This window comes from Anabrus simplex, chromosome X, assembly GCF_040414725.1.
Source record: "Anabrus simplex isolate iqAnaSimp1 chromosome X, ASM4041472v1, whole genome shotgun sequence".
NCBI lineage: Eukaryota > Metazoa > Arthropoda > Insecta > Orthoptera > Tettigoniidae > Anabrus > Anabrus simplex.
Window position 1 is genome coordinate 194,263,831 of NC_090279.1, and position 72,089 is coordinate 194,335,919.

At 40.0% G+C, this 72,089-nt stretch overlaps 1 protein-coding gene and 1 long non-coding RNA gene across 2 annotated transcripts; both read left to right on the forward strand.

The window, feature by feature from the left end:
• Positions 1-1,352: 1,352 nt before the first annotated feature.
• On the forward strand, positions 1,353-18,591 carry LOC136886424 (uncharacterized). Its single transcript, XR_010861797.2, has 2 exons — positions 1,353-1,555; positions 18,154-18,591. It is a non-coding gene; the product is annotated as an uncharacterized lncRNA (long non-coding RNA).
• A 5,050-nt stretch (positions 18,592-23,641) lies between these two features.
• LOC136886489 (uncharacterized) lies at positions 23,642-46,453 on the forward strand. The gene is made up of 4 exons (XM_068230956.1): positions 23,642-23,788; positions 41,412-41,468; positions 43,892-44,025; positions 44,798-46,453. The coding sequence occupies exons 1-4, from the start codon at positions 23,642-23,644 to the stop codon at positions 45,108-45,110; spliced, it is 651 nt and encodes a 216-aa protein (XP_068087057.1). The 3' UTR covers positions 45,111-46,453.
• The last annotated feature ends 25,636 nt before the right edge of the window (positions 46,454-72,089 follow it).

Genomic DNA, 72,089 nt, shown 5'->3' on the forward strand with positions numbered 1-72,089 from the left:
AGAATTACGTATGTAGAAGAATGGATAATTCGGCATCATGCACTGACAATAAAGACATTCACTACAGAAAGACATGTTATGCGTGCAGCAGTTCATTGAGGAATTCACATGCGTAGAGAAAGATACCCTGCCTTTTCATGACATACCTTCAGTGTCATTCTGGTATAATTTTTGAATTTTGCTTCTTTGTCTGGTTTGTTACGTTTTATGCTTTTTGATACTTATGACTACTTTCTAAGAACTGCTGTGCGACATGCAGCACAGACGTCCGTTGGTTGCGGTGTACAATATCTCGACGGCATCCTCTGCCTGTCGTAAGGGGCCACTAAATGGGGTAACCCCAGATTCTAAAGTTGAGAACATCTGACCCCTGGTTGAGTGTAGCATTCCTTCCACATACGGTATCCTACCAGGTTTACCACTTTAATATTTCTACCGGACCTCTCTTGGTCAAACCTCGCCTGACTTCATTCGACTGAATTCATAGCCTACATTTATTTATGTATTTATTTATTTATTTTAACCGTGCACACCTTCTCAAAGACCGTACTCCAACACACAACAACTTCTGCAGAGCCTTTTCTATGGCAGATTCAGAGGAAATAAGCATATGTTTTGCCTACAAGTGTCATGGCTGCCAGTGGTTCAAGTAGATTCAAAGATGGTCATCAGATTAGCAGTCTATATTTTTAATGTCGTTGGGTGCTTTATACGAAAATGCATATGGCACCAGAGAACTTCAAATCGATTCTCCTATTGATTATTTGAAGTGAAACAGATGTAGTTTAAGCAATTTGGTGAAACATAATCAGAATAGTTGTTACGAGAGAATTGAAATTCGTGACATGGTTGTGTTTCTAATACATTTCTTGAACGAGGTAGGCTATTATATTTGAACGCGTATGGTAATAGAAAGGTCATTCAAATAAATGCATTTCTAAAACAAGTATTGATTTATAGGAAGAAGAATTTCGGTCTGGAATAATTTACCAAATAACTACACCATTTCGATAAATTTCCAATACGTAATGTGTCACTTGGACGACGGCCCTACATTCAGATCATTGGTGATTAATGATTGATTGACTGAATTGAAACCGTCACACTTTGAAACGTATCAGATATTGGTCGGTCTTGGTATATGTCTATAACTTAAGAACGGCCATGTTTTATTCCACATGGCGGGACGTGGCCGTTGGCTTCAAGCGACAGCCACAGAGTGTAGAGCAGCGGGCAGCTCCCTGTATTCTTTACTCCTTGCTTGTATTACCCAGTTTAATTCTTGGTTATGTTTGCCACCTGACACGGATATTGTACAAGGAAAAGTGCTGGCTATAATTCATCGTGTCTTAAGCACATGTGAGAAGTATATGGTGATGTTTGTTAGTATCGTGCATTGTGTTCGAGGGAATAATCCGTGCTGTTAGTGGAGCCATTTGATAAGGCTTACACACAGTACATATACGTGTGTGTGTTCTGAGGGGAAGCCGCCGGTGTAGAAATGGCTCGCAAACAACTCCTATTTCTGACTGGTGTGCTCTTGGCCGCGCTCACTGTAAGTATTACAGCAGTTTGCTACGAAGAAAGAGAATTAGAGTAGGTGAGGCTTTATCTGTCCCTGTAAAAATTAAGAGGGGAATTCCTCAAGGCGGTATTATTGGACCTTTATGTTTTCTTATATATATCAATGATATGTGCAAAGAAGTGGAATCAGAGATAAGGCTTTTCGCAGATGATGTTATTCTGTACAGAGTAATAAATAAGTTACAAGATTGTGAGCAACTTAAAAATGACCTCGATAACGTTGTGAGATGGACCGTAGGCAATGGTATAATGATAAACGGGGATAAAAGCCAGGTTGTGAGTTTCACAAATAGGAAAAGTCCTCTCAGTTTTAATTACTGCGTTGATGGTGTGAAAGTTCCCTTTGGGGATCATTGTAAACACCTAGGTATTAATATAAGGAAAGATCTTCATTGGGGTAATCACATAACTGGGATTGTAAATTCACATGGTTATGAGAGTATTTAGGGGTTGCAGTAAGGATGTAAAGGAGAGAGCATATTTGTCTCTGGTGAGACCCCAACTAGAGTATGGTTCCAGTGTATGGGACCCTTACCAGGATTACTTGATTAAGGAAGTGGAAAAAATCCAAAGAAAACCAGGTCGATTTGTTCTGGGCGATTTCCGATAAAAGAGTAGCGTTACAACATTGTGGCAAAGTTTGCTGGGAAGACTTGGGAGAAAGGAGACGAACTACTCGACTAACTGGTATGTTCCGAGCTGTCAGTGGAGAGATGGCGTGGGAGGACATCTGTAGACGAATAAGTTTGGATGGTGTCTTTAAAAGTAGGAAAGATCACAATATGAAGATAAAGTTGGAATTCAAGAGGACAAATTGGGGCAAATATTCGTTTATAGGAAGGGGAGTTAGGGACTGGAGTAACTTACCAAGGAAGATGTTCAATAAATTTCCAATTTCTTTGCAATCATTTAAGAAAAGGCTAGGAAAACAACAGATAGGTAATCTGCCACCTGGGCGACTGCCCAGAATGCAGATCAGTAGTGATTGATTGATTGAGTGATTGAAGAACATGTGTTCTAATAATTCCAGGGAACTCGCCACAATTTATTTGTCATAGTTACAATTTGGCACTGAATTATAGTTCGTAACAGTTACACGATTCTCAACACAAATACAATTCGTCACAGCTCAAAGAAGAAAGTGCCGGCGTCCATTGGACAGCGCGTACCGCAAAGGTTCAGAGATAGCATAGTGCTCTGCTGTGTACACACTACATGCTTCCGGCAGAGGAAAAAGAAACCTGTACTTGTCGACGACCTTCACTTCTGCCCTCGAACCATCCGTGAAAACAACTACTGAATCTGGATACCAGGTAACAACGGACAGGAAAAGCCTCCGATAAATGGAGGCCGCTGGGCAGATCCGGGATTATTTCAGGTAGTCGTATTATCCACGGAGGTACCTTACTTGGTTGTCTGATAAGACAAGGAACCGAAGGTACATCAAACACACTGTGACTACTATCCAAGTTTATACCAACCGACTTCGTTGTTTGTGGATAAGCAGCGTACAGCCGAAATTAAATGCCTTGGATGCTTTTCCCGTGATGTGTGGTGGAGCAAGTTTTAATAAAGACTGGTAGTCGGGTTGATCCGACAGTGACGAACATCATTCAGCTTCACACTAATTTTGGCAGCGCGAACACTATTTTCCCAAACAAGAACACAATACTGTATTCAACTGTAGAGTAGACGAGCGCGAGACCGGCAGAATGTAGCGCATTTGCATCGGAACCCCAGTTGCCTCCTGGTATTTGCAAAGAAGATACATTCTGCGACTTTCTTAAATATTTCTGTACTCCTGGTTGAAATTCAGTGACCGGTCGAGAGCGACTCCCGGGTATTTTTGGAAATAGTTACGATATACTTCAACGCCACTAACAGTTTTCTATTAGATTCTCTGTTGGGCAAATGAAATGTAGATAGGTTTATTTGGATTAGTTTGCTGAGGATGGAGAGATCATTTGACAGTACCCTAAGTTCTTGCTCTGGAAGTCCAATGATAGTTATTCAGCGTATTAGATTTTCATTGAGGTGATGTCCAGAATGCAATGGATGTAGAGATTAGATCAGGTTAGGATCAATACTGAATCTGAGGTAATCTGTTATTCTGAGATATCTCTACCTAATCAATTTTTCGTATGCGAAAACTGATAAATGCCTATTAGAAAGCATGTTATTAGGTAAATTTAAGTGTTTCCGACATAGGATAACCTCAGTAAATTTTTCTCCACATCGTATTATAAGCTGCTCTAAAATCAACAAAAGGTGCAGCTCCCTTCCGACTTCTCTGAAATCTCGATTCAATCAGGTTTGTCGAAGTCAGAACCTGATCGCAGTAGCTAGGGTTATTCCTGAAGCTCTCTTGTTCAAATTGGATGATTCTGTAAATAGCCTCGTGAATACGGTTAAAAATTAGTCTTCTTAGTGTGCAGGTTACGCTAAGTAGTGAAATTTGTCGATAATCTGCTGATTCATTACCTTCATTTCAAGGATTAAAAATTCCAATCACTTTGGCCCTATTAAATAACTTAGGGAGATAAGTAGTTCGCAAGATCTCATTGAAAAATTAAACTAGCCACTGGTCCTACCATCAATCTATCGGTAAACACCATCAGTACCTACCGACAGGCCGAATTTAAACTACTGTAATGCCTCTGGAGCAAACTACTTTTGCGCTCCCCACCTTCCCTGAACTTGATAAGACAAAACTGCAATTACTATTATTTATATAATGAATAAAATAATACAGTGGAAGGCATCTAAAGTAAAATATCAAACATTAATACCATTAAATAATAATTCTAACTGAGAGAGCAGACGACTGTCAACTCTGCACAATTCACTACCCCGGCTTTTAAATATTACCACTAATCACTATGAGAGTGGAAATCATCATGTTCCCCTAACCGCTGATTTCCGTGCTCCCAATCATTGAAGCCAGTTGTCGCAAATTGGGATGTCCCTCCAAAAAGCTTACCAGAAGCACAAAAACAGATCGTTGGCTGCAGGAATAAACCAGATATTCACGTTTCATAATGTCTCCATTTAAAAGCTGTCTTTCAAACAGCACTTTTGTCGGAAATTGCTAATTATCTGGGCACATCTGCATAGAATTACAGAAGATGTCCTAATTCTGTTTCACTCCACTTTTAGCATCTTTAATTTTTTTTTACAGTTGGTTTCATATTTTAATGGGAGTAAGGTGTTAAAACTTCACTTGAGCTAGTGATGACACAATCATGATGCGGTATTCGTTCAATAATTAGTGTCTTATCTGGTAGATCTTCAGCTTTCAGAGATATTGTAGCATTATTCGCATTCTCACTATTTACGAAACCCGGTAACTGTTCGGATTAAAGTTTCACGTAGAGCAGCAAACACATTATTGTTTTCCTGACAAATTGCCTGAGGATATTCAATCAAGGTCCTAGGGTTTTCAGATAATGGGCTAACTTTATCAGTATTAATTAATGGTACTTGATTTTCGTGCTTTTTCTCTTCAACTGTAACAAGAGTAACTTGATTTTCAACAATAGGTATTTTATTTTCATCAGGCTGTAAATAAGAACTATCTCCTGTAAGCACATCCTTTTGAACTGGACTACACAATTCAGTAGACAACTCAGGTTCTTCTGAAGGAATGGAATGCACCGCATTCATGTTCCAAATTCAATTTATCTGTTGGATAACACAAGATTTTAGGTGTTTTATCCTCCACTTCTCTGCCATGATGATAATATCGTATCAGAGAACGGGCAGCAAATACTGATGGATGTAAAACAGAAGACGGGTTAAGATAAACACGGTTGAGATTAACTCCTCGAGTGTCGGTGTGTTCTTGCAACACCATCTGGCTTGAACACTGGGATACAACTTACGGAGAAGAATGGCAATGGTATCATCTCGGCTGAGAAGATGGTTTCAACAGTCCATTGAACACAGAGCTAGATGGTGTTTCACCAGGGTGTACTCGTGCACTAATAAAGATCACCTTTTTGTCAACAAAAGAGAAATGGGTGAGGGGTAGAAGGATCTGGAAACAAATTCTTAAGCCGTGGTTCTCGTTCTGCTTTACGTCGCACCGACACATATACGTCTTAATGGCGACGATGAGATAGGAAAGGGCGAGGAATGGGAAGAAAGCGGACGTGGCCCTTAATTAAGATTTGTGCTGTGATAATGGAAAACCACGGAAAAACATGTTCACGGCTGTTCCCGGGGTGGTTCGAGCCAACTATCTCCCCAATGTAAGCTCACAGCTGTGCGACCCTAACCACACGGACAACTTCCTCGGTACTTTTAGCATAGGAGATTCAAAAGCCAAAAATAAGCTTAATCGTTTGTTTTAAAAATACATTCTCTTGCTACTAGTTCATCTTCACGATTTTCACTTGCAATTCCAACAGAAAACCAATGGAAACTCAACTAAAAGTAGGCGTATACTCAAAGTTTTATGCGCAGTTAACATCATTTGTATTTTCGTCATTGCATGAGAAGTTGTTTGAGTTATAGTTCGAATCCTGTGGACAACAAGTCTAATTTTGGTGTTTGAGAGAACAATTCACCTTCCCTCCTCTTTTTCCTTTCTACTAATCTGTGATCATTTGCGCCACTTACCGTAATCGCTTTCGAGCATTCCTGTTGTGTATGTAACACGAAAAACGCTTAATAAAACTCTCAAAACATGTCTTTCACAGACTTCTCCGTTATTCTTGGTATTACGGGTTGTCTCTACGTGGCGTTGTTTCACCGCCCACTTGACTAAGTTGCAGCCCGATAACCGTACGCAAAACCCATGGGGCTGTGTTTCAACATTGTGGTGGTATTTGTAAACGACAGCTTCCACATAAGCTGAACGAAAATTCCTATATTCATGTCGAGAGATTTCGCTTTTAAATATTACGAAAGTGCGCGCATTCTAAAAACTCGTCTTCAAACTATTGGATCTCTTCATTTTTGTCACCCTAGTCCCGGGACCCATAAGGCCCTTACATAAATACGGCTCTGCCTGCAGATTTATTCATCCACTGCCTTCGTACTATAGAGGCCGTACTGTAGAAAGCGCGCCAAGACCATCAGCTGATCAATTGAGGCGAGCTAAGCGAATGTTACAAATTGTACTATCTCCCGAATGCAAGCTCACAGCTGCGCGACCCTAACCAAACGGACACCTTCCTCGGTACTTTTAGCACAGTAGTCTCTAGTAACATGATTCAAAATCCAAAAATGAGCGTAATCGTTTGGTTTAAAAATACCTTCTCTTGCTACTAGTTCCGTAAGGATTTGGGTCATTATTTGGATAATTGTGACTGTTGAGAAACAAACTTATATTAAAGTATATTGAATGGTTTTTCTTTAAATTTATCACATCAGGATTTACGTAAACAGCTGTTATTAAGATAATGGTACCTCATAGTTTATGTTAGGTATGGTATCTTCACGTGGTGAGTAATGTGAATTCAAGGGACGTAAGACTTTTCGTGGAATTTATTCATTTAATTGTTATTGTATAACACGTTTTTGTGGAATTATAATGTGCTGCAAATTTAAATACAGTGTTTGAAAGTTCGCATTTGTCACAATGCTAAGAACTGTGCTGTTAACATCATTTGTATTTTCGTCATTGCATGAGAAGTTGTTTGAGTTATAGTTCGAATCCTGTGGACAACAAGTCTAATTTTGGTGTTTGAGAGAACAATTCACCTTCTCTCCTCTTCTTCCTTTCTACTAATCTGTGATCATTTGCGCCACTTGCTGTAATCGTTTCCGACCATCCATGTTGTGTACGTAACACGGCAAAAATACAACTATACAAGTAAATATACATTACTATTTTCATTTTCTTCGTATGAGGGCAAGTTACCTTTATGAAAAACGAAAATCCCAACCGAAAAAATACCTGTTGCGAAGAATGGAGGAGTATATTTCGGTCATTTTCCAGAGCTGATGATGAGTTTTGCTTTTGACTTTCTTGTTAACAGATTTACCGCAGGGTACAGAACAAACATAAAAGTGGACATATGGTTATTTCTTGGGTTAGTAATGTTGAGTACGCACTGCCTTTTCTCTCCAAAATGAATACAAGTAAAAACAATTCCTCGGCAATTGAATTTGGGAAGTAACTAACAGATCTTGCTGGTCAGTGCATTAATATTTTGGGAAAGCATGGACAATTCCTAAACAAAAATGTATACAAATGTTCGTATGGAAGAAAAGGTATCAGGAAAGTCTTCGAAGGACAGTGCCAGAAGTGTGAAAAAGTACAATTTTAATAATTATTATTACTGTACGTTTGTTGTCTCCATATTTGTATTAATGCATAATAATAATTTCTTACGTTCATTGACGAGTAAGAAACCTCAAGCTTTGAGCGCGTAGATCGCACTTCAAACCTACTTCAAACCTATTGCATGGACCTGACTTACGAGTTATGATGCGATTACAGTTGTCAGTGATCTCACGTGTAATATTAATACAATTTCATAATTACAAGGTAGGCCTACATGTCTTTGCATTACACGGGTCAGGCGGAGGAAACAGTTCGCCTCTTTGCGTGACGTCATCGGAGCTACAGTACGGCCTGTACATCACGAAGTTAGTGATTCATCTTAAGCCTATTGTACAATGTATCCAGTTCCTAACCACAGGACACAGACGTCTGGCGAATTAATAGGATATGGTATTATGTTAGATCTCCTTGCATGCAACTCTCTGCTCATGAATCTCAGCTACTTCCATCTTTTCAACCTGTACCATTCAGAAGGGCACCGCATTTCGATTCGACTCTTCAAGTTTGGACCTGTGCCCAGTTTCTTTATAGGATTCCAAGCTTCACGGTTCGAACGTGTAAATCTGTATAAAAATCAGTCTGCAATGATAAAAGGAAGCATCAATCCAGAAATGAATGTCCCAAGGCTGCAGTTTGTCCCCACTCTCCCCTTCTGCTTTTCAATGTTTATATGGAACAGGCAGTAAAGGAGATCAAAGAGGAATTTGAAAAAGGAATCACAATCCAAGGAGAGGAAATCACGACACTGAGATTTACCGATGATATTGTTATTTTATCTGACACTGCAGAGGAATTGGAGATTTTGCTGAATGATATGGACAGAGTTTGAGGAAGGAGTACACGACGAAAACAAATAAGACCAAAACAAAAGTAATGGAGTGCAGTCGTACGAAGTCAGGTGATGCAGGAAATATTAGATTACGAAATGAAGTCTTAAAGGAAGTAGATGAATATTGTTACTTGGGAAGCAGCACAAGCACAAGCAAGGAAGAACTTTCTTAAGAAAAGAAATTAGGTCACTTCAAACATTGATGTAGGAATTAGAAAGATGTTTTTGAAGACTTTCTTCTGGAGTGCGGCGTTGTGTGGAAGTGACACATGGACGATAACTAGCTCAGAAAGAAAGAGGGTAGGAGTTTTTGAAATGTAGCGTTACAGAAGAATGCTGAAGGTGAGGTGGGTGGATTGGAATCACGAACGAAGAGATACTGAATCGAATTGGTGAGAGGAGATCGATTTGGCTAAATCTGTCAACAAGAAGGGATATAATGATAGCACACGTCGTAAGACACCGAGGACTTGTTCAATTGGTTTTTAAGACAAGTGTAGGGGGTAAGAACGGAAGGGTGGACTAAGATATGAATGTGACAAGTAGATCAGACCAGTTGTAGGATGTAGTAGTTACGTAGGAATGAAATATAAGCACAGAATAGGACTATGGACTGATGACACAAACAATAACAGCGTGTACATTCTAGTTTTGTTGTAGCGTTACGCTAGGATTGATAAAAGGTATCTGGCTCTCATGTAACAAAAATTAACTTTGTATTATTGATGTTAATATTCAGTTCTAGATTGTAACTGCTTTCAAAGAGATGCTGAAGAACATTCCGATTACGAGAATCAGCCACCAGAACTGTGCCATCAGTAGAGCGAATGTTGTTGATCCAGACCCCATTAATCTTAATGCGTTTCTCTATACCTTCAAGTGCTTTCGGAAAGATCCACTCAGAGGGTGCACCATGTACAAATTAATCACTTACCCGTTGACAGTACAAGTAACAGGGAGATGAAAGCAGCAAGGCTGGCTGGCTTACCTGAAACAAGACACACAGAAAAATGAATAGAATTACGTAATAAAAACATAGTCTACATAAGAACAAATAAACATTCCTTTGTCAGAAGCAGTTTTCAGAAATTAAATTCCAGCATTCGTAACAAATTATTTCTTTGAATTGTGTTACAACCTACAGGGCGACCCAAAAGTCTGTTTACATTTGACGAGACAATACTTCATGAAATATTGGAGATAGATGATGCTTGCTTGCTTGTTGTTTTAAGGGGCCTAACATCGAAGGTCATCCTATTGGAGATAGAGAGGTAATAATTGATACACATGATTGGCATGACATTGGGTTTTATTGACACACACACACAAAAATAAAGCACACAAGCTTCAATAACAATGCCTTTTCTGGTTACGCTAAAATGCCGCGATTACAGGCGCATCTGACGTCCTCTCCCACAACAGTTCGTTTTACACAGTACGCGGGTTTCATGCGGCATCAATGACGTGTTGCTATCCAGCGCCGTCTGTTTGTCTTTTTTTGTACTTTACTTTGTGTTTAACTGGGGATGTGTGGGATCTGGTAAATGAAGCACGGGTGAGGTTTAAGGAAGCGGAGATTGTTATCAGTGGAATACGGTGTAGGAGGGATACTGACTGGAAGGTGATTGGGGATTTAAATGAAACTATAGAGTGGGTATGTGGGAAACTGGGAGTGAGATTTCTAGATCCAAATGGGTGGGCCGGCTGCTACCTGGGAATGTCTATAATCCTTACTTTCACTTTCCCCCAACTCCAGTCACCTCGTTCAGCCACTGTGCGTAGACAGCGAATATTAACCCACATTCACGATATCTGCTTCAATCGCTGATTCACGGTGGTCCTCAATCCACAGACGTACACACACACAGTACTCCTGAGGCAATACACCGTCTTTCGTTCTGTCGCCTCCAGTTACACACTCACTGGTCTCTCCGACACTACAACATCAGCTCCTGGTTCAGACCTCGGTGGGACACTAGGGACAGCCAAGACCTCTGTCACCCTCAGCCCAGCCATCGAACCCCAACTCACTCAGTGTCATAATGGCTCCACCTCGGAGCCCAACTGTCGCTCACTCGAACACTGACTCCCACACGGAGTCCAACTCTGACTCCGCGGCTAGTCTCCCTTTTTATAGCTCGCGTAATTTGATCGAGAAATTTCACGATGTTACTGGAGGCAGAACATTCCCGTTGAATCTCAAAGAAACTCACGGGTAAGCCGGCCGCCGAGAACAATACACGGGAAGGCCGGCTGGGAGATTCCAGGTCGTCTGAGTCACCAGCCCCTTCCTGGAAATACCTAAAGGAGCTACCACGGGGCTGACACGTAACAGGATTATGTTTGCATGTTTTTTTTAGTCACCCGTCCATAGAGTGGGTTGATGCAGTTCACCATGCCACCCTATCCTGTCCGAATGTTTTCATTTCTCCGTAACTACTGCATCCTACATCTGCTCTACTCTGCTTGTCATATTCATACCTTGGTCTACCCCTACCGCTCATACCACCTACATTTCTCTCAGAAACCAACTGAACAAGTCTTGGGTGTCTTAAAATGTGGCCAATCACTTTCTCTCCATCTCAACTTCAGCATTCTTGTGTGACTCCACATTTCAAAAGTTTATATCCTCTTTCTTCCTGTGTTAATTATCCTCCATGTTTCATTTCCATACAGTGCTACGCTGCACACGAAAGTCTTCAAAAACATACTTCTAATTCCTACATCAATGTTGAAAGTGAGCGAAAATTTATTTTGGTTAAGAAATCCCTTCCTTGCTTGTGCTAGCCTTCATTTTATGTCGTTCTTACTTCTGCTATCGTTAATTACTTCACTACCAAAGTAACAATATTCATCTACTTCATTTCCTAATCTAATATTTCGTGCATCACCTGACTTCGTTCGACTGCACTCCATTACTTTTGTTTTGGACTTATTTGTTTTGATCTTATACTTCTTGCATTCCATTCAGCAATTCCTGTAGATCTTCTGCAGCAAGTTGTACGGGACTCAAATGCCCTGTTAACATTTTAAATAGATTTTTTCAATGATGAATTCATTAAACGCTTTTTTGAGGAGTTTACGTGGACAAGAAAAGTTCCCATATTTTCTCACATATGTAATTTTAATCCATAATTACTTCTAAAATATGTCCATGCTTTCTTCGATTCCATTATTATAATTTTTTAATTATTATTACTATTATTATTAATAGGGCGCCAGAGAATCGTCACCACAAGCGAGAAACATGGATTATTTCTCGAAGAGGTGTCATGTGTCCAGTCGTGGAATACAGAGCAATTACTTCGTCGGGAAGGGAATCCATAAACACCGGACCATTCATTATTATCCCATTCGTGCGCGATTTGCGCCGGTCTTGTCGGGACGGAAACTTACCTCTCCAACGGCAATGCATGCAAGAAGATCGAGACGAGTCACTTATATTTCTGCAGCGACACTTTGGATATCGCCTAATTTCTCGTGGAACTCCATTCCCCGTACCTTTCTGCTGTAATCTTTCACCTTTGTTGTTCAGGGTTCACATGGATCATCAGCTGAAACGTATCAAGTGACAGGGAAGGATTCAGTTAGGGGAAAATGTCGTAAACAGTCTGGCCTATGATGACGACCAGGTCTTAATGGGAGATTGTACCGAAAGCCTGTAGTCTTAATATGTTGGAAAATAAAACTAGGAGCAATGAGTATGTTATGATGATGATGATGATGATTGTTATTTAAAGGGCCTAACAGCTAGGTCATCGACCCCTAATGGTCCCAGGTGCAACGAAATGACAACTAAAACTTCAAAATGTATCCACTGGCTAGAATCTAAAATGAATGATGAAAAAAACGATAGTGAGACAACAACGATCAGTGGATCCAATTCACTATGTCTAAATTACTGGGATGATCTTATTATCTAAAGGGGTCCAAAATTCAGGTCACCGGCCCCTCATAACGGTATTAATCACTGGTAAATCACGGTGATGATGATGCTTGTTCAAAGGGGCCTAACATCTAGGTCATCGGTCCCTAATGGTACGAAATGTTATGACAATTTAAAAATCCATAATCCTCCACTGACCAGAATTCGAAAACGCGAGGACGAAGAATGAATGGATGGATATAAAGTTAAAACAATCAGTGGATCCGACCCGCAATGCTCCACATTCCCAGAAACTGGCGTTAAATAATAGTATTACTGACCATGAGACTGCTTCTAAAGCAGAATACTGAATCGATGATGCTTGTAATCGAAACGGTTCCAAAATCCAGGTCATCGCCCCCTCGTATTGGTACTTATCGCTAGGAAAATAGAACCATGCTATTTGTCATGTTGCGGTACAAATCAAAAGTAGCGTAGACTCGCGGTATTCCACACATTATGGTACTACTCACATGTAGTAAAATTCGCTCATGTAACACAGACCTATGGTGTTTCGCACACTGCGGCGCTATTTACAGGCAACGCAAACCTATGGTGTTCCTCACATAAGGGGACTAAGTACAGGGACCCCCACTATCCCGTGGTGTTGCTCATACAGTGGTACTACGCGCAAGTAAAAGCGACCCATTTTGTTCCCTGCTTGATGGTTCTAATTACAAGTAGTCACATGGTTCTAATTTGATCATCCCTTGGCCACCCCCGTTTAGTCACCTCTTACGACAGACAGGGGATATCGTGGGTGTATTCTTCGTCTCGTCCCCCATCCTAAGGGGGTTGTGTGTTCGGTCCGCGAGAGGTATTTTATTTCGCTCAAGTCCGCCGGCAAGCCGGTTTGGACCTCGCTATCCGCCACCTGGGACGCGCCACGTAGGAGTATCACCTCTTCCCCTGCTACGCCAGCGTAGTACGTTCGTGGACTGGTAAATCAGAACTATGGTGTTCCTCTTATAGTGGTACTAATCACAGGTGAACGTAGACTGATGGTGTGTCTCGCATGGTGGTATTAATCACAGATAATGTAGACTCATGGTATGTCAAACACAATGGCACCACTCACAGTTAACACAAACCCATGGTGTTTCGCACATAAGGGTACTACTCACAAGCTACGCAGACCCGTGGTGTTCCTCACATCATGGGACTAAGTATGGGCGCCGGTATTCCCGTGGTGTTCCTCACTTAGTGGAATTAATCACAGGCCACGTATACTCGTGGTGATCCTCACATAGTGGTACTAATCACAGGCACTGTAGACCCACGGTGTATCACACATTATGGTAACGCCCACAGTCAACAAATCGCATGGTGTTCTCCACATAACGGAACTACTCTCAGGTAAGGCATACCCATGGTTTTCTTCACATAGTGGTACTAATCACGGGCGCCAGCCGAACCCGCGGCGTTTATCATAAAGTGGTACTACTCATAGGTAGCGCAGACCCATTCTGAACACAGGGGAACCGAACCATTCCAGCGCTGCCTTACGGCACATGGACATTAGTGCGCGCAGCCGAACGCCCGCCCCCTACCACCTCGGTAGAATACACACGATAGTACTAACCATAGGCAACGCCCAGACCCGTGGTATTCCACACATAACAGTACTACTCCTAGGTGACGTAGATCCATGGTCTTCCTCACATGGTGCTACTAATCGCAAGAAAAGTTGACCCATGGTGTTCCTCACATGGTGCTACTAATCGCAAGAAAAGTTGACCCATGGTCTTTCTCACATGGTGCTACTAATCGCAAGAAAAGTTGACCCATGGTGTTCCTCACATGGTGCTACTAATCGCAAGAAAAGTTTACCCATGGCCTTCCTCACATGGTGCTACTAATCGCAAGAAAAGTTTACCCATGGTCTTCCTCACATGGTGCTACTAATCGCAAGAAAAGTTGACCCATGGTCTTCCTCACATGGTGCTACTAATCGCAAGAAAAGTTTACCCATGGCCTTCCTCACATGGTGCTACTAATCGCAAGAAAAGTTGACCCATGGTCTTCCTCACATGGTGCTACTAATCGCAAGAAAAGTTGACCCATGGTGTTCCTCACATGGTGCTACTAATCGCAAGAAAAGTTTACCCATGGTCTTCCTCACATGGTGCTACTAATCGCAAGAAAAGTTTACCCATGGCCTTCCTCACATGGTGCTACTAATCGCAAGAAAAGTTGACCCATGGTCTTCCTCACATGGTGCTACTAATCGCAAGAAAAGTTTACCCATGGTCTTCCTCACATGGTGCTACTAATCGCAAGAAAAGTTGTCCCATGGTGTTCCTCACCTAATGGCAGTAATCACAGGTCTCATGGTTCTAAAATCATCATCCCTTGGTCGCCCCTTTTTAGTCCCCTCGTACGAAAGGCAGGGGATACCGTGGGAGTATGTTTTGGCTGCGTTCCCCACCCACAGGGTGGAGCATGGTATGAAAATTAGCCTTTCTTAGACTAAAGTGATGTCAGGTAAGAAATCCAAGAGAAATTGTCAGATTGGGGATACAAATTTGAAGCAGGTAGATAATTTCAATATTTAGGATGTGTGTTCTCCCAGGATGGTAATATCGTGAGTGAGATTGAATCAAGGTGCACAAAGCTAATGCAGTGAGCTCGCAGTTGCGAGAAGGAAATCAGCTCCCGGACGAAACTATCCTTACATCAGTCTGTTTTCAGACCACCTTTGCTTTACGGGAGCGAAAGCTTAATGGACTCAGGATATCTTATTCTTAAGCTAAAAGTAACAGGCATGAAGGTAACGAGATTGATTGCTCGTACAAACAGGTGGGAACAATGACAGGAGGATACTAAGGAATGAGGAGTTTAGGCTAAGTTAGGAATGAATTCGATGGATGAAGCTGTACGCATAAACCGTCACCTAGGAGAATAATCTTTGAAATGGAGGGCAAGAGGAATAGAAGAACACCAAGACGACAATGGTTGGAATCGATTTCCAACGATTTACAGATAAGAGGTATAGAACTAAATAAGGCCACAGCACTAGTTACAAATAGAAGATTGTGACGGAGTTTAGCAAAATCACGGTGGCTTGCAGATCGAATTCTGAAACGCATAACAGTCTATAATCAAAATATATCTATGTATGTATCTATGTGTGTAATAAATCAAACGAATTGTCAGTTTACAGTATAAAACTATACGTTGTCTACCAACTGTAATAGGTTGAGATAGGGACTTGATTTTCCGCAAACAACAGAGGCTCTGATGTAGTTTTTACGAAAGGATTTTGACCGGGCTGAAAGTTAATTAGTGTCAGTTGATTGACAATTTAGAGCACTGGAGTCTGGCACGCGAGAAATCCGAGGAAAGATAAACAAAGCCTCTGGCGTGTTTGTACCGTAATCCCGTAACTGTTAAAGTGAACTTGCCAGCTGGGATATTTCTCAAACTATTACAGAGTCACAGAGAGAAAAATTATAGTGCAGTACCATGCATTTAAAAAAATAAAAAATAAAAAAATAAATAAAGACACAAAGAAAGAAAGAAAGAAAGAAAGAAAGAAAGAAAGAAAGAAAGAAAGAAAGAAACAAAGAAAGGAAAGAAAACTGAGAAAATGTGGGGTGGAATATTTGTCGTGTCGGATAACTGACGTTCGGATAATCGACGTCCTAATCTATTTTTTCAACCGTTTATTCACAGCCTGCACAATTACATGACAGTAATACTACACGCTTGAGTAATCATAGTACAAATGTAACTTAATTTTCTAATTACATGTCAGATACATTCGTAATTCGATGGCTTTTATGATTTACATAAGTAAACAAACTAATAACGTAAAAAAAAACTATATTCTTTTTTCACAGTTGTTCAAATACAACTGAGTTCGTGAAACGCAAGGATTGTTTAAACTAATTCCTCAATCAATACACTTTTAATCAAATCAAATCAAATCAAATCAAATCAAATCAAATCAAATCAAATCAAATCAAATCAAATCAAATCAAATCAAATCAAATCAAATCAAATCAAATCAAATCAAATCAAATCAAATCAAATCAAATCAAATCAAATCAAATCAAATCAAATCAAATCAAATCAAATCAAATCAAATCAAATCAAATCAAATCAAAATCAAATCAAATCAAATCAAATCAAATCAAATCAAATCAAATCAAATCAAATCAAATCAAATCAAATCAAATCAAATCAAATCAAATCAAATCAAATCAAATCAAATCAATCCTGATCTGCATTTAGGGCAGTCACCCAGGTGACAGATTCTCCATCTGTTGTTTTCCTAGCCTTTTCTTAGATGATTTCAAAGAAATTGGAAGTTGGTAAGTTATTCCAGTCCCTAACTCCCCTTCCTATAAACGAATATTTTCCCCAATTTGTCCTCTTGAATTCCAAATTTATCTTTATATTGTGATCTTTCCTACTTTTGAAGGCACCACTCAAAACGTATTCGTCTACTAATGTCATTCCACGCCATCTCTCCGCTGACAGCTCGGAGCATACCGCTTAGTCGAGCAGCTCGTCTTCTTTCTCCCAAGTCTTCTCAGCTCAAACTTTGCAACATTTTTGTAACGGTACTCTTTTGTCGGAAATCACCTGGAACAAATCGAGCTGTTTTTCTTTGGATTTCTTCCAGTTTTTGAATAAAGTAATCCTGGTGAGGATCCCATACTCTGGAATACCGTACTCTAGTTGGGGTTTTACCAGAGACTTATACGCCCTCTCCTTTACATCCTTTCAACAACCCCTAAATACGCTCATAACCAAGTGCAGATATCTGTACCCTTTATTTACAACAATATTTTTTGTGATTACCCCAATGAAGATCTTTCCTTATGTTAACAATATATTATATTACAATGATCCCCAAAAGGAACTTTCACCCCATCAACGCAGTCGTTAAAACTGAGAGGACTTTTCCTATATGTGAAACTTACAACCTGACTTTTAACCTCGTTTATCATCATACCATTGCCTACTGTCCATCTCACAACATTATAGAGGTCATTTTGCAATTGGTTACAATATTGTAACTTGTTTATTACTCTATACAGAAGAATATCACCTGCAAAAAGCCTTCTTTACTCAAATCATTTATATATATTAGAAAACAAAGTTCGAATAATACTGCCTTGAAGAATTTCCCTCTTGATTATTACAGGGTCAGATAAAGATTCACCTACTCTAATTCTCTGAGTTCTATTTTCTAGAAATATAGCCAGCCATTCAGTCACTGTTTTATCTAGTCTAAGGACATTGCAAAAATCTTTGCTTTCACCTTGATTTGGTGAATAAGGTGGTTGTAGTTATTATATTTTAATGAGTCTGTTGTTAATTTACTGTCACAGCCTAATGTATGTATGTACTGTACCCTTGGAGCATACGGACGTAGGTACAGTGTGTATGTATGTATGCATGTATGTATGTATGTATGTATGTATGTATGTATGTATGTATGTATGTATGTATGTATGTATGTATGTATGTAAGTATCCGTGACATTAATGCTCTTTACCTTTTGTTTCCTAGGCTTCAGCAGCGGCGTACACCGAGATAGACGTATGTAACGGATGCACCATCATATGCCTGAACGACACTACGGTTCAAAGATGCAATGAAACCGACGGTAAATTCATACAAGTCGGCAACCCGTACGTGTGTGATGAAGGGGAGATTTGCAACAAGACGATGGCAGACGGCTGCTACAAGCCACCACCCTTCACCTGTACAGTGACCGGAACATTTCCCGACCCAGCTCTGTGCACCCAGTTCCACAAGTGTGCTGTGACGCCCTCTTACACCCAACATACCATCTACAAATGTGCCAAGGGCAAGGTGTACAGTTGTCCACACAAGAACTGCGTGTCTTCTACTCTAGCGACTCAGAGCTGCTCTGTTTGTAGATGATGAAATGATCCCATTTTTTTTGTCAGACTAACACAGATAAAGAGATGTTCTTAAATATTATACTAAGCTGTTTTATCTATACAATTTTATTAATTGAAGAAAACTCGAAATTATAAGGAAAATTTCAGTTCTGTAGATGTGGTGTCCCAAGATCTTGATGTAGCCTAGGAGGACGCGAGTCACGATTTCGGGGATGAGCTTCATTGGAACTTGGAAGCGCTTGCACATGGCGACAAAGCGACGAGGTACGATACCACGAGTTCAGACCATTATCCCTAATATTTCAATTTCTTGAAGGCGGTATTTAGTTTTGTAGTAAGGGATAGTGGGTTTGTATTCTTTAGATTGACCTCCTGTGGCTGACCGCTATGGTGTTCGAACCTGACAATTGGATCTAAGATGAATCCCTGAGAACTGTTTTCTTTAAAGGCTATGATGTCATTTCTCTGCGAACTGCCGTTTATGGCCAGTCCGTGTACCTCCTCAGGTACATTGAATCCCTTCTTTTTCAATTCTGTGGCAATGAATGATCTGATCTGGTGGTGCCGCGTGTTTCTTACCAGCTCCCGGGTCTGCAGAATCTCAGGACATGACCAAGAGTCTCTTTCTCTCCGTGGCAATGCCGACTGAGGTTGTTGTCCAGGGATCTGCCTGGCATCGAGCGCACCGCAGAAACATTAGCAGTCATCTTTATAGCCTCTCTCCACAAGACAGTCCGGTATGATCTCGTACCCAAGAGTTTGCTGGCGTGTACTGTACTCTTTGTAAAGTTCTGTTATTAACTTATTACCATTTCTTTGACAACGAACTGTTCCTAATATACAGTTATAATTGAAATGTAACTAAATTTAATGAAAAGTTTTTACTAGAATTTAAATTCTCGTAAAGGACTATAACAGTTCCAGATGATGTGTTTAATATGATTGCGTAATATTTAATAGGATTCATCCCAATGAAAAGCTAACACTAAATGGAAGGGATAGAAATATTCGCTCTTAAGTTATGTTGTAGCAAACAGAGACTTAAGGTCTGCATTCCCTGTTTACGGTCAGATACTCGCCACCTTGTACGTGTAGCAGTGGCGTAGATACGACTTTTACGGGTGGAGATGGGATGATGATGATGATGATGATGATAATAATAAAAATGATAATAATAATTGAATTCTTGCACAACGTAGGTTTACTGTAGTATACTTTGTTCGAATCTATGCTCTGTTGTATCGACGATGAATAATTGCTGAGAATATAATATAATTAGAAAATCCAGGCAAGAAATATACTCTAAGATAGAGAAGATCACGGACACAATGCGTAAAGGCAGAGTTCGCTTCTACGGTCATATACGACGGATGATCGACTCTCGATGGACGAAACGTATCTTCAGTATATTTGACGCAAAACCAAAAACGGCAATGCCATGGTACTTTAATGTCAAGAAAGATCTTAAAGAACTGGGCCTACAAGCAGAAGATGCACAAGACCGAAATCTTTTCAGAGCAGCCATCAAGACTTTTGGGACTTTCCGGGACGAAAAACGGGCAACTGGTGCTAAATGGACAGAACGTCGTGCTAAACACAGTGAGCTAATGAAGACGATGTGGATCAAGCGAAAGACGAACAAATGCCAGAATGTAAAGTGAGGCTTATCGTGGTCCCTAGTTGGCCGATTAGCGAAGTTGAATGAATGAATGAATGAATGAATATTAATGCGAGCCTCGTACAGATTAATTTATTCCCAGGGCAATCATGGGAGGAATTTGGAGGCACATTTGAGCATCAGACTTCCATTTACACCAGCAAGTGTCTTTCATTAACGTACATACTTTCTACTCATCCTTGCAACTTATGCAGTGAGATAATAAAAGCTACAGTATCTTGCCAATCAGGACTAATGCATGGTAAGTGGTGTTGTCTTCTCGAGGCAAAATTTGAGTAGTCACTTTAATATCACACTAAGTTAATATCTACGAGGTCAAGTCAATAAGTATCTGATATATATTTTTATAGTTTATTACAAAAAGAGTACACACTTTTTATTGATATTTTTCAACATAGTCACGCTGCATTTCAGTACACATGCTCCACCATTTCAGAAGCTTTCTGATACTCTCTGCTAAAAGGGTTTATGGTTGCGCAGCAAGCCATATATGCACTGCTTCCTATACCTGTTGATCGGAGATGAACCAACGGCCTCTTATGCATATGGTTTGCTACGCCAATCAGCAGTCACTCATCTGTTATTGAGGATCATATCACTAACTTGTTCAATATTGGCATCAATTACGGCTGCAGATGTGGTTCGGATGTTTCCTCATCCTTCACGTTCGTGCGACGCGTTTTGAACTGTTCAGTCCGGCGGTAAACACTTCGCCGTGACGAAACGAAAGTCTTCTATGAATTTCCGCTCCTGGTGCACTCTCAGACGACAAAAAAACGGATTACCGAACGCTGTTCTTTCTTGGTGTAAACAGAGAGTGTCGCGGCCATCTTTACGTCGCAACAGCCAAGACCATCTACAATAATATCAGACCTTAATACAAAAACAACATGGCCAACGCATCGGTTCCATGTAAACACGCCTGTGATACATAAACATAACCTTTTGATTATCGTATTGAACAGAAACTATACTTTGCGTAATAGAACAACACTATCTAGAAATAGCCTCTGTTTAGCTAAGCAATATGTGGATAATTCGAAATATACATATTTTCTATGAACTAGTATGGTAAAGGAAATAGGTAATATAGGATTCCATTCTAAAATAACAATCCTGGGGGAATATCTGATACGTTTCAATTCAGTCAATTAATTAATAATTCACCTATGATCTGAATTTAGGTCTGTCAACGCAGTGGGAGATTATGTATCAATTGTCTACTTAGTAGTACTTTCTTAAGTGATTTCAAAGAAATTGGAAATTTATCGAATTGGTGTAGATATAGTAGGTAAATTATTCCAGACTGTAATTCTTCTTCCTATAAATCAATACTTGTTTTAGAAATACATTTATTTGAACGACCTTTCTTTTACCATATGTTTTAAGTAGGCCTATAATAGCCTACCTCGTTCAAGAAATTTTTTAGAAACATAACCTTGTCGCGAATTTCAATTCTCTCATAACAATGATTCTGATAGGACCTAATGATCCACCAAACTGCTACATCTGTTCACTTCAGAGAATCTATAGGAGAATGAACTTGAAATTCTCTGGTAGCATATTTATTTTCGTTTAAAGCACTTTAACACCCACATCGTTGGCAACGTAAATACGTACTGTAAGGGACAGTATATCAATTGATACCTTGTCCTCTAATTTAACAAGCTTTAACATAGCTTTATCGCTTTTTATAACCTCACTTTTAAAATCCTCAAAAGGTACAGTAGTTGAGAAATGTACTAGGATTGGCACCAACACAGAGTTTTGGTCTTTTCCGAAAAAAACCAGCTCATCAAGTACACGGAACACATCCTCTCTATTGACAAATTTATCCTCGAATGTTTTAATGCATCCTAATAAATTACTTGTAACTACGAAATCGTCACGATGCATTAAGTTCAGTTGATCTGAATGCGAGTGCATCTCCTGTAATATGAATTACATCCAGGCATGCAATACGATCGACACGTCCTAATATATCAAGATAGTTTCAAAACCATATTAAAAAAACATGACTACAGTAACGTTTCCTAATCAATCCAAACCAAGAGAAAGAACTAAACTGATACTTCGCACATGCTCATTTGAACAAACCGATCGGGCCGCCATTTTAGCTAATATCGATAGCTGCATTAAGGTCTGATATATTGTAGTTGGTCTTGCAACAGCGCAAGCTGTGTTGATCTGATAACGGTGAAACCTACTAGAGACGTAGACAACGGTGCCATCTAGCGGCTGGTGAGCACACAACACAACATAGCCACCCTAAAGTCAATTAGAGCAAAATTGCTGATACTTACTACTGACTTGCCTACGTAACAACGTAATTGCTGTGAACAGGTAACGGACTGGTACTTTGGTATGGAGAGATGTAGTAACATTTCAGTACCAATATAAATCACAGATTCTTATATCGGTAAGATTCCGTGCACTTTATATGCTGGAAGTTTGTTGGACGCTGACTTAACCATTCTCAGATCCAAGCTCACATTTTGTGCTTATCCACAAAATTTTAGTGATTTAAAATAAAAAAAAATCCTGCTCTTTACCTACTCAATGGATTTTAACTTGTGATGCACCGTTGAAAGGACAGTCTTCTAAATGTATATCCTACTAACAGCATTGAAATATTGTGAATAGTGAACAATTATCACTGAAAGAATAAAATAAGTCGAGCCTGGATATCTTGAAACTCCATTACTTGAATTTTCAGTACATCGAAGCAACTTCAATTTCCCGGCCGTTTGTAGTATTCTTCATCCCCCTGTGGGTGGGGGCGGTAGAATAACACCCACGGTATCCCCTGACTGTCGTAAGAGGCGACTAAAAGGGGCCTCAGGGCTCTGAACTTTGGGGCGTGGGTTGGCGACCACGGGGCCCTTAGCTGAGTACTGGCATTTTTTCCACTTACTTGTGCCAGGCTCCTCACTTTCATCTATCTTATCCGACCTCTCTTGGTCAACTCTTGTTCTTTTCCGACCCCGACGCTATTAGATTTGCGAGGGCTAGGGAGTCTTTCATTTTCACGCTCTTCGTGGCCCTTGTCTTTCTTTGGCCGATATCTTCATTTTTTGAAGTGTCTGATCCCTTCCATTTTTTCCCTCTGCTTAGTGTTATGGTTGCCCAGTTGTACTTCCTCTTAAAACAATAATCACCACTACCACCACTCCTATTCTTCACGTGTATTTATTTCCCTATTATTCGAAATTCGGTTACACGAATTTGTCGATTTCTCAAAGCAAACGTTTCCCCCCTTGAAGCAAAAAAAAAAAAAAACAAAAAAAAAAAACAAAAAAAAAACCAAAAAAAAAAAACCAAAAAAGCAAAACAAAAAAAACCCCACTGTAACTCGAATTTTGTACATCATCAGCTGTGCAATACAGCATTTGTGGTTTGTGAGGAACAGTTAACAAGTAAAGAAAGGGTTACAGTGATGCTGAGAGCTAATATGACGGGTACCGAAAAACTAAGACTTCTAGTGATCCGAAAAACGGCGAAGCCTCGCTGTTTCGGGTGCGAGCCTCCTATGCATACCGTCAGTGCTGCTGGGAAGAAGAAGGAGAAGAAGAAGAAGAAGAAGAACATGCTACTGTATGTACTGTATCCTGTCTTCTAAAATGTTACTATAATAAGGGTTATAATTGTCCGACTCGTTGGCTGAATGGTCAGCGTACTGGCCTTCGGTTCAGAGGGTCCCGGGTTCGATTCCCGGCCGGGTCGGGGATTTTAATCGCTTCTGATTAATTCTTCTGGCTCGGGGACTGGGTGTATATGTCCGTCCCAACACTCTCCTCATCATATTCAGACAACATACTACACTACCAACCACCACAGAAACACGCAATAGTGCTTACATCCCTCCATAGAGGGTTGGCGTCAGGAAGGGCATCCGGCCGTAAAACAGGGCCAAATCCACATGTGCGACGCAGTTCGCACCCGCGACCCCAAGGATGTGGGAAAAGCGGCAGGAAAAGAAGAAGAAGAAGAAGAAGAAGAATAAGGGTTATAATTATAGTGATGCCGTAAAATTTGAGTTTATTACTATATTTTTAAGTGGTGTATTCTCTGTATCTTGAAATTTAGATAACTTGAAATAAAATTTAGCTCCCGAGGTGATTTGAGATGTCGATGTTCCACTGTATTTGTTTCCCTATTAATTTTAAATACAGATTATGAAAGTTATACATGTCACACATTAACTAATTTATACTACCTACTGACTACTTCTTGATGTGGTAAATTGTGTCCCTTATCGATATTTTAATTACAAAACCTTGGAAACTTCTTTTTTAAACGCTACGATTTAGGTCTACTCAAAACATCCGCTTGTTAATTGCGGCAACGCTAAAAGACCATGGTTTCCAGGTATTTGAAGCCACAGATTGACATCATTGCTTTCAAGAATAAGAAGAGAGGTTACATCATCGACCCCACAATTCGCAGCCTTCAGATGTTAACCTAGGGAGAAGGAATATTTACTTTCCAACAATTCCTTACTACAGGGAGAAATACCAGATAGAGGAAATCGACATAGTAGGTCTAATGATTGGAGCAAGGGGAACGATTCCCGCTTTTGCCGCTAATTTCTGGAAAAAGATGTCTCTGTCAGTTACAACGTTACGGGAGATTGCCATCATAGCCTTAAGGGGCTCACTGGTAATTCTAAGAAATCACTGTTACAATTAGGTTACCTTCAACATTTCTCAAGTACAGTATATTTATTTCTCTTCTAAAAATAAATGTAAAAGTGTACTTTGTCGCAAGGCAGCCTCCGCATGAGAGGAAGTATTTCATAAAATAAAATAAATAACCTAATAGGTGAGCAGTAACCTCCAAATTTATGTATTTAGCTATTTGAGTTGATTCTACCGCCTCCTACTTTTACTGTTTTGTCTTCCCTCAGCATTATTTGCACCTAAAATCATACATTATAGATTCCGCACCGCATTATTGATTCGTGAAATATACAACGAAGACCGCTACTAAGTGCCATCTAGCAACGTAACCTTTTACTACATACTCCCACGACGGAACAAATGGCGCTACAAGCTTGTTTTCTGGAGATAAATGTGTTCGAACTTCCCACTGTCGGCAGCCGTGAATATGGTTTTCCGTGGTTTCACATTTACACACCAGGCAAATGCTGGCTATAATTAAGGCCACGGCCACTTCCTTCTCACTCGTAGCCCTTTCCTATCCCATCGTCGCCACAAGACCTGTCTGTGTCGGTGCGACGTAAAGCAAATGGTTAAAAGTAAAAATCCCAGTCTACTACGGTGAAGTGGAGATATGGGAGGGCCGCTTTGGCGTTCATTTCTGCAGTACTGCCAACCAAAGGGAGTGAAACAATTCGGGAAAAGTATTAAATGTTTGAATAGTATTTACTTCACACGGAAATTTTATTTGATTACCATACCTAATATGATAAACCACACACCCTGGCCTCTCCTTTGTTTTCTGTTTCTTTCGGTGATATTCCTGACATCTAGAGGGACACAGTCTAAAAACTAACTACAAACCCAGTATTTTTCACTTCTATTACTGCAGAACCTATTGCTTCACGAGTGCCGAATGAAGTACTTTAAAAGACAACAAACTTATTCGACAATATCAAGCACGTCTAGGGATTTAAACAAGTATACAGAGTGACCCAAATGTCCGTTAACATTTGACGAGGCAATACTTCATGGAATATTGGAGATACGGAGGTAATAATTGACACACATGATTGACATGCCATGGGGTTTTATTGACGCCGAAATAAAGTACACACAATGACCAACGGATGACGCTGGACAGCAACATGTCAGGTACAAATGGTCACATATGCTTGACATAACATGGGGTTTTATTGACATCAAAATAAATTACACATAATGACCAACAGATGGCGCTGGACAGCAGCACGTCAGGTACAAATGGCCACACATGTTTGACATAACATGGGGATTTTGTGACATCAAAATAAAGTACACGCAATGACCAACAGATGGCGCTCGACAGCAACACTTACAAATGAGATTTTTCTCAAATACAATTGACCTTTTCAGGGAGCCTCCGTGGCTCAGACAGCAGCGCGCCGGCCCCTCACCACTGGGTTGCGTGGTTCAAATCCTGGTCACTCAGTGTGATTTTTGTGCTGGACAAAGCGGAGGCGGGACAGGTTTTTCTCCGGGTACTTCGGTTTTCCCTGTCATCTTTCATTCCAGCAACAGTGTCCAATATTATTTCATTTCATCTGTCATTCATTAATCATTGCCCAGAGGAGTGCGACAGGCTTCGGCACAATTCCTATCCTCGCCGCTAGATGGGGGCTTCATTCGTTCCATTCCTGACCCGGTCAATGACTGGAAAACAGGCTGTGGATTTTCATTCGCAATTGACCTTTTCACTTGAACTAAATGCTTTATTGACTTAGAATTTGTCCTGAACATATTTTAAGCATTTTCAAACAATCTGAATCATTCAGAACGCCAAGGAAATGTTTTTTTCTACAACATAGGCTTAACGACAGAATTTGGTGAAAGTATTCATACATACATATATACATCTTCGTTATAGACTGTTATGCTGTTCAGCGTTCAGTCTGCAAGCGTCTGTGAATTTTATAACCGCCACCAGCTTCATCCACATATGTTTATTGTGGACTCTTTTGGTTCTATACCTCTTATTTTTAAATCGTTAGAAACTGAGTCTAACAATCATAGTGTATCTACCTCTACTTCTCTTACCCTCCATAACTGAGTACATTATTCTACTAGATACCGAGCGAGTTGGCCGTGCGGTTAGGAGCGCGCAGCTGTAGGCTTGCATTTGGGAGACACTAGGTTCGAACCTCACTGTCGGCAGCCCCGAATATGTTTTTCCGTAGTTTCGCGTTGTCACACCAGGCAAATGCTTGGGCTGTACCTTTTTTACTACAACGATTGCTTCCTTCACACTCCTAGCTCTTTCCTATCCGATCCTATCTGTGTCATATATATATAAACATTCATACATCTTCATTACTGACTGTTCTGCCTTTCAGTGTTCAGTCTGCAAGGCTGCGTGGATTTACTAATCATCTCCACAATCCTCTATTTGTAACTAGTTCTGTGGTCTCGTTTAGTTCTACGTATCCTATTTTTGAATTATTAGAAACCGAGTCTAACCATCGTCGTCTTCATGTCTCCCTGCTCCTCTTATCCTCCATAACAGAGTCCATTCTTCTCCTAGGTAACCTATCCTCCTCCATTCACCTCACATGACCGGACCACCGAAGCCGGTTTATGCACACAGCTTCAGGCATCGAGTTCATTCCTAACTTAGACTTTATTTCCTCATTCCGAGTACCCTCCTGTCATTGTTCCCACCTGCTTGTACCGGCAATCATTCTCGCTACTTTCATGTCTGTTACTTCTAACTTATGAATAAGATATCCTGAGTCCACCCAGCTTTCGCTCCCGTAAAACAAAGTTGGTCTGAAAACAGACCGATGTAAAGATTGTTTCGTCCGGGAGCTGACTTCCTTCTTACAGAATACTGTTGATCGCAACTGCGAGCTCACTGCATTAGCTTTACTACACCTTGATTCAATCTCACTTACTATACTTCATCTCAGTCGCATAACTTATGTCTAAGTGTCGTGATCTCATGCTTACTTTACTATTCGATGGTGTCCACCAGCAGTTTGCTGTCCTCTGCCTTCCGCCTCCCGAAGAGGTGCGTGAGTTCCGTCTTTGATCTGGTCTATCCATCTTATGGGAGATCTCCCTCGCAGTGTTGCCAACTTATATTTTAAAGATCCGCTAAATACTACTAAAAATCCGCTAACATTCCGCCATGAAATCAGATCTCAAATAATGAGCAATAAAAATTAGCAATAATAATAATAATAATAATAATAATAATAATAATAATAATAATAATAATAATAATAATAATAATAATAATAATAATAATAATAATAAATGTCTGCACTCACCTGATCTGTGAGTTTCACTGGGATTAACCCCCTGCCTGCGAGCCGGCGAGCTAAAACTTGTAGGCGTTTTAGGGCCGGGTGCAAACTAGGTGAATCCCCTACCTCAAGGTCCACACATAAAATAGGCTACTCTCTACTCTCTCACAGTTTCATTATCTGTCGGCATTCGTCAACTAAGAGAAAAGTACCCTTTCCCCACGCATTAGAAATTTATGATACCAAGATCTCGTAACATCAAATTCAAGTAAGATGTTTTCCTCATGTGACTGCTAGCTTCTGATAAGAAATACGTAATGGCTTGGAGATAGACTGGAGTACAAATTTTTACCAGGCAAATGCTGGGGCTGTACCTTAATTAAGGCCACGGCCGCTTCCTTCCAATTTCTAGGCCTTATGCCATAAGACCTATCTGTGTCGGTGCGACGTAAAGCAAATAGCAATTAAAAAATCAAAAGAACGTAACCACATTTTCTTCACCAACCCGACTGCACCATCGTTCTTGCCATAACACGAAGAGCATCTCTGATTTTTATGTTGGTACCAACGGCCTATGTTATACTATTACTCGCACACTTTTTAGTGATAGATGGACACCCTAGTGCTGAACTGGTCTACCTCGGCATTCTTCGTGATTCGTGTTGACAATCTTTGACACACAAACTATGAATCTCTTACGCATCGCTGTGCGACATCTGGCGTACGCTTCACGTACTGTTGTTGTTTACACAGCAAAGCCAAACTATAGAATTCATGCTGGGAACAAGATCCGCATCGAGAAATGTTATATAATGTTAGTGTGTGACACAGTTGTTGGCTTAAGATAATCAAGGTTTAAAAAATTCATATCGATTGATCATATTATCGATTCAGATTTCATTTCCATTCAGTTGGCAGTATTACCGGAACCGGGAGAGCTCCCTCTTTAGTCCTCATCCCAGTACAAAAATCTATCACTAAAAAGTATGCGAGTAATACGTAGACTGGAGTAAGACCTGCCATCTTTGTAGAAAGTTGAAAGCTGCTCCGCCATGTTCTCTGGGGGTTTCAAGGAACAAATACTCACTTGCAAAATTATATATTTCTTCTTGTATTCCTTCCATTCGTGCAGTTAACTGCAGAACACGACCCTTTCCTTGCTGACAACTAACAACTGACGAGTGCCACCAGGAAACATGGAAGAGAAAGAATGGAACGGAGCCGACACTTCGAAACATGAAGGCACCGGCCAAAGCAAGACAACAGCCACGAAGGGCGCAAAAATGAAAGACTCCCTAGACAAGGGCCTCTCAGGGTGCATGCACCAGTGCATTATGCGGTGTAGGTGCAAAAGACGACTTCGCTTGGTTGACCAGAGCGCAGACCCTGACTCCTCGAGCTTGAGCAATAGCGTTGTCTCTCTCTGTCTCACTCACTCCGTAGCGCTCCAATTCCGAGCCGAGTTGAGCCGAGCTTATCCGAGTCGACCCGAGACGACGCGCTGGTCCAAGCCGAGCCGAACCGCAGGTTCATATCATATGGTGCAAGTAGTGGCAAAAGATCTACAGAGCCCGACGCCACGAACAAATATCATTTTAAAAAAGTAGATAGATTATATCACAATTTATAATATCAATTAATAAACAACTATAAGTGGTTCATTAGGAAACTAATATCATATATAATATTCAATATTTTTTTGCTATGGGCTTTACGTCGCACCGACACAGAAAGGTCTTATGGCGACGATGGGATAGGAAAGGCCTAGGAGTTGGAAGGAAGCGGCCGTGGCCTTAATTAAGGTACAGTCCCAGCATTTGCCTGGTGTGAAAATGGGAAACCACGGAAAACCATTTTCAGGGCTGCCGATATATATTCAATATTAAGATGATGTTAACAGAAAGGAACTGACAAGGCGGATTTAACCACAATACGTCGTCGTCGCCAAAGGGGTCACTTTTGTTGGCTTTTTCTTGTAGCCCAGTATTCCTTCATACGTAGTGAATGGGTGTGCATGTCTGTTAGTCTTTCCCTCATCATCCTCCAACCTCCATGTGAATGTGATTTTTCTGATTTCATCGCGATCCAGTAGATCCAGTAGATCCTAATTCCTTCAGGTCTGTTTGTACGAATTTGATCTAGTGGTTTTACTCTTTAAGAATGTGTACATTCTGTGAGTCAGTCTGAGTCCATTTTTTGTAAGTGCCCCATAAATTGTATTCTTGAGATTCTTTTATATATTTCCGCATTTGGTTTTGGAAAATGTACTCCATCTTTGATTATCCGTCCTTGGACTTTTCTCTACTTCACGTTCTATTAATTCTAATTGGGGATTGCCGTTGCTTCACGTCCGTAGGTTTAACCTTAAAGTACCCTACCTGTGATCCCCGGCTGGTGCTAAGAAAGCGACACCATTGGCTGCTGCACCTAAAGTTCTGCTTTCCTTGTTGACAACTAACAGCTGACGAGTGCCACCAGGAAACATGGAAGAGAAAGAGTGGAAAGGAGCCGACATTTCAAAATATGAAGGCACCGGCTCAAGCAAGACAACGGCCTCTCAGGGTGCATGCATCAGTGCATTATGCGGTGCAAGGTGCAAAAGACTACTTCGCTTGGTTTTGGATATCCCAGAAGTTAGAGGATCATTACTATGAGTACTATGAGAATTTCTAATTGTCCTTTTAATGTTTTGTATTGAATATTTTGAGTTTCTGATGCATAGAGAGCTTCGGGTTTGATTACTGTTGTGAAGTGTCGGATTTTGCAGTTCCAGGAGATACTTGTAATATTGAAGCATTTCTTTGCAGACAAAGTAGGGGTCCCCAGAGTACGAAAAACGTAAATATAAGCAATTTCCTCAATTGCGTCGAAAGCTGAAGGGCTAAAAGGCCCGGAAAGGTTTCAGATAGTGAGTCGTGCAAAGCTACATCCAACTAAAGAAAGTTTCGAAAATCACTTCCTGCCTAAATGCCGTTCCGGTTTCTTTAGTCGGTTTCTTTTTGATGCAAATCCTAGCCAAATTAACTTATTTCTGTAATGTATTTTAACCAAGAAATATTCTCAGGCGTTTTTTTGATTGTTTGAAAATTGTTCACACCGAATAAGAGTTTAAGTGAAGCTCTGTATTGACTCACACTAGCGCTCGAAGTGGTAGGAAAAGGCAAGCTGATAATCTAATCGACCGGATAACAATGACTGAGGAAAATATTGTAATTGTTAGGAATAGATAAACAGTCTTACTAATAAAATGTCGTTATACAATTGCTTAACACTTGTATAGCTACACACTGAATAAACCCTGTATAAGTGATGCAGATTTTTCTTACTAATAAACGTTGTATACGCATTGTATTACTATACCACACGCATACACTCGTTGCAAGCCGTAGGAATCTCTTCCTGTAGTTCACTGACGTATTTCCTCACGTACACTGTTTTTATGATCGCTCTTTCTGCTTATCTGGGAGCCTCTCGAAAAGCCGTGTCGTAGGACGATTAAACTTTGCATATCGAAAAGGCTGTGGCAACACGAGGTGATAACCAGCTGTGAAATAGGTGACAACCAACGTGATGTTAATAGCAAATTTCCGCGAGATTATTGAGAGAATTATGAATAATGGAGACAGTTGCAAAATGGACAAGGGCCCCTAACCGGGAAATTGAAATTAAAAAAAGACTTCCCTCTCAGAAAGCAGTGAAGCATGTCATTCCATATTAATTATTATTACAATATTAGGTGTTTCATCGGCACCATTGTATTGTAACCATCTTACTAATAAACATGAATTAAGATGAATTTGTAAAGAACATTGTCTGTTAGTCACATAATATCTGCTCTTCATTTTTCGTCACCTCAAAAGTAATTATTAATGAAAGCAGTTCTGGCAGCTTGACCATGCAAATTAGGAGGTTGGACTACAGTTGCGATACTTCTTCTTATTCTTCTACTTCGGGAGGCAAAGATTGATCCGCCATATTCTCTTCACCAATATCTACGGCTATGTTATGTAAGACGGCTAGGGCAACAATTCATTAAAATTCAGGCACCCATGAGAGACTCACAATGACTTTATTGCGCATAACCTAAACAGGCGATATGTAAAATATCGTGCGCTAAATCGTCACAATTGATCATTATTGCAATCCACAATAGCTAGAAGAGAGACGGTAGGTGTCACGAGATGGATGCGCAGTAGACTGCCGTGGTCGTGACGTCACTGGACCGTCGCTGCCATTACACTACGCATTGTTTGGCGCGTTAATATCAGTCTATATAATCTTTGGTGTCGGTGATTTCATTTTAAGCAGTGAATTTCGGTGTATTGCTGTTCGTCTGCGGTCTGGACATTGTTTCTTTAATTATTGAATTACTTTCGAGGCTTGCGAATGTTTTGAAAGTCGTGAACTTGTGCATATCGTTCGTGAATGAAGTGAATTCCAGTGTATATGTCGTGTTTGTGCTGTTAAAATGCTGTGCTGCGCGGTGGCAGGCTGTACAAACCATCCCCGCTCTAATATACTTTTCCTCAAATAGGGCTTCATGCTCTACTAGATATTCAATATTATTATTATTATTATTATTATTATTAGTATTGTATTATATTTTCTTAGGAATAAAAAGCAATAATGTTACTACAGTACTTACTATTTTCTGGAAAATTAACAACATGCAGTATTTAATCTTGGGTATTTTATTTAGACTTTGAAAATCCACAACCTGTTTCGGTTAATATTACTTCTTGATTGTTATGCTCTGATTTATTTAATCTGCACGTGTATAGGATTGGGAACTGTAAATGCTAACATTTCCTGTATACTGGAACATTTAAACATGATTTTTAAACATATTAGCAAAAGGTTTCACTATTCTGGATTTCAAAGAATATCTGCAATATTTACGAAAGCACACAAACAAAATAATAAAACAGTAGTTCTATGCAATATCTTAGTGGTTTCATGTTTTTTTTTATTACAACATAAAAGTAATTGTGATAAGGAACATAAGTGGGGTCCTCGGCACGCTGATTTGCAGTAAGTTACAGCGCCTGGCAGACGGTCCATGGTCCGCTGACGTCACAGGGTCCTGGCCGGCTGCGCGTGAAACCTACCGTCTCTTTTTTAGCTACCGTGTTTCAATCCACTTCAGTCACTGTACTCGTAATGAATACAATTCGTCAAATTACACCACCAATGGTATTCATATGAGTGCACGGAAATACTGTTAAATGCAATGGATTGTCTTCTTATTCTAGGTCCCGCGACTGTATAGCCGGTGTATAACAATTGCCATGCATTAACATTAATGCTTATAACAATCTTATACACGATAGAGCCTATATGCAGTTTATTAGTAGGACTGTTTATAGTTATAATGTGCGTATTGTAACGGACTCTTCACTTCATCGGCAACTACTGTTATGAAATTCGCCACGCACATAACCTTTTTTCTACGATTAGTATGGATTTACCCTCATCATGATATAAACTGCATTTTTTTTCTCCAACTGGAACTTGCATACTTCTGTGAACTTGCATACTTCATACTTTGCATGAACTCTACTCTATTCATCTTCACCATCTTCGATAAACTAACTTCCTTTTTGCCGGCTGACGTCACGTGACCGCCTGGTTTATTCGCGCATGCTTCACTAATCTCTGGAATCTTCCAGATATATTTCTCATTCTACTCCACACTATAAATACCTGGCCTTCCTCTGGAAATATTGAGATGGACTTAGGCCTGTGTGGAGGGAGCAACATCCTACGTCAACTTCGTCCTTAATTACATGTGCCCAGAAGTCTTCATTTGCGGGCAGTTCAATTTGCTTCATGATGAGGTATGACAAACTGATTTCTTTACTGTAAATATTTTTAATTGCATTGGGACAGACTTCCCCTGCAAAATTAAACTGGGAGCATGGCATTTCCAGGCCGAAATTTCACTTGCCCCTTTTTATTTAAAAATTTTCATTGACGACCTTCGTAACAACTTTCTTTTGAAGTGTGCGTGTGGTGTATTGGCAACTGTGCGACTTCTACTGTACACACACTTCTATTTGTTCAGTGCTTCGGGATATTGTGAAACTGGTTTAATGGAACTACATTGTGATTATTCGGCTGTAGAACTACGTTACCTAGTGTTAATCTGTGTGATAACGGAAGTGGTGGTGACCTGCATATAGTATTTGCATTTTGCTCAGATAATTTTTCAGCTGGTATACTTGAATTTGCTAACTGAACATCTTCCCTTTCTTGTCGTTCTGGGTTTCTCTTTTTATTGCAGTATTCATCCTTTCCTTGTTTGTCCCTTTCCTTTCCTACGGCATTTTCTCTTTTTCCTTTCTTTCTCTTGGATATCTTATCTCTTTTTTTATATAATGAATTTGTAATCCGTGTAAGTGGTTGGGAAAATTTTATATTTGTATAGTCCTCCTTTCATGTAAATTGTCAGAGGTTTGATTTATTATTTCAATAAAGATATTTCTAAATTTTATATTGGTTTCTGATCTATTTTCACTTATCATGTCCCTTATTCCTCCTTACATTTTTCTTTAACTTTCCATGTTATGTAGCATCCTTTCCTTTGCCCAATATCTTGTTACTCAGCAATGCTTGTTGGAGATTTCTAAGACCACGGCCTCCATTCTTAATTTGATAGTTACTTCATTGCATAAATCTTACTACCTGTACTTGAGAGAAACTATTCTTAGATTTTCCCTTAGCACTATTATACATAATATATGTATATTACTCCCATGGGCCCCGTTACAGTATACACAGGAAGCTTATACACGGTTTATTAGTGAAGAATTGTACATAAATGGTGTATAAACCTTGTATAAAAGTTATACACCGTTTATTAGTAAGACTGAAAGAGAGTATATTCTATACTTTATTATATTTTATTTACCAAAAATTCGTAGCTCATATCCCCAGGATGTTTTCAACATTTAGTTACTTGCCTGAACGTATAGAACTGTGGATTTTATTATTATAGATTAAGATGATATTAACAGGAAGTGTATACTGCTTTAAAATAGTTTATATCTTCAGCGGTTCACGAGTTACTTGAGGTGCACAACCTAGTTGAATAACCCTGCATATTTTTGGATTCACGAAATAATATAGGCTATGTATTTTGATAACTTTTCACGTCTGTGAGTCTTTAAATAGATGGATTTGTCACGATTCAAGGTCTCCTAGAAGGAAGATGTAACAATGCGCGTGTTTAAGTTACCTTGAAAGGGAATGCCCCGGTTCAACAGAAGGGAGCTCTTCCTACATGCTATAAACACATACATAAATAACTACAAATAACGCCGCACTAATCTCTAAGGCAGAAGAAGTGCGCAATGTTTGTGACAAATACGCTCTGGTTCAAAGAATAAGTAAGATGTAGGCCATACAGAGAAATACGCTTGCACAAAGTTTACTAGGTAATAATAATAATCCATTACAAACTTCATTGCCTAATAGCTTCAGGATATAAATACACATAGTAAACGATTCTACTGCTTAAATACAAACAAGTACTAAAGGAGACAGTTTCACAAATTTCACGATGAAGACATTATTACTGATATTGAGTGTTACATGTGCAATGTATCAGGTAAGGTTTTACATTAATATTTATTTATATATTTACCTTAATTTCCCAAATAGTTTGGGTTGCCGACCTGGACAAAGTAGCAGTAGAAGTTTCGGTCATCAGTCCATGGACTGGTTTGATGCAGCTTTCCACGCAACCCCATCTTGTGATAACGTTTTCATGTCTACTTAACTCCTACATCCTTCACCGTGTCATATTCATATTCATACCTTGGTCTCCCCTACCATTCTCAGCTCCTACACTTCCCTCAAAACCAGCTGAACATTCCTGGTTGGCTTACCATGTGTCTTTATCATTCTATCTCTTCTTTTTGGTTAAATTTCACCAAATCATTCTTCTCTCACTAATATCATTCAGTATATCTTCATTTGTGATTTGGTCTACCCATGTCCACCTCTGTGGTGTAGTGGTTAGTGTGATTAGCTGCCACCTCCAGAGGCCTGGGTTCGATTCTCGGCTCTGCCAAGAAATTTAAAAAGTGGTACGAGAATTGGAACGGGTTCCCATTCAGCCATCCTCAAAGTGTTTTTTCCGTGGTTTCGCACTTCTCCTCCAGGCAAAGGTCGGAATGGTACTTAACTTAACGACATGCCCACTCCCTTCACACTCCTAGCCCTTTCCTATCCCCCATCGTCGCCATAAGACATATCTGTGTCGGTGCGACGTACAGCAAATTGAAATAATTCTTCTATAACATCACATTTCAAAAGCTTCTATTCTCTTTCTGAGTTAGTTGTTGTCCATAGTTCTCTTTCATACATTGCTACATTCTTCAAAAACTTCTCTAATTCCTATATCATTGTTCGAAGTGAGCAAATTTATTTTAAGAAAGTCCTTTCTTGGTTGTGCTAGTCTGCATTTTATGTCCTCCTTACTTCTGCCAATCGTTATTCTACTATCCAATTAACAATTTTCGTCTAGTACCTTTAAGACTTCTATTCCTTTTCTGCATCACTTGACTCTATTCGACTGCACTTTTGGTTTGGACTTATTTATTTTCATCCTGTACTCCTCCTCCAAGGTTATCTCTAGGGCCCGGATGTTTATGCAGTACTAGGCTAGAATGCGAACTTACTGAAGCGATTACTAAGTAGAGACTACCTGCACGACGGTAATGCTAGAAGGTTTGCATAAACGTTAGGAGTTTGGCCTATTAGAACCCCTAATGTTATGCAAGCCTCATAGCATTACCATCGTGCAGGTAGACTCTACTTGTTACTCGCTTCAGTAAGTTTGCACTCTAACCTATTACTGGATAAACATCCAGGCCCTAGGTCCATACCTTCTGTAATTTCTCCAGATCTTTGCAGACTCAAGATAAAAAAAAACAAATCTCATATTTTTGATTTCCTCTCCTATCATTGTGTTTCTTTTTCAAAGTTCCTCTTTGCTTTCCTTTATCGCCTGCTCTGTATAAACATTAAAAGACAGAGGCAACAAACTCCTGCCTCATTCCTTTCCGAACTGCTGCTCTCTTTTCATAGCCTTCGATTTTTATCATTTAAGCCTGATTTTTGTGCAAATTGTAGATAATCCTCTTTTCTCGGTATCTGATCATGATCACCTTCAGAATCTCAAATAGTTTGGTTCAAACAATATTATCGGATGATTTTCTAGGTCCTTAGATATAAGATCAGACGTAAGGTCAGGATTGCTTCACGTGTTCCTAAATTTCCTCTTAAGCCAAACTGATCTTCTGCCAACTCAGCTTTTTTCATAGAGATATTAAATTGCTATCACCGTTAAGCAAGACGTAACAGGATATTTAGGAACTTTCAACATTGCCTTTTTCCGATATTTTTTTTAGTGACCATTTTTTATCATCTCAAGTAATTTAGCCTTTACTTTACAAAGGAACTGGTTATTAAAATTCTCATTGATAAGCCTCGACCTTTAAGGAAGAAGTACATATTAACCTTTGCTGAAGAAATGAGCACTTGAAGGGGAACACCTGTGTTTATTTCAGCAACATCTCCAACAGTAATTCAGTTACTTATTCTGAATTACTTTCCAACATTGCATAGAACTCATCCATACTCACAGACGCCATTGTTGAAATGTGGTCAGTCACTGAAGAGTTAACGGTTTAAAACACCAAAAAGTAGTAAGAACATTTGTTTACATCTTCATCTACAACATTAATGGCAAGTTCATATAAATCACTGAGAATATTTTTCAAACTGTCAATATTATTTCCTTGGTAAGGCAGGACCTGGTATGTATAAATATCGACACTTCTAGCCCTTCATGCAAGCAACTCAATGTTGAAAACCTCCTAGGGATATGAGCTACGAATCATAGGTAAATATAGTAAAGTGTGAGAATATATTCTTTATTTATTCCTAAAGTTTACAATTCTTTTCATAATCACCGTTATCCAGTCGATTAGATTAGCAGTTTGCCTTTTTCTACCACTACGAGCGCTAATGTGAGTCAATGTAGAGTTTCACTTAAGCACCACTACGAGCGCTAATGTGAGTCAATACAGAGTTTCACTTAAGCACCACTACGAGCGCTAATGTGAGTCAGTGTAGAGTTTCACTTAAGCACCACTACGAGTGTTAATGTGAGTCACTGTAGAGTTTCACTTAAGCACCACTACGAGTGTTAATGTGAGTCACTGTAGAGTTTCACTTAAGCACCAATACGAGCGCTAATGTGAGTCAGTGTAGAGTTTCACTTAAGCACGACTACGAGCGCTAATGTGAGTCAATGTAGAGTTTCACTTAAGCACCACTACGAGCGCTAATGTGAGTCAGTGTAGAGTTTCACTTAAGCACCACTACGAGCGCTAATGTGAGTCAATGTAGAGTTTCACTTAAGCACCACTACGAGAGCCAATGTGAGTCAATGCAGAGTTTCACTTAAGGACCACTAGGAGTGCTGATGTGAGTCAATACAGAGTTTCACTTAAGCACCACTACGAGAGCCAATGTGAGTCAATACAGAGTTTCACTTAAACACCACTACGAGAGCCAATGTGAGTCAATGCGGAGTTTCACTTAAGCACCACTAGGAGCGCTAATGTGAGTCAATTTAGAGTTTCACTTAAGCACCACTACGAGAGCTAATGTGAGTCAATACAGAGTTTCACTTAAGCAGCACTAGGGCAGCTAATGTGTGTCAATGCAGACTTTCACTTAAGCACCACTAAGAGAGCTAATGTGAGTCAACATAGAGTTTCACTTAAGCACCACTACGAGCGCTAATGTGAGTCAATACAGTGTTTCACTTAAGCATCACTACGAGAGCTAATGTGAGTCAATACATAGTTTCACTTAAGCACCACTAGGAGCGCTAATGTGAGTCAATACGGAGTTTCACTTAAGCGCTTGTAACAACATTCGGTGTGTACATTTTTCGAAAATTCCAAAAATTCCTGAGGGTATTGAACCAAGAAACACATTAAAAAAAGAACTATGTAAATACGTTAATTTGGCTAAGATTTCAATGAGAAAGCAAACGAGTGAAGAAAAAAAAGCGATTTTAGAAATTTGTTCTTTTTAGTTTGATGGAACTATCAAAGGCTCACAATTTTAGACCTTTCCGAGCCCTTTTCCCCTTCAAAGTTTGGCATAATTGAGGGAACTGCTTAATTTCACGTTTTTCATAATTTGGGGATCACTACTTTGTCTGTTAAGAACTGTTTTCAACATTACAAACTTGATTGTTCAGGAGGAACTTTTAAAAAGTTAGCGAGCTCGCTGAAATTCATATTGTATTTCAATAACCTCTACACCTAAATGGCATACATTTGTGAATGTAATAGAACGAAGGAACACATTTTATTCTTATTTATTCAGCAAGTTTAGTGAACAAATCACTCGGCTGACTCAATATCTATGTTCTGAATTTATATCGGTATCTTTATTTTGGGAACAGCGTATTCTACGGGTACTAGAATCATGCTGGGCTTTTTCACCATACTCCTCGTCGCAAAATCGACCATACTGGCGTGTTAAATCTGGCAATGTTAAATCTTGTGGTGGCAGCCTTGACTAGTCTAAATAAAATACAAAATATGCGCATGATTGAAATAAATCTTCGGAATTTTATATACAGTATCTACGTAAAGTTAATAAACTGAAGATTGTCGTGGTGAACAAATATCTTGACTAGAAGTATGTATACAGTCTATTCAAAAAGTGTAATTCCTAATTCAAAATTATAAGACAACGTGCAATCATATGTACGCAAAACTAGAATAGAGATAGATTGTCAACGTACCTGTAATGCACTAACAAGGGTTTCATCACTCTAAGAGATATATTCTTGAAAATATTAGGGAATATGCAATCATTTGGAAGCGTAACGTTGTTATGTGAGGTTCAATCAATCAATCAATCAATCAATCAATACTGATCTGCATTTAGGGCAGTCGCCCAGGTGGAAGATTCCCTATCTGTTGCTTTCCTAGCCTTTTCCTAAATGATTTCAAAGAAATTGGAAATTTATTGAACATCTCCCTTGGTAAGTTATTCCAATCCCTAACTCCCCTTCCTATAAATGAATATTTGCCCCAGTTTGTCCTCTTGAATTCCAACTTTATCTTCATATCGTGATCTTTCCTACTTTTATAAACGCCATTCAAACCTATTCGTCTACTAATGTCATTCCACGCCATCTCTCCGCTGACAGCTCGGAACATACCACTTAGTCTAGCAGCTCTTCTTCTTTCGCTCAGTTCTTCCCAACCCAAACATTGCAACATTTTTGTAACGCTACTCTTTTGTCGGAAATCACCCAGAACAAATCGAGCTGCTTTTCTTTGGATTTTTTCCAGTTCTTGAATCAGGTAATCCTGGTGAGGGTCCCATACACTGGAACCATACTCTAGTTGGGGTCTTACCAGAGACTTATATGTACTCTCCTTTACATCCTTACTACAACCCCTAAACACCCTCATAACCATGTGTAGAGATCGGTACCCTTTATTTACAATCCCATTTATGTGATTACCCCAATGAAGATCTTTCCTTATATTAACACCTAGATACTTACAATGATCCCCAAAAGGAACTTTCACCCCATCAACGCAGTAATTAAAACTGAGAGGACTTTTCCTATTTGTGAAACTCACAACCTGACTTTTAGCCCCGTTTCGTCATGACTTTCACTTTGCAATGTTTGATGCAAAGAAATAGCTGATGAACATTCCAAATTTGACTCTGAATCAGTCTCTTCATTTTCAATTACTACAAGTCAGATCCGTCACTTTTATCTTCCAACAAATTCCGTACTACTTTATTACTAATGTTCTGTAAAGAAAGACTACGGAAATGGCGCTCAAACAGATCATCGGAAAACGACACTCATTTATTTCTGTGAAAGAGATTGTACATATGAATGAAACTGAACTCATGGCTACCGTGGATATGGAGAACAACAAGAAGTAGAATCTGTCATGACATCTGTTGAAGAAATGAGTAAATTACGAACAGAAATACGAACATGTCAAATATTCGACAGTTGCCAGTTCTAAGGTTAAAACAGGAAATTCGATGTTTTGACATTTCTGCCTTAGTACCACAGATATGATATATGGAATTAAGATACGGGCAAAGCGTGCGAAGTGGATACAACTTCACTCCGCACAAACATATGACTGTCCACTGACGTACCACGCAGAAGGTTCGATAAAAAGGAAATTGATTTTTATTTTCTTTCCAGGTATCTTCAACTGCTGCCTCAGCATGGATTGTACCGCCACCCGTGAATCAAACGATGGTAAGTATCAGATCCTGTTATTTATTTTACGTCTCACTAACGACTTTTATCGGTTTTTAGAGATGCCGAGGTGCTAGAATTTTGTCCCGCAGGAGTTGTTTTACATGCCAGTACAGTTACCGACACGAGGCTGGCGTATTGAGTACCTTCAAATACCACCGGACTGAGCCAGGGTCGAACTTGCTGAGTTGGTGATGATGATGATGATGATGATGATGCTTGTTGTTTAAAGGGTCCTAACATCGAGGTCATCGGTCCATAATGGTACGAAATGAGAGGAAATGGAATGACAAATTAAAAGCCCAAAATCCTCCACTGACCACAACTCAAAACACGAGGACGAAGAATTTTTTTTTGCTATGGGCTTTACGTCGCACCGACACAGATAGGTCTTATGGCGACGATGGGGTAGGAAAGGCCTAGGAGTTGGAAGGAAGCGGCCGTGGCCTTAATTAAGGTACAGCCCGAGCATTTGCCTGGTGTGAAAATGGGAAACCACGGAAAACCATTTTCAGGGCTGCCGATAGTGGGATTCGAACCTACTATCTCCCGGATGCAAGCTCACAGCCGCGCGCCTCTATGCGCACGGCCAACTCGCCCGGTAGGACGAAGAATGAATGGATGGATATGAAGTTAAATAAATCAGTGGATCTGACCCGCAATGCCTCACATCCCCAGAAACTGACGTGAAACAATAGCAGTACTGACCAAGGGACTGCTTCTATAGCATAATACTGAATCAATGATGCTTTTAATCTAAAGGGGTCCAAAATCCAATTCATCGGCCCCTCATAATGGTACTTACCGCTAGGAAAGTAGAACCATGGCATTTGTCATGTTGCGATACTAATCAAAACTAGCGTAGGCTAGGAGCATTCCACATACTATGGTACTACTCACAGGTAATGAAATTTGCACATGGAATACAGACCTATTGGTGTTTTGCACATTGCGGCGCCATTTACAGGCAACGCAAACCAATGGTGTTCATCACATAACTGGACTAACCACAGGGACCCGCACTATCCCGGGGTGTTCCTCACATAGTGGGTACTAAGCATAGGCAAGGCAGAACCATGGTGTCGCTCATCCCATGGTGTTGCTCATACAGGGGTACGAATCACAGGTACCGTAAAAGCCGGCACCGTACTCAATTGTTACGAATCACAAACCTATTATTGGTACCTAACATAGTGGTACTACGTGCAAGTAAAAACGACCCATGGTGTTCCCCGCGTGGTGGTACTAATCACTAGTAGTCTCATGGTTCTAATTTAATCATCCCTTGGTCGCAACTTTTAGTCGCCTATTACGACAAGCAGGGGATACCGTTGGTGTATTCTTCGTCTGCGTCCCCCACCCACAGGGGGTTGTGTGTTTGGTCCGCGAGAGGTATATTATTTCCCTCAAGTCCGCTGGCAAGCCGGTTAGGACCCCATCCCTATCCGTCACCTGGAACGCGCCGGCCACGTGGGAGCTATCACCTCTACCCCTGCTACGCCAGCGTAGTAGGTTCGTGGTTGCCGAGTTGGAATCGGAAGGCCATCGCCACAAGCATCTGAGCGACTCAACCTGGCACTAACTATTCCTTTTTCTCCAGCATTTTATTTAACTAACCCAGAAGATTCTTGCTGCTGGCATTATAAAAAGTTCAGTCCCCCCACCTTCTTCCCCCGTCTCGATGTTCATCTGGCAGAGGACATTACTTCTCTTTGGTACAATATGTAAGATTCATTGGCAGTTAAATTATTCAGACTACTCCCATGTAAAATTTGCGTAGAGCTGTAACAATGCTAATCGAAGATACTATGCAATTAAGGAAGAGGCATGCTTTGCTCAAAATTTGTCGATCGACCCATAAAATACAAAAATTGATGTCGAATTTCCCTTTGGAAAAAATCATATGTCTTTCAATGACAGAGAGAGAGAGAGAGAGAGAGAGAGAGAGAGAGAAACAGACTCAGGCCCTATAAAACTGCCACGAATGAAATAATCACTTCTTTAGAGTATGAGATAAAATAGCCTTCTATATGTGTCTCAGACATGGCCATGCAACTATACTTCACATCACAGCCTGCAAGATCTCATCGACCATCTGTACTCTAACGCCCCTCTTTAATAATATGTTTCTCAGTCATGGCCATCCATCAATATTTTACATCACAACCTGCACGGTTACAACATCGCGTCACACATTTTGTATCGCTAATTTCCAGACGAATCCCGACCACATGTCATATTTATATCAAAATATTACCCTCTTCAGGAGAAGACGGTGATATTCCCATATTACAGTGTGAAATTACTCATCTTCTGGGGAACAAGAGATGTAAAGTCTGTTTCAGGCCTAGACTTAACGAAAGACAGTAAGGTGAAGCTGTTTATGTAAGTTTAATGAGAATTTCGTTTGTGTTCTGGTTTAGGTAAATCCATGGTTTCGTCAGTGGTCTACGGCATCTTCAGGCACTCCAATAGATATGTGCCGGGGAAGGCAGCGCTTCTGCGTGAACGAGACTGTCGTCCAGCAATGTGAGCGGATGACTAATACAAGTAGCAGGTACGTGATGTTTATCTTCATATCCAGTCTCTTGATCCTGCTATGTAAATACAGGGCGTAACAATAGTGGTGGTGATTTTTGTTTTAAGAGGAAGAACAACTGGAGATAACAATGAGGTCAGGACACAATCCTCGCACGTAGAAGAAAATATATGAACATGGGTCCGGAAAAAGATTTATTTCCCTGTTAGAAATCATTTTCTACAACTGTATATAGTACATTACTCATGGGAAAATACAAGAACAGAACGTACCACCATAGTCCCCACCTCCACACCAAGCGAATGCTGGGGCTGTGCCTTAAGACCACGACCACTTCCTTCCCACTCCTAGATCTTTCCTACACAATACGTGTCGCTGCGACGTAAAGCAAATTCCATTGTGCTCGGGCGTTGGCCAGTGCTGCAGTCATACACACCTTTCAATTTGATATCGACCTCCTTTCTCACCTCCCATTAGTGCAGATGAATTGTAAATATATTTATCTTACTCGGGTGTAACTTCAGACAGTTCGATTCAAAGTACTGAGACAAAGAATAGTTATATGTAACTATGCCACACTTCGATGGGCCTACATGCAACCCCTGAGGTGACCCAGCAAGGGTGCTTCCATGCCACTAACCGAGAAGTACTGAACGCGGAGACTCAACATTTACTTCTCATTGAACTTGATTTTTTTATTTAGTCAATGTTGTGGTTAACATTTGGTTGCTAGTGATAAAGGATTGCCAATTTCTGTGCTCAAGGTAATCTTATTTTTTTTATTCTCCAGGTATGTTCAGAAGGGGGACCCAATTTTATGTGGTCCTTCGCAGGTGTGCGATCCTACAGTGCCCACTGGCTGTTCTCTTGTTCCGCCGTTTGTTTGTACGACCACTGGAGTGTTCAGAGAGCGGCCAGGCTGCAAGAAGTATCATAGCTGTGTGGTGTATCCCAACAGGATGATTCACACGGTTGTAACATGTCCAGGGGACCTGCTCTTCAGTTCACGGTACAACACGTGCGTTAGTCCACAACAGTCCGACTGTAACACGTGCAACGCCTTGAAGAGTTTCAACATAGCTGCAAACCATATCGAACAATAAATATTTTTAATGTTTAACTTCATATAACATCACTCAATACATTGTCATGTACAGTACTCGAGAAGAGTCCTCTTCAATGAACCCTGAGAACCATGCATCTTGCACTTTTATTCTATAGGAAGGGTTGCAGAGAAACTGGAGTGCAATATTTTAATTGTTCGAAATTATACAGAATGCTGGTGTGTGAATTAGTTGTTCACAATTGCTTTGCTTAGTAGTTTTGTGTGCAATATTATAGGGAGACGTACTAAATCTCTATAGGATTGAGATCCGGCGAGTGAGGAGTGCAATGAAGTATACAGCAGAAAGGTTTTACGGAGTGGTATGTCTAGGAGAATTATCACGGGTGTGTGGAGCGTCCTAATGAGGTAATTTACTTGTGGGCAAGAACAGGCCATTCAGCTCGCGTTACACCACATGCGTCAGTCTGCAGAATTTCGTATTGATCAACATATTATATTTAAACAGTACTTCCAAACTCACAGATATGATGAGACTACGACGCATTCCAATTTACAGGGCATTTAGGAAGAATGTACTCTACCATACCTTCCTATCAAATTTCGGAGGAAGTAAAAGGCCACTAAACCAAAGTGGTATTAACAAATGGAGAAAGCCATATCAGCAAATCTACTAGATCGGAATGAAATCACAATTGTGGTCCAAAAATGGTGTGATATTTCCCCATGGGAAGATCAAATGATCATATGTCATATTTGCCTCGGTCATGTCCATCCATCCATATTTTACATCACAGCCTGCACGTTGCTAGATAACATTGTCTGACAATCCATCCATATATTACACTACCGTCACATGTTTTATGAGATGCCACTATTTCGTAAAACAAATTTTAGGATGACCCGAGCTCTAAGACATATTTATGTCAACACGGGTATTTGAGGAGAAACAGGAAGCTACAAGACGTCAATGGTCGGAGGAACTGAAACTTGCACAGTCCTTAAGAATGAAGAACTTCAGGACAAGAAGGAAGGCCAAAAGAAAGTTCATTCTGCGTGGTCCTAGGAGACCCATTCGCGAAGAAGAAAAACAGCACTGCCTTTAGACATATAAATTGTTTTTACATCATCTTATTCTGTTTTTTTCTTCTCTCATTTTCTCCTTCCCTTCTCTCTCTTTTTCCAACTTCCTTCCATTTCAGTTTACGATCCTATCACGGTTTTTGAATGTTGTTAAAACTGATCTGTAACTCTGCATGTGATATCTAGCTCCGATTAAATTGGTGCTTACCCAGAAATGCTTCATGTATGTTCAAATGTGTTCATGATATTCAAATTAAAATTTTTGCAATAAAGAGGCAATCGTGCCGTTCTTATTTCTAATTACATGGACCTCATCTTCACCTGCATAGGTTACCATTTTAAGTGCTCAAATTTACCACTATATTAGTTTGCTCTAGAGGTTTTAGGGATACTTCGAAGTAGACCAATTCTATTAGGTCAAATTTTGTATAATATTTATTATGTATGGTGGCATAAATAGTTGAGGTGTTGTTCAAACTTGCACAAGATTGCAGGTTCGAATATCACGAAGTCTTATATTGTTGAGAAGTAATTTTTGAGGGTTAAAATTGTTATTTGATCATACCTACTTAAAATACATATATTAATACTGAAGTATAGTTATAATTTAATGTTTAGAAGCCTAGTTTCATGCTCCTATCTATTTAGGGGTGTTAGGTAAGACCGAGCCACAGAATACTAGACTTCTATTTTATGTACAACAACCTGCGAACAGAACTCAATACTCTACCATTTATTTATTTAATTATTCATTTATTTACTTATTAATTCATTCATTTATTCATTCATTTATGTATATATATTGATTTATTTATTCATTGATTCATACATTTATTTATTTAATTATTCATTTATTCATTTATGTATATATTTATATATACATTTATTCATTGACTCATTCCTTCATTCATTTATTTGTTCATTTATTCGTTGCTTCATAATTTATTTATTAATTTATTTATATATTTTATATTCATTTATTCGTTCATTTATTCATACATTTAATTAATTAATTTATATATTTATATATTCATTTATTCAGTCATTGATTGATTCATTCATTTATTCATACATTTAATTAATTTATTTATTGATTTATTCATTTATGCATATATTTATGTATTCATTTATTCATTCATTCATTTATTTGTTCATTTATTTATTTATATATTCATTTATTCATTCATCGATTCATACATTTATTTATTTATTTATTTATTTATTTATTTATTTATTTATTTATTTATTTATTTATTTATTTATTTATTTATTTATTTATTTATTTATTTACTCATCAATTGATCTATTGTCCGACTCGTTGGCTGAACGGTCAGCGTACTGGCCTTCGGTTCAGAGGGTTCCGGGTTCGATTCCCGGCCGGGTCGGGGATTTTAACCTTAATTGGTTTATTCCAATGGCACGGGGGCTGGGTGTATGTGTTGTCTTCATCATCATTTCATCCTTATCACGACGCGCAGGTCACCTACGAGTGTCAAATAGAAAGACCTGCACTTGGCGGGCCGAACCTGTCCTGGGATATCCCGGCACTAAAAGCCATACGACATTTCATTTTCAATTGATCTATTAACATGGACAGGTTTTGATGTCTATCCGGAACTAGCATAATCAAATTTCCCGACATCATTATAACCATAGCAACCATTGTTCGTCTATGTATAGAAGGTCAACAGCGTCATCTGTACGTTGCTATAAGAACGCGAGCTCTTAGTTACATGTTTATACGTTGATAGACCGCCTGGTGCCAAAGATCTTTAAGGAGTCAAGTCTACACGGTCTGACTCCGTGGGTAGCCGGTTCGAGTCCCGATGATCGAATAATAATGTCGGCCGGCAAGGTAGGAGAGTTGGTGGTGTACAATTTCTAATGGCTACATTGCGTGCCAAAAGCATTCCAGACCTCTGCGTAGTTTTCATTTGGAGAGAGGGCATATGGCTCTTTGGATAGTGATTCGTTAGTCGGATGGAGACGTGAAGCTTTGACAGGCTCCTTGGTGTTTTAAGACAGGAGTAGGCCACATGCCGAAACAGGGTTTCACCTTCTCCCTACTTCATATTACCATCCTACATGCAGACGCATCAGGCGAGCCGAACATGTCCTCGGACATTCCCGGCACTAAATGTCAGTCAGTCAGTCAGTCAGTCAGTCAGTCAGTCAGTCAGTCAGTCAGTCAGTCAGTCAGTCAGTCAGTCAGTCAGTCAGTCAGTCAGTCAGTCAGTCAGTCAGTCAGTCAGTCAGTCAGTCAGTGTTGCTGTCAGAACGCAAGGTCTTAGTTCATTCGATTCCGGACGATAAACAACACACACTAATGCCGCCGGAAAAAAAAAGTATTCAGATCTTGCAACGGTGCATGCCTCAGAAACCGATAACTTTATCGTGACAATCGTAGAGTTATCATACATTTAACCCGAAAATTGCGGAGCTAATTGTAAAAAAATCAGCTTCATTGCCAATGTTAAACTGGTTTTGATACTACTGATAATACAGTTTTGACTTTTGATGTTACTACATTCGAATTCAAACACAAGAGTTTGTTACATAATTATTCCTTGTTTTATATCAAAACTCAAACGGAGTCCGTGAAAAAGGGGTTCGAAAGTTTGGGAACCAAACCTTTAAGGTAATATTAAGAGCGTCTGAAATCTGGTCGTTGAATCTTCTGAAAAATCCAGTCACCAAGGTATGAGGCAGTACGCAGGGCTGTATACAATTTCATCGCCTGAAGATGGTTTTCCGTGGTTTCCCATTTTCACACCAGGCAAATGCTGGGGCTGTACCTTAATTAAGGCCACGGCCGCTTCCTTCCAACTCCTAGGCCTTTCCTATCCCATCGTCGCCATAAGACCTATCTGTGTCGGTGCGACGTAAAGCCCCTAGAAAAAAAATTCATCGAACGAATTCGTTTCACGATTCGCACCGTGAACTGTCCGTGTTTGCGGTCTGTGGCCGTTCTAGAGGGGTTGTACTCTCCCCGTAGGGAGAGAGCAGCCTATCTGCTTGCCTCGGTGTGACCTACACGCAGTTCGGAAGATAGCGTGTTGAAGTGTAGTCAGGCATGCGGAAATGTTTTCTGTTTGGACAGTAAGATGCTTGTCACAAGCCGTTTACTTTTATTCTCCGCTAACATTCCTTTCAACTAACAGTAACTTGTATTCTGGAGATATTGTGTTCGAAACCCACTTTGGGCAGCACTGAAAGTCATTCCCCCTTTAACAACGGGTAACTATGGCCAATGCCGTTTTCTTCCCAGTCCTAACTTTGTCCCACCCCGCCATTGCCGAAACACTGAGTCAGCACGGTGTAAGTTCAAGAGCAGAAAATAAATTCGTAAAAGAAAGAAAAAAGACCATTGAAATTAAAATCTGAATAAATAGTAGACCACTATGCTGAGTTTGATTGCTGTCGGTTTGATCCAATCTAGAAGATTCTTTTGTTAATGTAATCCATATTGCCCAATGTTTAGACTAGGCTTTTATAGGTACCGGGCGAGTTGGCCGTGCGCGTAGAGGCGCGCGGCTGTGAGCTTGCATCCGGGAGATAGGGGGTTCGAATCCCACTGTCGGCAGCCCTGAAAATGGTTTTCCGTGGTTTCCCATTTTCACACCAGGCAAATGCTGGGGCTGTACCTTAATTAAGGCCACGGCCGCTTCCTTCCAACTCCTAGGCCATTCCTATCCCATCGTCGCCATAAGACCTATCTGTGTCGGTGCGACGTAAAGCCCCTAGCAAAAAAAAAAAAAAAAAAAAGCTTTTATAGGTTATAATGCAAAATTACTGAAGTGAATAACAAGTACATACTAGCCCGAACAACAGTTCTGCTATGAGATTTGCATAAACATCAGGGGCCCGGCCTATTAAAACTTCTAGAAGTTATGTTACTCTGTAGTTCTACTTTGAGATTGGCATAAATATATATATATATATATAAAGTTATATAAATATTAAATATTATTACATATCTAATCCTTACAAGGTACAAGTAGATAAACATAATTTCGTATCTAAACTACCTACATTACGGAAGAGCAGGCTAGGCGATATTTCCTACAAACGAAATTTAGTTTGCATTCTAATAACTGTCTAAACATCGGAGATCTAACAATCCCGTTAGATTTAAAATAAACAAACAATATATCTATTTATAATCAATTTCAACCTCAGCCTGAATTCCCTAACGCCTTGGCTAAGATACAACGTTGTTTGTAAGAATTCCGACAGAAATGACATCACTTGGAACCAGGCTATGTACTGCCTGATACTGTACTCTCTGAAATGTGCGCAATATTTATTCTCTTTATCGCATGTTTGTCGTTTGTTCAGGGTCCCGTAGCATAATCGTATACATTGTTATTTACCGAAGGATTTTCCCATGAGCTGCTCCGTATACCAGATAACGGCTTACATCCAAGGCCTTCTGAAGTGTTCTTTCTAATGCCGCTACGGAGAACCACACAGGCGGCTTTACGTTCAATAGTACATTGCTGGGAATGGCCACAGTACAGTCATGGTTTCTGGCTTGGTTGCAAATTTGGGCGACCACCAATTTTAAAATTACTTTAATTAATTAGACTTTTCAAGTTATTCTTCCTGCGCAGTGATTGGAACGTTGAAAGTTCTCTGCATCGGAATCCCCACATCTTGGTTTCTGTTCATTCCAGCGGAGTACAGTAGATCCGAAGATAGCGGCTTCAAACCAAGTAGAGGTAGAAGGGCAGAAAAAAGTCCATTCGACACTCCATGTCGTACGATGTTGGCATGTAAAGGATCTCTAGTGACACATTTGAGGTGTACCGGACAAAATCCATTAAAACTCAGCGCTAAGGACGTCCCAGAGGGATTCTGTTTACCCTGCCATTCAGTAAACCTAGAGTAAAATGCAACGTCGAAATCGACAAGCAAGTACCCAGATGGGTCAAATTTAAATGTTAGCATACGGTAGCTCAGGCCATACGATTATAATAATAATTATTATATTACTATTATTATTAATATTACTTAATCCATTTAGGTTCCAGGGCTGTTTTTTCCCTCGGACTCAGCGAGGGATCACACCTGTACCGTCTCAAGGACAGTGCCCTGGAAGCTGAGACTTTGGTTCTGGGATACAACTGTGGAAGATAACCAGTACCTCGCCCAGGAGGCCTCACCTGCTATGATGAACAGGGGCTTTTTTGGGGGAATGGCAAGATAGGAAGGGATAAACAAGGAAGAGGGGAGGAAGTGGCCGTGGCCTTGTGTTAGGTACCATCACAGCATTTGCCTGGAGGAGAAGTGGGAAACCACGCAAAGTCACTTCAGGGATGGATGAGGTGAGAATCGAACTCCGCTCCAGTCAGTTGACCTCCCGAGGCTGAATGGACCCCGTTCCAGCACTCGTACAAATTTTCAAATTTCGTGGCAGAGCCGGAAATCGAACCCGGACCTCCGGGGGTGGCAGCTAGCCACTACACCACAGAGGCAGACATTATTCTTCTTCTTCTTCTTTCGAATGGGCCACCAGAGGACCACGTGCCAATTTCAATTCCTTCTTCTTTGTTCTTTCCTTTTCTTCCAGTACGCTTTCATCTGCTCATTATGTTTCTTCTTTCTGTCTTCAGACCACTTTGAACCAGTCTTTTTTACTTTCCTACCTTGGAATCCTTCTATTTTCTATAGTTTTTCCCGAAAGCCTTCTCTATTATTTATTTCTTCTGTTGTTATATTGTTTTTTTTCTAAATCCTTCCTTGCTTCATTGACCCAGCTTGTCGTTGATTTCTTACCCCACAAATATCGGAAAATCTTACTGGTTAATCTACTATCTTGTATTCGATATAAATGTCCAAAAAACATAAGTCTCTTTTTCCTCATTACATCTGATATATTTTCTATTTTTTGATATATTTCAGCATTACTTCGTAATTTCCAACCTTCTGCTGTGTTTTGTGGGCCTAATATTTTCCTCATGATTCGCCTTTCTAGTATTTCTAGTTTATCTAAATTATAGTTTAATGCCAGACATTCGCTTCACTACTGTGTTGTAATGCCTTATTTTTGCATTTTTGGATAGGCATCTTTTATTGTAGATATCTTTGGTAACACCATAAGCTCTCTCCATTTTATGTACCTTCTCCTCTACTGTAGATTTTTTTTGGATTATTTCCCCTAGATATTTGAATTCTTTTACCCTCTCTATTTGGCCAATATCTGTTTTCAGAAATTTTGGTGCATCCCAAATATTTGTTAAAATTTTTGTTTTTTCTGCAGAAATTCTTAAGCCAGTTCTGCTGGCGATTCTTTCCAAGACATTTACTTGGGTTATAGCAGATGTCACATTTTCAGAAAGTATTGCAAAGTCATCTGAAAATGCAAGACAATTTATTTCGATCCTTTTGTTTCCTCTTCCTAACCTTATCGGTGAAATGTTGAGTTCAATAAGTTTTTCGTTCCAAATTCTCACTATTTTCTCTAGGACACAATTAAAAAGAATTGGGGATAGTCCGTCGCCTTGTCGTACACCAGTTTTTATTTTGAAAGGCTGTGATATCTCTCCCAGAAATTTCACTTTAGAGACTGTGTCTGTAAGTGTTTCACGGATTAGATTTGCCAGTTTAGACTTTATGCCAAATTCTCGAATTATTTTATATATAGTTTCTCTGTCAACAGAATCAAAAGCCTTTTTGAAATCTACAAACATGACTACAATGTCCTTTGAATTAAGTAACCTGTGGCGAATTACTGACTTAAGATTAAATATTTGTTCTGAGCATGATCTTCCTTTCCTGAAACCACCTTGATATTCACCTAAATGATTGTCTAGTGTTGTTTCTACTCTGTTTAATAAAATCTTGGAAAATATTTTATATGCCACTGCTAATAAAGATATTCCTCTGTAGTTATTAACGTCCTGTTTATTACCTTTTTTGTGGAGTGGATGTATCAAGGCTACTTTCCATTCCTCAGGGTTTTTTCAGTTTTCCAGATTTCTTCAAAGAGTAATTGTAGCTCATTTGCTATATTTGGCAAGGACCACTTCAAAAGTTCCGCTGTAATAGAATCTTATCCGCTAGCTTTGTTGTTTTTGAGGGTTTTAATTACTTCTTCAATTTCTTTTATAGTTGGTGGTATGTCTTCTTCCAAATTTTCATCAATATCTTGAAATTGTAATTTATGACTTGGTTCAGGACAGTTCAAAAGTTGATCAAAATATCTTGCTAATATCTCACAATTTTCAGTATTGCTTAGTCCAATTCTGCCGTTTTCATCCTTGAAACTAACATTTGTAGTTTGGTACCCCTTTAATTCATTCTTAAAAGTCTGATAAAAGTCACGGGTGTTATTTTTTATATAAGTTTTTGTCCATTTCTGTAAGTTTCTCCTTTTGAAAGGCTCGTTTAGTACCTCTGATTATCCTTGCTGTTTCCATCCTTTGTTGTTTAAACTGATCAAAATCTTCAATTTTCTTTGATCATTTCCATTTTTTCCATGTTTTAGCCCTCTCTGCTAAGGCTTCTTCACATATTTCATTCCACCATATTTTTCTTTTATATTTTATTGGCCCAAATGTTTTCTGTGCTGCATAATTAATTGCTTTGGATATTTCTTGCCAGTTGCCTTGTTTAGCCACTTTAATTTCGTCTTGGTAGTTTTTAATTGATTCTTTTGTTATAGTAAGTCTGTCTACATTATATTTTATTAACCTCTGTGGCTTTCTTTGTTCTTTATTAGGTAGGAGTTTGGCTTTAATTTTAGAGAGATAATGGTCAGAATCAAATTCACCATTCCTTACTACTTTCACATTCATAATTTCTTTTGTACTTTTTTTTGAAACAGCCACATGATCTAACTGAAATTCTCCTAACATTGGGTTTGGAGATATCCATGTTTTAGCTTTTCTGGGGAGTTTTCTAAAGAAGGTTGACATTAGTTTCAGGTGATAGCTTTGACACAAACTGATTAGCCTAATACCATTTGTATTTGTTCTTCTGTGGGCTTCTAACCGATCACCACCCTCTAGGGCCCCGGTAACACCCTAGCGGTGATGAGGTTAATAACCTTACCCACCAGTTGAGGGAAAAGAAGGAGATAGGAAAAGAGAGAGAGAGAGGGAGAGAAAAAGAGAGAAAAAGAGAGAGAGAGAGAGAGAGAGAGAGAGAGAGAGAGAGAGAGACTGGTGAGAAGGTTGCTATTGTGTCCGCCCCATAAGGGTAGATTAAGCGAACACAAGAGAGAACAAGGGCGGAAAAGAAGCAACAAGTAACAGTACATCAAAAAATTCCAAGGATAAAAACGGCACCAGCCAACAACATGATACTAAAATTACCCAAAAGGAAGAAAAGAGAGACACTTACCCAAAACGTGGAGGAAATGCGACTTAAGGTCCGTGGACAACCAAACAAAGAAATAGTTGCAGCGCTGCACCAAATGTGGCAAATGAAAACCAACTTTCAAGTGATATGAAAGAAAACTTTAATAGACATTTAAATGAGAGGTAACATTTCAAGATAATATCAGGAGTGGAGCTAGGTTCATTATTAATTCAGATAACACCTTGAACCATATTGTTTAAAAGAAAGTAAATACTCGATTAACAATAATTGGATTAACCTGCAAGAAATTAATGTGATTAATAAATAAATACCCAATGAGGCAGCTTTAAATAAGAAAATGCAGACTTCATTTAACAAATGAAGGAACTAAATCGTAAAAATCAACAAGAAAAAAAAACAACAGTGACCTCCATACCGTCAAACAAGATAATTAAATATTGATTTAAATGTGATCGATCACGCGTTTAAGAGAAAAAAACAAATACCATGTTTAGAAACAAACCGTAGTTCCATGACCTTTAGGCCGGTTGCCTTTTAACTTTACCACAATTCGTTCCAATTTCTACCAAGGGCAATTTCCAAGGGCACACGAAAATAAAGGAAGAAGTTACACATTTCGCCCAGCCAAAAAACGAGACGAAACGACCAAAGGTAGGCCGAAATAAATCACTTTATATGAAATAAATGCCAACGATACCAGGCAACAAAAATATATTCATCCCACAAGAACACATCAACCAACAACAATCACGGTAAAACAAAAGCCACAACAATTACCCAAACACACGTTGCCATAGTAACGGACAAGCAAGCACGGTCTACAAATGAGAAGTAAAACCAACGGTTTTAAGTCAAAAATAAAACAGAGATCCCAGAAACAATGCAAAAAGAACAAAAGGAGAAATAAATCCCAGAAGGCAAGGAACCCGAAGGAAAGCTAACCCCGCTACCTTGGAAACTGCGCCTTGGTTCACACCTTATTGTACAATCAAGTGCAAAAAAAACTTTTACAGAATTTTACGATAAACATACAATTTTTTTCCACCGTGCGAACTGCATTCTAAAATGATTAATTGCCGAAACCGTTTCCTAAGGCTCACAGACGCACACGATATCCAGCACAATTTTCGAAGAGGAAGTCTTAATCCAAATATTATTATTATTATTATTACAGTTATCTTGAAGTACGCCGAAACACATAAATCTTCTTGCTTCCCCAGAAATACTTTAATCCAAAACAGTTACATACCTTTGAGTCCAGAAAAATTGAGAAGTTCAAACCTTGGCCATTGTTATTGAAGGCCGGCAACCACGAGGCCGTGAACTAAAGTTGTTCACCAAGGATCCTGGGGATTATCGTAGCAAAAACATAATCCAGTGAAACAGTAGGAGGCCAGCAACTAATAGAATATGGGATAATCCCTCTTAAGTTTGTTTCATGGGGGTTTCAGCACTACCCCTCGCCGCATAGCGGAACACTCACATACACGTCTATCCATGGCGGCTACAGCACGCCGACTCCCCCGGAAGTAGTTGCTAGGGGTCAAGACTAGACTCGCCTCACCACTCGCTCACGCGCAGTAGGCGCAGACCAAAACTCCGTTCAACAGCGCGCGGCATATCATAACAAGGTAGATATTGGCGAAAGCCGATTGACATAGAATTTCCAAATGGCAACACACATGCCAGTTCGAAAAGGTTATGGGGGGGGGTCACAAACTACATAATACTGTCTCAGTCCTCCCGCCCCGAAAGACGACAAATCTGAAGCATAACACGATGATGATGTGGTGGTCACATATATACTAAATTTGGGCGAAGTAGTCCAACAGGAAACGACCACCAAGATTAACTAATTTTAGTTAGGAGTTCACATGACCAGGTTAATAGTCCAAGACATAGTTCCATATCACATAGTTTTTAGAAATAATTGGCGGGGTGCGATCAACATCAGTGTCCAGAAACGTTAACCGAGCACTCGGAAAATCACCAGAGTAAAGTTTGTCATCAAATAGAGAGCACAATGACCAGAGTTCACCAAATATTCAGTTTCACCCAATACACATTGTTTTCAATGCATCAGACAATGATATAGTTTATGACACATGACGCAGTTCACCTTGGGGTTCGGCAACTCTCACACTAATCACAGATATACTGACCAAAACTAAACGAAAACCACATAATTATAAGTCCACGCATCCAGGTTATTTCCTCAAGCACGGTGGTAAATTAATTTTTAATGCACGAATGCCTTTACAAGTCTCCTTTGATATTAAGGAAATGCATGATCTTGTGTTGCAAAGGGAGACAACAGGGGAAATGAAACGCACCGGAAAACCCGAATGGGGGCAAAACCACAAGAAGAGGGAGAAAAAAAGGACAAACCAGGAACTTAAGTAGGTGAGTTTTCAGTTACAGGATCCATAGATCCGCCAATTAACTTTACATAGGCTAGTTACCAACAAACTAGCTGAAGCCCAGAGCTTTCCACTTGGTCCAATATAGTACCGAAGGAAAAGAAGGGTCCATACAACGACAATTAAGAAATCAAAGGGAAACTACGTAAAACACACCATGTTACACTGCCACGAAGGACACTTAGCCATGACACGTAGAGAAACAATGAACAAGAACACATAGACACATAGGGTACGATCCAACACATAATACCAACTAGGACTAAGACAGATATCCCTAAGGATCAAGAACATAACGGAAGGGAAATCAGTAATATTACTCAAGCACAAATCACCCACAAGAAAAATATATAAGTAAAGGTACAGGACCACACCAAAGAATAGACGTCCTTGGAACATATGGTTTAGAATAGCAGGAGTTAAACTAAGAGGACACATGAAAGACCTATTCAAATTACACTTTTAGATATTGGAGTGGCACACACACAACCACAGAGTGGCGAACTCGTCAATCGGTCCAAGGGTCAAGAACGAGGGGCTGAGCAAAATACAAACCACACTGGGATCGGCAACTTATCCTAGATCACCAACAAAACACAGGTAAGGACTCAAGCAGAGAAAACTAATTTTTGAACAGACCAACGGGAAACCATCAGAGAGAAGGGACGCAGAAACCCTAGAGTTACAGAGAGGAAAGACAGGCAACAGTAGCATCGATGGGCAATCAGGAGACTCCTATAGGTTACCAGATGGAAAAATCGCGATCAGTCAGTCATCCATAACAGCCACATCAAGGTACAACTACCAAAAATAAATGCCCGGGGCAACGTGGTACAGAATAGTAACCACAAACCTAATTCTGCGTGAGGAAGAACAAGTCGAAAATCCCAGAGCCAACAGATAACTAAGAATTGCCCACCCGAAGGTGTACTTCCACCGAGTAAGGGATACCAAACCAACAGCCAAATCTACCGTGACACAGAGGTAAATTAAAGGACAAATCACATCCCAACCAAGGTGTCTTGACAACCAAACAACGTAATCCGAACACGATTACCTAAATAATGACAAGCTAGCAGCACGGGTTATTCATAGAGAGATAAAGGATAGCTATCCTCAACGCGTGCTCACAGACCACACAAAACAGCACAATACAAAGCAGAAATTACAACAGCAAACCAGGTACAGATTAAGGACTAGGTCCATCCCACAGAAGCACAAAAGGAGAAATATCCTCAGGAAGGAAGTCCGACAGTACCACCGAAAACTCCACACGCCAACCGGTAGATAAGGAAAATTACACAACGTTACTAACGGTCCACATTTCAAAAGGATCCGAACAACTCACAACAACATTACCAAGTTACAACACAGGAGATACAACCATAATGCTGGCAGGAGTGCACCAACCGAACGCCCACAGGAAAAAATCGGAGACAGATATTCTACATAACCCCAAAACCAAAAGGTTAGGAAGATAAATTCAGCCCAAAAATCCATTACAGGAAAAATAATATAGAGGGTTCACGCATAGAAAACCACCTTTAGAACAGCCGCGAAGAGTGCCCAAAAGTAGGAGAGTCAGATCTCTCAATCATGAATGAATACAAACATCAGTATCCGGAACAGAAACACCTTTAAGACACGGAGTCCATGCAGAAGGCAAACAGGGAACTTATCCGACACCAAATGATCGAAACACACCACAATCAGAAATCGTACAATGCTAAAATGGCACAAATAGCAACCCAATCATGACTAAGCACCACACATCTTCAGACACACGCACACCATGAAAGGATGACAAAATGGTAAACACTCAGGCACCAGACACACTCCCTTACATTCCATCCCAAGCGCACCATAGCTCAGCAATGATTAAGTCACAAGATGATCGAAGGGTTCAGCGGAAGGAATCCTATGCGGAGCTACAGAAGAAACAAGTCTTTGAAATTACATACTAAAAGCCTAGAGAAAACAGAGGGACAACAAAGCACAATTTAAGTTAGATGTCATCAGATTTCCCCAATGGAACTTCGGTAGCGCACCACATAAGCATAAGGCTATATAACGAGGATATCTATTGCAAGGTATTAATACCACCATCACAGGACAATTAAGGAAAGACAATTTCTAACTACAAGGATCCACACCTAGAAACAGTAACACACAAGAGGTACTAAATCAGAGTCACCAACACGAGGCACAGGAGGACCAGATTGACTCGCTCGCCATCCCACAGTATGTGTGCTAAATTCACTAACAATACAGGTCAGTTACCAAAGGTGCATCCATCCAGCGGAAGATGCGGTACAATTTGCCAGATCAACCGGGTTTAATTTGAGAAACATGAACGCGCCTAATACGTTTGGCTACAGGGTCACTTACCAAAATTGAAACGGGAGACAAGAACTCCAACACAGTGCACGGGCCTTGGTACCTAGGGGCAAGTTTTGCCGAAAACTTATTCACAGCCTTACTCATTGGGTAGCACTTAACATACACGAGATCACCAACATTGAATTTTGACGGCTTCCTACCTTTATTGTACTGCCTTTTGACCTTTTCGTATGACACAGCTAGATTCCTTTTTGCTTCGTTCCAGATCTTTTGAACATCATTAGGTCTAGATAGGTCTGGGAGAAGATCCTCAATACATAGCAGGTTAGACATAGGGGAGTACGGAGTATAGCCAAACATTAAAGACATAGGCGTCTTACCATGGGACTCATGAGTAGCGGAATTGAAAGCATGGGCCAACCAATGCAGACAGGAGTCCCACTTGGACTGGTTGTCATGATGATACGCTATCAACGCAGATTTTAAGTTCCGATTCAACCTCTCTGCATAAGAAGGATTTGGATAGTATGGAATAGTGGTGACATGTGAAATGCCCAACTCAAACAGATACCTTTTGAAGGAGTTACTGGTGAAAGAACTAGCGTTGTCAGATACTAAGAACTTAGGTGGGCCAAAGGATGCAAAGATGGAATTTAGACAGGAGATAGAGGTACGTGAATTAGTGGACCTGGTGGGAAAGATCCAACAGAACCGGGAGAAGGCATCTATACAGACAAAAATGTGGGTGTTTCCCAAGGAAGATCGGGGGAGGGGTCCTACGAAATCTATGAACAGTCGTTCCATGGGGCGCGACGCTTGTGATGAAGACAATAATCCCACTCGGTTATTCAAATTAGGTTTGCTGATGGCGCAAGATTTACAAGATTTGACCATGTTCCTGATATCACTATCCATTTTCTTCCAAACAAAGAATTGCCTGATTTTCAAACGAGTTTTGAAATTTCCTAGATGACCGCCAAGGGGTGAACAGTGGTAATACTTGAAAATGACAGGTACCAGAACTTTAGGAACGACAATTTTGGAATTATGGTCCTTGCGACCCTTACAACAGAGAACACCCTTAGATAAGGAGTAAGGTTTCACTTCGATCCCGCTACTGATTGTATCAATGATCCTTTTCAGATCCGGATCAGTTTTTTGATGATCTCCAATTTCTTGATACAGCAATGGGGAGTCGGTGAGGATGGCACTAACTCCCACGGTATTGACAGCAAGCTTATCGACACATGGGTTGGCTTCCACACAAGGGTTACCTTCAAACATCCTGCTCAAGCCATCGGCAATGACGTTCTCAGACCCACGAATGTGGCGAACATTGAAATTAAAGGATGAGATCCGTAATGCCCATCTAGTTATTCTACCGGTCCTTTTGGGTCGGTTCAACACCCAAGAAAGAGCCTGATTATCCGTTTCCAGATCGAAGTTGACGTGTTCAATGAAAGATCGAAATTTCTCCAGTGCAAACAGCACGGCTAGACACTCTAGTTCATAAATGGAGTACTTAGACTCCAGATCATTGAGGACCCTGGATACGTAGGCCACGGGCCTACGCCCATCTTCATGTTCTTGTAACAGAACGCCAGCAATAGCACGCCCGGAGGCATCAGTTTGGACAATGAAACGTTTCTCGAAATCAGGAATAGCTAACAAAGGTGCATTAATCAGTGCGACCTTCAATGAATTGAAAGCTTCCTCCTGGGCTTTACCCCAAGTAAATTTTACATTCTTTTTCCTAAGGTCGTTCAACGGGGCAGCCACTTCAGCAAAGTTAGGGATGAATTTTCTAAAGAAATTGACCATACCAATGAATCGAGCAACGCCCTTGACATCTTTGGGAGGTGGAAAATCCCTAATGGCTTGAGTTCTGGAATGATCTATGGAAACGCCTTCAGAAGAAACTACATGTCCCAAGAAAGACATGCTGGGTCTGGCGAAAGCTACCTTTGATAACTTCACTGTAAGGCCGGCTTTCCTTAACCGTAGCAATACTTCCCTAACGTGCACCATATGTTCCTCGAAGGTCTTCGAATAAATTAATAAATCGTCCAGGTAATTAAAGACATAGCTGAACTTAATGTCAGAGAGAATGGAATTTAACAACCTTGACAACACAGCTGCTCCACAGCTGAGCCCGAACGGGAGTCTGAGGAACTCATACAAGTTCCAGTCGGTGATGAAGGCAGTGAGGGGAATTGATCTCTTCGATAAGGGCACTTGGTAATAAGCCTGGTTCAAATCCAGGACAGTGAAAAATTTTGCACCTGAGAACCATCCAAAACAAGTATGAAGGTCGGGTAGGGGAATAGATTGGAGTACAATCTTACTATTTAGAGACCTATAGTCAATCACAGCACGATAACCACCAGAAGGTTTGGGTACCAAGAACACAGGGGACGCATACGGGGAAGTCGAAGGTCTGATCACTCCGTCTCTTTCCATTTGCTCAATGATTTTCTTTAATTCCAACATACGGGGTGGGGAAAGGCGATAAGGAGGGGATCGAACAGGCTGCAGGTCAGACAACTCAATGTCATACTCGAGTACGTTGGTCAAGCCTAACTTGCTAGTGAACACATCGGGAAATTCCCTGCAAAGATCACGAACTTGCCGTGCTTCGGCATCTCCTAAATGATTCAGATCAAGCCGATCGATGTCACTAGACTCATCTGACACAGGGTAACCCACACACAAAACTTTAGGCATTGTCAAGGGAACGTTAATCAATTCAAATTTCAGGTCAGGAGAAAATTTAAAAAAGAAATTTCGACACTGAGGATCCAAAACGACACCAGCCCAAGATAGAAAATTGGTACCCAGAATAATGTTACATGATAAATTGGATGTCACCAAGCACTTGATCTTCCAAGTGAAATCCCAATCCTTAACTTGACCTTCACAGTCCCCAAAATATTTAAAAACTGACAATTAGCCGAAACGCATCTTAGATTAGTGGGTTTTATTTCCGGAAGTTTACACGAGGATTTCTTTTGACAATACCAGGCATAATTCATCAAGCATACTGCGCTTCCAGTATCAAGAAGAGCATCTACTGGTTCATTGTTGACCTCGACAAATGTGCACGTGCCAGAGGAGGGGGCATGAACAGAAATACTATTGCACCTAGGGGGACACACCGGTTTCTTACGAGATTCAGGGTTTACAAACTTAGAATTGGCAGACTCTGCCCTTTCCCTTTCTAGTCATTGAGTACCATTTCTGTCTACCAAGGGGCAATTTCTTTTAACATGCTGTCTAGAGCCACAGGAATAGCAAGCGCCTGGACCACGCCTAACGTCAGGGCAGGAATTTCTTAGATGACTTCGGGACCCACAGTTGTAACATTTACGGGCATTCACTACTTTAGGTGTTGACGGAAGGACAGGACAATTGGTAGTAGTAGGGGGAGGGAAATTCACAGGTCTGGAGGCATCCCCATGTTTGACATCTTCAGCAAAGGAACAGGCCTCTTCCAATTCTTGAAAGGTAGTAGGGCAACGGGTTAAGGAAAGATAGGAGCGGTACGCAGGAGATATTCCTTTTAAAATTCTAGAGACCATTTCACTTTCTGGCACAGAAATTCTAAAAACCTTACAAAAGAATCGCAGATCCAGCACATAAGTTAGCAAGTTCTCATGCAGGAACTGGGTACGGAAACAGTGTTGGGGCACAAGACTTAGGAGAGCAAGAGAGGGAATAAATTTGGAAAGGACAAGTTCATGAAAGGTACCAATCGATAAATTTTTAGAGATAGCTTCAGAAATTTCTCTCTTTAGAATCCCTTCACAATGAGGGAAGAGGGCGCGGAAAATCCCCAAATCGTCAACTGAGTACACATTACCAGTCTCGGTCAACTCCACCAAAAACCGTAGGAACCGAATACACTCATCTATAGAATTTACAGAAAAGGACTTCACTCCCCGAAAAACTTCCTTTAAACAGTTAGGCGATGACGCCGAATTTAGCTTAGAGACTAAGGTTTCCAGTAAAGGAGCAGTCACACAACACGGACCTTGGGCATGGGTCGAGGACGCAATTTGGTGGGAAGAGACACTCTGGGTAGGTACAGAAGGGTTAAGTGCAGTCGCAATAGAACAATTCTCCATATCTCTGTTAATCAACAGCAAATCTAAATCAGAGGTGATGCCAGAAACCACCGTTAACAATCTAGCACATTCTGACACAAAAACAGAATCAGGCTTAATAGATAATATATCCTGAATTCGGCCCGAGTAGTGGTCAGCTCTGGCCCTCAGCCGGTTTACTTGGGCTTTGGACGGAGGCAATTCAATAAACTCTTCACGAATAATATTAATTTCGTTAAGATTGTCACAGATCAGGTTAAGGTACTCACCCACTCGACTCCTGTCAATAGAAAATACATTAATGGGGACCTGGGAGTTGGCTGATAGCAAGGCAGCGCACTCAGCAACAGTACGGGCAGGTTCAAGGCCACGAATGGATAACTCGTACTCCAATTCGGCACGACGCAGGAAGGAGGGGTTCGTAACGGCACGCGCCATGGTAGCAAACATGGAACAAAATAATCAAAAAATTACACAAGATCCTTGCACTCCCTTTTACAATAGTTATTGACAACAACACTTTTAGTTTTTTAATTTTTGATTTCCATCCGCCAACATTCGCCACAGCACTGCACCGAGCAAGGGTAGGAGGGGAGGAAAGTTAGGCTGCACAAGGCAGAAACAACAGAGATTAGGCAGCAGAGCAACAACAGTGGAACAACAAACAACCACGGCTCTGATACCACTCTAACCGATCACCACCCTCTAGGGCCCCGGTAACACCCTAGCGGTGATGAGGTTAATAACCTTACCCACCAGTTGAGGGAAAAGAAGGAGATAGGAAAAGAGAGAGAGAGAGGGAGAGAAAAAGAGAGAAAAAGAGAGAGAGAGAGAGAGAGAGAGAGAGAGAGAGAGACTGGTGAGAAGGTTGCTATTGTGTCCGCCCCATAAGGGTAGATTAAGCGAACACAAGAGAGAACAAGGGCGGAAAAGAAGCAACAAGTAACAGTACATCAAAAAATTCCAAGGATAAAAACGGCACCAGCCAACAACATGATACTAAAATTACCCAAAAGGAAGAAAAGAGAGACACTTACCCAAAACGTGGAGGAAATGCGACTTAAGGTCCGTGGACAACCAAACAAAGAAATAGTTGCAGCGCTGCACCAAATGTGGCAAATGAAAACCAACTTTCAAGTGATATGAAAGAAAACTTTAATAGACATTTAAATGAGAGGTAACATTTCAAGATAATATCAGGAGTGGAGCTAGGTTCATTATTAATTCAGATAACACCTTGAACCATATTGTTTAAAAGAAAGTAAATACTCGATTAACAATAATTGGATTAACCTGCAAGAAATTAATGTGATTAATAAATAAATACCCAATGAGGCAGCTTTAAATAAGAAAATGCAGACTTCATTTAACAAATGAAGGAACTAAATCGTAAAAATCAACAAGAAAAAAAAACAACAGTGACCTCCATACCGTCAAACAAGATAATTAAATATTGATTTAAATGTGATCGATCACGCGTTTAAGAGAAAAAAACAAATACCATGTTTAGAAACAAACCGTAGTTCCATGACCTTTAGGCCGGTTGCCTTTTAACTTTACCACAATTCGTTCCAATTTCTACCAAGGGCAATTTCCAAGGGCACACGAAAATAAAGGAAGAAGTTACACATTTCGCCCAGCCAAAAAACGAGACGAAACGACCAAAGGTAGGCCGAAATAAATCACTTTATATGAAATAAATGCCAACGATACCAGGCAACAAAAATATATTCATCCCACAAGAACACATCAACCAACAACAATCACGGTAAAACAAAAGCCACAACAATTACCCAAACACACGTTGCCATAGTAACGGACAAGCAAGCACGGTCTACAAATGAGAAGTAAAACCAACGGTTTTAAGTCAAAAATAAAACAGAGATCCCAGAAACAATGCAAAAAGAACAAAAGGAGAAATAAATCCCAGAAGGCAAGGAACCCGAAGGAAAGCTAACCCCGCTACCTTGGAAACTGCGCCTTGGTTCACACCTTATTGTACAATCAAGTGCAAAAAAAACTTTTACAGAATTTTACGATAAACATACAATTTTTTTCCACCGTGCGAACTGCATTCTAAAATGATTAATTGCCGAAACCGTTTCCTAAGGCTCACAGACGCACACGATATCCAGCACAATTTTCGAAGAGGAAGTCTTAATCCAAATATTATTATTATTATTATTACAGTTATCTTGAAGTACGCCGAAACACATAAATCTTCTTGCTTCCCCAGAAATACTTTAATCCAAAACAGTTACATACCTTTGAGTCCAGAAAAATTGAGAAGTTCAAACCTTGGCCATTGTTATTGAAGGCCGGCAACCACGAGGCCGTGAACTAAAGTTGTTCACCAAGGATCCTGGGGATTATCGTAGCAAAAACATAATCCAGTGAAACAGTAGGAGGCCAGCAACTAATAGAATATGGGATAATCCCTCTTAAGTTTGTTTCATGGGGGTTTCAGCACTACCCCTCGCCGCATAGCGGAACACTCACATACACGTCTATCCATGGCGGCTACAGCACGCCGACTCCCCCGGAAGTAGTTGCTAGGGGTCAAGACTAGACTCGCCTCACCACTCGCTCACGCGCAGTAGGCGCAGACCAAAACTCCGTTCAACAGCGCGCGGCATATCATAACAAGGTAGATATTGGCGAAAGCCGATTGACATAGAATTTCCAAATGGCAACACACATGCCAGTTCGAAAAGGTTATGGGGGGGGGGGTCACAAACTACATAATACTGTCTCAGGCTGGGTAATGTCCTACTACATTTCTAAATTTCTTTTCTCTATCTATTTGTGCATTGAAGTCATCTAATAGTAATATGGTGTTCATTTTCGGAATTTTGGATATTTCATTTTCCAAACGAACCCAGAATTCCTCTGTTTTTTGAGGGTTTTTCCTATTGTCTTCATTTATTGGTGCATGGCAATTAACAAGTGTGTACGTTTTGTTTTTGCATTTAATTGATAGGAGAGATATTCTTTCTGAGTTGGATTTAAATTCTGTTACATTTCCTATTATACTTTTATGAATGTAGAAAGCTGTACCAAGTAGTGGCAACCCCTTCATAATTTTGATTGCTGGTTTGCCTTTAAAGATCCTGTATTTACAAGTGTCTATTACATTTTCATCTAGGAATCTAGTTACTTGAACTGCCAAAATTTGAATTTTGTTTTTCTCTAGAAGTATTTCTAGTTCTTTTTGTTTACCAGTCTTGAGTAGAGAATTTACATTTAAAGTGCCAAAAAAGAATTCCTTTTTGAATTTTATTTTAGAAGGATTCCAAGGTTGCTCCGACTCAACCTTCTGATTGCAGTTGTTGGGACTCCCCAGAACCTTTAGTCCCAATGCATTGCGTGACGCAATGGTGGATTTCTCTTTCGAGTTACCACCTGGGGTAGTGCCTTCATTCAGCGGACTTTCCATACTGCAATTGAAATTGTATAAAATACAAAGTGAGGAATTAGATTCCAAGATAAGATCGGATTGTTAGTCCGAAATTTGATTTTTGTTCGTGGTTCACTCCACTAGGCTCTTCCGCTCTCTCCACCGTTCGGAACTAAAGCATAGTTCCTCTTCCGCCTTCAAGACCGTTATTATTATTATTATTATTATTATTATTATTATTATTATTATTATTATTATTATTATTATTATTCCGACTGAGTGTCTGCGGTGCATATTGTGCCCTTTTAAAGGCAACAACTGCGGTGATTTCTTCTTTCTTCTGTGCGCCGGCTGCTCCTGTAATAAATGACATGTAAAATCATACTCACCACTGCATGTAGACTCTTCTTTCTCAGTCGTGCCCGTCCGTTATCCCCGGAGAGGCCACCCGCTGATAAAGGAGTGAGGGAATGAAAAGAAGGGGCAAACTAACTAAAATGACGGTACCCAAGACTGAATTAAAAATTAAATAAAAGACTGATTTATTAAATAAAGGCAAAGTGCGAAAATTGAACGTAAATTGAACTAGTGAAAAAAATGTAAACAAATGAAATAACAGTGACTAAAATAATATTAAAGAGTAAGGATCTGCCTTGCAAACAATCATAAACTGCCTAAGTAAACTGACTGAAGGTCAAAACACCTTAATTAAAATATACCAGACTCTGTTGACACTGTCTTCAAGTTAAATAAAATGACTCAGTTTAACACTCTGGTCAGAAAGACCACCTTCTTGAAATACACAAATTATATTACGGAGAAAAATATCTCCCAAATAAATTTAAAATAGTTGACTCACAATAAAGTAAAATTAAATTCTGTTATGCCATCAAACCACTGACTTATAGGAGTTATAAAATGTTTAACACCTGTTGCTCATTTGGTAAAATACCCAAATTTAAATAATCATGGACTGCACTAAGCAAGTGTATCACTTAAGGAATAAATTCGAAGAAAACAGAACAACCATGAACATCACACTTCATTTCCGACATAACCATTGTCTTATACAAAACTTCATGATTAAACCAAATTAATTATCGAAACATCACTCTGAGTGTATCCAACCACTCATCTAAATTTTAAACTTCATTTGCATGTCTGTGATAGACTGGACTTCTTAAAATAAACAGAAATTTAGGCCAAATGCCTGATGTTAACATTATCAAATGATAGCGATCCTTGTACATTAAAATTTCTATAGAATTTTGCCGCTGACTGCGTTTCATTATTAATTCATATTCGTGGTATCACCACTAGATGGAGGCAGATGCCATCTTATTTACCATTTATTGCGGCAGTTTTATACAATTGGTTTATTTAAAGATCGCTTCATTTCAAAATAAAAATGTAGTGGATTTTAAAAGAAAGTTTGGTAATTACTTAAATGCCTGGTATGAGCATACCACTAACATTTCGACTGTGACATAATCGATGATCCAATAAACCTAACATCTGAAATGGTATTTACATCATTACATTAATTAACGGAGAAACACTGCTCCGACAAAAAAATACAGAGATAAAAAAAAAAACTAGCCTAGCTAAACTTATCTATTTACATCACATCAAATATAAATAATTCACATACGCTTGCGTCCTACAAATAAACAGTAAAAGTACAAACAGAAAAGAAAACAAATAAGCAAACTGGATCCCACCATCGCGGCCTACTGGAAATTAAAAGGATAGAAAGCGCAAAACAAACTCGAAGTCACCAGAAAAACATACCCCGCTGCGAGTAGCAAAATGAAATATTGCGAATTTGACGGCAATCTCAAACTTCAGACGATAAATGTCTGGACATGATATTACTTAACCTTGATGGACAAATTACTGTTACTTCACGTCATCCGTGACTCTACATAAATATTCAAAACACATTGACTCGTCGCTCTGTTCACATTGTACACTGGCTAGCATTTTTATCGAGCATCTACTTTCCCTGGAATTATTTAAACAAATACAGGCTCCTGCCTGTAGTATCGTAACCCATGTCGTAACACATTTAACACACGTGGTTAAACTCTTTATTTCACAATTCTTTTTATTCATTAGTTCGCGACGTCATTATTATTCATTATTCTCACAACACAGCCTCGCTCGTATCCGGCGGGCACAAATATCTGTCGTGCACATTACGGCTTCTTACGACAAATCAAGACATGGTCCCAATATCATATTTCCATCATCAACGTAGCTCATCAGGGATATTAATCATCTAGCTCGATCTCTCGATCATTCACTGTTAACACATCACAAAAATCACAGAGCTGACTCATCAATGGCGCTCACCGTTTCTATCAAAACAAAGAATGACGAGATTGCCTCTCAAAACACAAATGTTGAAACATGCGTAACCGCAACTGCCCAGAAATAAAAATTCGCGTCTACCAAAAATCGTCGCAAAATACGCGGGATAAGTACAATCAAAACCGGTCATCTGAAGGATGATCCCCTAACATAAAACAAGGTGAAATGCGCAAAAATAGCAAAATAAACATTGAAATCATCGCGACGGCGTCCCCAAGATCAAAACTCCAACAAAATCGACTCAAAACCAACGATCTAAAATCATGATGAATAAAAATAATAAACTGACATTACACTCGTAGATCCAATATCAAAGCTGCCTAACTGTCAAAGTGACATACTACAAAATCAACCATAAATACACGCAAACAAACATCTACTTAAACAAAGTGCACAAAATAAGCCTATCTGAAAGTGCAACATAAACATTATTATTATTATTATTATTACTATTATTATTATATTATTATATTATTATTAGCAGTATTATACAACTGTGAATTATTTACAACCCTACCTAGTACTCTAAACTACATTGATCATCGATTTTGCCACGGTCCTACATATTTATGTACATTATAATGATGCTCATACCTGTGATGGTGGAGGCAGGTCGGTTCACCCACCGGCCCCGGTCATGGTGGAAATTAGAATTCCATCTTCAAGCTGATGTGGTATTCCAGATTTTTACACACGCAAATTTGACACATTCTTGCCATGCCGTGACACACGTTTATATTAGCATAAACACTCGTATTTCTCTCACTCCAGTGAAAGTTAGAAAATGCCACTGCAGACTCCTGCCTGTTGTGTAGAAGGATGGTCGCCTCGCTATCTACCTGCAAAACACCTGCTGGCCTGCTCGCCGATCCCTCAGCTCTGTTTACACTACAGCTTACAGTACATTCACCCTACTGGGACATAACTGTCTCCTCAAGGTTGACTATTGCGGTCTCCATTGAAGAAAGTCAATCACCTTCCTGTCTGTCTTTACTGGTTTCTCCCCGTAAACATCTCGCTTGCCAAACAGTTTGTAGGATGGTAGAAACAAGCTAAAATACAGTTTATGTTGTGGAGAAAATTTATACTGATCTCACATGTAACACTCCCCGCTGGTTAGAAATGTTTTTATGTAAATATGCTGGAAAACATGGACTTGTTTCCCTCGACTAGTAATGTGAGTTCATTTGAGTTGAAAGTATAATTCTTGCCTACTCTCCCTGAATTTACAGTAAAAGTCTGTGAAAATGTTCATTTTCTGAAATGATATTCTCCCAAGTAAATGATACAAGGCTTTCTAAAAATGCCTACAAGTGTCTAATCGCTTTCTTACCAGCCAAAATAAAGCTGACTAAATGCATTTGCTGATACACTCTGTCACTCTGTCGAACGTAAATTCACTGAGAATACTGAAATAACACTAAAAGTACTCAAGACAATGGCTGAAAACTGAGAACTCTGAAGACACTGAGACTGACTCAAAACACTGAGAATACTGAACGACTGAGAATTCAGAACGACTGAGAGCTCGAAACACTGAGAATACTGAACGACTGAGAATTCACTCAAACACTGAGAGTTCGACCCTGTGGTCGCTGGGTTTTGTAGAAATTCCTCCCACCACCTGGAAAATAGTTCCGTGGAAGGGATGTGGCGTAATAATCTAGTCCTCGGGAGCGCTTTCTCGTACATCCGTAGGTTATGGTTTTCAAAATTTATATGCAAAACTTCCTAAATTTTGTCCGACTCACATGTGATATTGCGCCGCGGGAAATGATCATAGGATAATCCACACGACGGTGCGCGTCACTGGTGTTATTTTCTTCCGGTGGATGGCCTCATCCTGCCATGACAGCTCCTTCTTCTAGATCCTATTACTCCTCCGTGTGAAGTTGAATTTTAATAATTAGGCACTAATTAACCACAGATTGGTACTGATAATTCACCAAATATTATAAAGAAGTCAGGACACTGTTTTTCACTACCACATCGGGCTTCAGATCGCGAGATACTGACTGTAGATTTCCCGGTCTGACGGCTCATTCAAATTTAGAATTTTCTGATTGGCTGAGACTTTCGCGCCCTTCCAAACGTGGGTGCATCCGCTTCCTCCCAAGAATTGGCGGTTATAGTCGTTGGCCTCTATTGTCCTGGCCAAGTAGGTCAGGCTTCAACGCGTGCTTTTCTTGTGAGAACGACCAGCAAGTCGCCGCTCCCAGGCGGTGTCATAAAATTTATTGGAAGGATGGTTTACAATTTGGTCGTGCCTAGAGAAGAGTTTCATGGATTCTCTCGCCGTCTGACTGGCGCCAGAAAGTTCCTTTGTGACTGCTAGTTTCACAGCCTCACTGTGGTATCTCATATGTGAAATAATCAATTTAATTGTAAATTAAATTAGGCCAAATTCGCTTATGGGTGCAATGCCCCCTTACGCCGTTAGAAATCTTACGCGATAGTGGAAGATTTCTCAATTCAACCAATGACATTCTAGACATACTTGCAGCCATAAGCGAATGTATACTCCTGACTATGAAGTATACCTCTGCTTATGTCTGAGTTTCTCTCTGATTTCTCTCTCTAAAAATTTGTTCTCTTTCTCGAGGTCATCTGCAATCTGTTTCATGACTGCTAGTATCTCGGCTGAGTTCTGTTCGCATTCCGGACAATTCTCTTCCGTCTGTTGACCTGTCTCAATCTCGAACTGACTGTCGTCTCCTGGGTTCGTTGATAGGGTTACCTGGTCATCTTCTTCTTCTGCTTCGGTACACGGGTCATCATCATCATCTTCTTCTTCCGTGCCGGAACTTGCGTCTTCTCCTGCGTTTGAGCTCCTTGGTTTTTCCACGAGATTCACTTGAGCTGCGCCTGGTGCTACTCTATATGTTCTAAGATTGGCTGCATTCATAATCATTTCATTTTCTCCATCTAAACTTCTAATTTTATATGCATTGTTTTGCATATCCTGGACAATGCTGTAA

Excerpts from the sequence above, each read along its gene's own strand:
- LOC136886489 (XM_068230956.1), top strand. The coding sequence starts at position 23,642 with ATGACGGGTACCGAAAAACTAAGACTTCTAGTGATCCGAAAAACGGCG. Across the intron at positions 41,469-43,891 it reads CACCCGTGAATCAAACGATG|GTAAATCCATGGTTTCGTCA; the intron begins GTAAGTATCAGA and ends GTTCTGGTTTAG. Across the intron at positions 44,026-44,797 it reads ATGACTAATACAAGTAGCAG|GTATGTTCAGAAGGGGGACC; the intron begins GTACGTGATGTT and ends TTTATTCTCCAG.